Here is a 63,944-nt window from a genome sequence, read left to right on the forward strand (position 1 = left end):
GAAATTCACAGGAGATTGATAATAGCAGGACAAAAAAAGGGAATAATAACGTTCCAAGCAGGCTCAGAAAGAAGTGCGAGGGTCCCATCTTTCGTTAATGGTCATAACTGTGCATCATTTCCTTTGAAGTGTAGGGTTGATTCTCTGACCATCTGTCTCCCTGACTTTGAGCAGAGACCGATAGTTGAGCAGTCTCTTCCCACAAACAGCTGGCACAAGCCTGCTGTTTTCCGCTCTGGCAGCGTGGAAACAAGAGAGTGGTCCTCACAAGAAAAAAAATCAATCCATGCTAGCAGAGGATGGTTTCGATCCATTGACCTCTGGTTTATGGGCCCAGCACGCTTCCGCTGCGCCACTCTGCTTCCTGCTCAAAATGCTGTGGTTATGCAGATCAGGAGCCTTCAGAGGAGTGGCATGGGATCGCTGGAGCTATTCTGGCAGGGCTCTCACCTCATTTGCCTAAGAATGTCACAAGGCATGCTGGGTGCAGAAAATCTTCGCCTTCCCCTCTCACAGTCATTCATAGGGGAAAGTCAAGGCCCTCTCAGTCACTAGCCATGTCTCGCCTTTGTCAAGACAGAAGCACCCCCACCCGCTCCTTCTCTGTGATCCTGCGCTACCATGCTCAGGTTTTGGCCTTACCTGGGAGCCAGAGGTGCACCCGGTGAGGGCTTGCCCGGTATGAGCGTTCGGGACGTGAGTGGACTTAGGACTGGAAGTTCTGTCCATTCGAAGCAGCCAACCTTCCTGCTGCAGACAGGGGCTGTTCCCTTGGGTTTCTTTCACCTTGCTCTCGGATAAATTTGGTTGTATGCTGCAGTTGCCTGCGATGACTAAAAGGTGGCGCTGCTTTCAGGTAAGAGCACAAATATTCAGAAAATGTTGGGGACTTTTGCCACATTTATCGGTGGTGGGTCTCGCACATTTTTTCCAGGGGAGAGATATTGACCTGAAACACTTTTTACTGCAGAGATGCTGCAGTTCTAAAGGCTGGTCGGGCAGAAGGGCTTAGCCGTTTCATTGCCTGCCCCATTGCAGCCCATTTATTACCAGCAGTTGTGAGTGGTGACTGCTGTATTTAAAATATAAAAATTTCAGGACATTGAAAGTCGCAGACGGAGCTTTTGGGATGCCTGCCTATGTCTTTGTTTATTATTTATCTAATAGCTGAGTAATCTGGTCAAGATATTTCTCTTTTTTTTAACATATTGCGTTAGAATAGCTACAGCTTGCTTAATGTATAAATATTAGCACTGCGTTGGCCGGGAATCAAACCCAGGTCAACTGCTTAGAAGGCAGCTATGCTCACCACTATACCACCAACGCTCCGTGGCATATGTTTTTTTTAAACTCTAGACATCACAACCCTGAGTTCAATGACTATATTGCACCAGTATCAGAGGTATTTTTGGTTTACAGACCAACATGAAAATCAGTAAAAAAGTTATTGCAACTGCTAAGGAACTGGAGATTGAAACCAATGCAAAAGCTGCGCAGAAAAGGAGAAACGGAAAGCAGCAGTTCAAATCATTGAAATAAGCATATATTGGCAGCAAGGGAAAAACAGCAGGGTAGAGAAAGAAAACAGCTCCATGAAATTCACAGGAGATTGATAATAGCAGGACAAAAAAAGGGAATAATAACGTGCCAAGCAGGCTCAGAAAGAAGTGCGAGGGTCCCATCTTTCGTTAATGGTCATAACTGTGCATCATTTCCTTTGAAGTGTAGGGTTGATTCTCTGACCATCTGTCTCCCTGACTTTGAGCAGAGACCGATAGTTGAGCAGTCTCTTCCCACAAAAAGCTGGCACAAGCCTGCTGTTTTCCGCTCTGGCAGCGTGGAAACGAGAGAGTGGTCCTCACAAGAAAAAAAATCAATACATGCTAGCAGAGGATGGTGTCGATCCATCGACCTCTGGGTTATGGGCCCAGCATGCTTCCGCTGCGCCACTCTGCTTCCTGCTCAAAATGCTGTGGTTATGCAGATCAGGAGCCTTCAGAGGAGTGGCATGGGATCGCTGGAGCTATTCTGGCAGGGCTCTCACCTCATTTGCCTAAGAATGTCACAAGGCATGCTGGGTGCAGAAAATCTTCGCCTTCCCCTCTCACAGTCAGTCATAGGGGAAAGTCAAGGCCCTCTCAGTCACTAGCCATGTCACGCCTTTGTCAAGACAGAAGCACCCCCACCCGCTCCTTCTCTGTGATCCTGCGCTACCATGCTCAGGTTTTGGCCTTACCTGGGAGCCAGAGGTGCACCCGGTGAGGGCGAGTGTTTGGGAGCGTTCGGGACGTGAGTGGACTTAGGACTGGAAGTTCTGTCCATTCGAAGCAGCCAACCTTCCTGCTGCAGACAGGGGCTGTTCCCTTGGGTTTCTTTCACCTTGCTCTCGGATAAATTTGGTTGTATGCTGCAGTTGCCTGCGATGATTACAAGGTGGCGCTGCTTTCAGGTAAGAGCACAAATATGCAGAAAATGTTGGGGACTTTTGCCACATTTATCGGTGGTGGGTCTCGCACATTTTTTCCAGGGGAGAGATATTGACCTGAAACACTTTTTACTGCAGAGATGCTGCAGTTCTAAAGGCTGGTCGGGCAGAAGGGCTTAGCCGTTTCATTGCCTGCCCCCCTGCAGCATATTTATTACCAGCAGTTGTGAGTGGTGACTGCTGTATGTAAAATATAAAAATTTCAGGACATAGAAAGTCGCAGACGGAGCTTTTGGGATGCCTGCCTATGTCTTTGTTTATTATTTATCTAATAGCTGAGTAATCTGGTCAAGATATTTCTCTTTTTTTTAACATATTGCGTTAGAATAGCTACAGCTTGCTTAATGTATAAATATTAACACTGCGTTGGCCGGGAATCAAACCCGGGTCAACTGCTTGGAAGGCAGCTATGCTCACCACTATACCACCAACCCTCCATGGCATATGTTTTTTTTAAACTGTAGACATCACAACCCTGAGTTCAATGACTATATTGCACCAGTATCAGAGGTATTTTTGGTTTACAGACCAACATGAAAATCAGGAAAAAAGTTCTTGCAACTGCTAAGGAACTGGAGATTGAAACCAATGCAAAAGCTGCGCAGAAAAGGAGAAAGGGAAAGCAGCAGTTCAAATCATTGAAATAAGCATATATTGGCAGAAAGGGAAAAACAGCAGGGTAGAGAAAGAAAACAGCTCCATGAAATTCACAGGAGATTGATAATAGCAGGACAAAAAAAGGGAATAATAACGTTCCAAGCAGGCTCAGAAAGAAGTGCGATGGTCCCATCTTTCTTTAATGGTCATAACTGTGCATTATTTCCTTTGAAGTGTAGGGTTGATTCTCTGACCATCTGTCTCCCTGACTTTGAGCAGAGACCGATAGTTGAGCAGTCTCTTCCCACAAAAAGCTGGCACAAGCCTGCTGTTTTCCGCTCTGGCAGCGTGGAAACGAGAGAGTGGTCCTCACAAGAAAAAAAATCAATCCATGCTAGCAGAGGATGGTTTCGATCCATCGACCTCTGGGTTATGGGCCGAGCACGCTTCCGCTGCGGAACTCCGCTTCCTGTTCAAAATGCTGTGGTTATGCAGATCAGGAGCCTTCAGAGGAGTGGCATGGGATCGCTGGAGCTATTCTGGCAGGGCTCTCACCTCATTTGCCTAAGAATGTCACAAGGCATGCTGGGTGCAGAAAATCTTCGCCTTCCCCTCTCACAGTCAGTCATAGGGGAAAGTCAAGGCCCTCTCAGTCACTAGCCATGTCACGCCTTTGTCAAGACAGAAGCACCCCCACCCGCTCCTTCTCTGTGATCCTGCGCTACCATGCTCAGGTTTTGGCCTTACCTGGGAGCCAGAGGTGCACCCAGTGAGGGCTTGCCCGGTATGAGCGTTTGGGAGCGTTCGGGACGTGAGTGGACTTAGGACTGGAAGTTCTGTCCATTCGAAGCAGCCAACCTTCCTGGTGCAGACAGGGGCTGTTCCCTTGGGTTTCTTTCACCTTCCTCTCGGATAAATTTGGTTGTATGCTGCAGTTGTCTGCGATGACTAAAAGGTGGCGCTGCTTTCAGGTAAGAGCACAAATATGCAGAAAATGTTGGGGACTTTTGCCACATTTATCGGTGGTGGGTCTCGCACATTTTTTCCAGGGGAGAGATATTGACCTGAAACACTTTTTACTGCAGAGATGCTGCAGTTCTAAAGGCTGGTCGGGCAGAAGGGCTTAGACGTTTCATTGCTTGCCCCCCTGCAGCCCATTTATTACCAGCAGTTGTGAGTGGTGACTGCTGTTTGTAAAATATAAAAATTTCAGGATATAGAAAGTCGCAGACGGGGCTTTTGGGATGCCTGCCTATGTCTTTGTTTATTATTTATCTAATAGCTGAGTAATCTGGTCAAGATATTTCTCTTTTTTTTAACATATTGCGTTAGAATAGCTACAGCTTGCTTAAGTATAAATATTAGCACTGCGTTGGCCAGGAATCGAACCCGGTTCAACTGCTTGGAAGGCAGCTATGCTCACCACTATACCACCAACGCTCCGTGGCATATGTTTTTTTTAAACTCTAGACATCACAACCCTGAGTTCAATGACTATATTGCACCAGTATCAGAGGTATTTTTGGTTTACAGACCAACATGAAAATCAGGAAAAAAGTTCTTGCAACTGCTAAGGAACTGGAGATTGAAACCAATGCAAAAGCAGCGCAGAAAAGGAGAAAGGGAAAGCAGCAGTGCAAATCATTGAAATAAGCATATATTGGCAGCCAGGGAAAAACAGCAGGGTAGAGAAAGAAAACAGCTCCACGAAATTCACAGGAGATTGATAATAGCAGGACAAAAAAAGGGAATAATAACGTTCCAAGCAGGCTCAGAAAGAAGTGCGAGGGTCCCATCTTTCGTTAATGGTCATAACTGTGCATCATTTCCTTTGAAGTGTAGGGTTGATTCTCTGACCATCTGTCTCCCTGACTTTGAGCAGAGACCGATAGTTGAGCAGTCTCTTCCCACAAAAAGCTGGCACAAGCCTGCTGTTTTCCGCTCGCAGCGTGGAAACGAGAGAGTGGTCCTCATAAGAAAAAAAATCAATCCATGCTAGCAGAGGATGGTTTCGATCCATCGACCTCTGGTTTATGGGCCCAGCACGCTTCTGCTGCGCCACTCTGCTTCCTGCTCAAAAAGCTGTGGTTATGCAGATCAGGAGCCTTCAGAGGAGTGGCATGGGATCGCTGGAGCTATTCTGGCAGGGCTCTCACCTCATTTGCCTAAGAATGTCACAAGGCATGCTGGGTGCAGAAAATCTTCGCCTTCCCCTCTCACAGTCAGTCATAGGGGAAAGTCAAGGCCCTCTCAGTCACTAGCCATGTCACGCCTTTGTCAAGACAGAAGCACCCCCACCCGCTCCTTCTCTGTGATCCTGCGCTACCATGCTCAGGTTTTGGCCTTACCTGGGAGCCAGAGGTGCACCCGGTGAGGGCTTGCCCGGTATGAGCGTTTGGGAGCGTTCGGGATGTGAGTGGACTTAGGACTGGAAGTTCTGTCCATTCGAAGCAGGCAACCTTCCTGCTGCAGACAGGGGCTGTTCCCTTGGGTTTCTTTCACCTTGCTCTCAGATAAATTTGGTTGTATGCTGCAGTTGCCTGCGATGACTACAAGGTGGCGCTGCTTTCAGGTAAGAGCACAAATATGCAGAAAATGTTGGGGACTTTTGCCACATTTATCGGTGGTGGGTCTCGCACATTTTTTCCAGGGGAGAGATATTGACCTGAAACACTTTTTACTGCAGAGATGCTGCAGTTCTAAAGGCTGGTCGGGCAGAAGGGCTTAGCCGTTTCATTGCCTGCCCCCCTGCAGCCCATTTATTACCAGCAGTTGTGAGTGGTGACTGCTGTTTGTAAAATATAAAAATTTCAGGACATAGAAAGTCACAGACGGGGCTTTTGGGATGCCTGCCTATGTCTTTGTTTATTATTTATCTAATAGCTGAGTAATCTGGTCAAGATATTTCTCTTTTTTTTAACATATTGCGTTAGAATAGCTACAGCTTGCTTAATGTATAAATATTAGCACTGCGTTGGCCAGGAATCGAACCCGGGTCAACTGCTTGGAAGGCAGCTATGCTCACCACTATACCACCAACGCTCCGTGGCATATGTTTTTTTTAAACTCTAGACATCACAACCCTGAGTTCAATGACTATATTGCACCAGTATCAGAGGTATTTTTGGTTTACAGACCAACATGAAAATCAGGAAAAAAGTTCTTGCAACTGCTAAGGAACTGGAGATTGAAACCAATGCAAAAGCTGCGCAGAAAAGGAGAAAGGGAAAGCAGCAGTTCAAATCATTGAAATAAGCATATATTGGCAGCAAGGGAAAAACAGCAGGGTAGAGAAAGAAAACAGCTCCACGAAATTCACAGGAGATTGATAATAGCAGGACAAAAAAAGGGAATAATAACGTTCCAAGCTGGCTCAGAAAGAAGTGCGAGGGTCCCATCTTTCGTTAATGGTCATAACTGTGCATCATTTCCTTTGAAGTGTAGGGTTGATTCTCTGACCATCTGTCTCCCTGACTTTGAGCAGAGACCGATAGTTGAGCAGTCTCTTCCCACAAAAAGCTGGCTCAAGCCTGCTGTTTTCCGCTCTGGCAGCGTGGAAACGAGAGAGTGGTCCTCACAAGAAAAAAAATCAATCCATGCTAGCAGAGGATGGTTTTGATCCATCGACCTCTGGGTTATGGGCCCAGCACGCTTCCGCTGCGCCACTCTGCTTCCTGCTCAAAATGCTGTGGTTATGCAGATCAGGAGCCTTCAGAGGAGTGGCATGGGATCGCTGGAGCTATTCTGGCAGGGCTCTCACCTCATTTGCCTAAGAATGTCACAAGGCATGCTGGGTGCAGACAATCTTCGCCTTCCCCTCTCACAGTCAGTCATAGGGGAAAGTCAAGGCCCTCTCAGTCACTAGCCATGTCACGCCTTTGTCAAGACAGAAGCACCCCCACCCGCTCCTTCTCTGTGATCCTGCGCTACCATGCTCAGGTTTTGGCCTTACCTGGGAGCCAGAGGTGCACCCGGTGAGGGCGAGCGTTTAGGAGCGTTCGGGACTTAGGACTGGAAGTTCTGTCCATTCGAAGCAGCCAACATTCCTGCTGCAGACAGGGGCTGTTCCCTTGGGTTTCTTTCACCTTGCTCTCGGATAAATTTGGTTGTATGCTGCAGTTACCTGCGATGACTACAAGGTGGCGCTGCTTTCAGGTAAGAGCACAAATATGCAGAAAATGTTGGGGACTTTTGCCACATTTATCGGTGGTGGGTCTCGCACATTTTTTCCAGGGGAGAGATATTGACCTGAAACACTTTTTACTGCAGAGATGCTGCAGTTCTAAAGGCTGGTCGGGCAGAAGGGCTTAGCCGTTTCATTGCCTGCCCCCCTGCAGCCCATTTATTACCAGCAGTTGTGAGTGGTGACTGCTGTTTGTAAAATATAAAAATTTCAGGACATAGAAAGTCGCAGACGGGGCTTTTAGGATGCCTGCCTATGTCTTTGTTTATTATTTATCTAATAGCTGAGTAATCTGGTCAAGATATTTCTCTTTTTTTTAACATATTGCGTTAGAATAGCTACAGCTTGCTTAATGTATAAATATTAGCACTGCGTTGGCCGGGAATCGAACGCGGGTCAACTGCTTGGAAGGCAGCTATGCTCACCACTATACCACCAACGCTCCATGGCATATGTTTTTTTTAAACTCTAGACATCACAACCCTGAGTTCAATGACTATATTGCACCAGTATCAGAGGTATTTTTGGTTTACAGACCAACATGAAAATCAGGAAAAAAGTTCTTGCAACTGCTAAGTAACTGGAGATTGAAACCAATGCAAAAGCTGCGCAGAAAAGGAGAAAGGGAAAGCAGCAGTTCAAATCATTGAAATAAGCATATATTGGCAGCAAGGGAAAAACAGCAGGGTAGAGAAAGAAAACAGCTCCACGAAATTCACAGGAGATTGATAATAGCAGGACAAAAAAAGGGAATAATAACGTTCCAAGCAGGCTCAGAAAGAAGTGCGAGGGTCCCATCTTTCTTTAATGGTCATAACTGTGCATCATTTCCTTTGAAGTGTAGGGTTGATTCTCTGACCATCTGTCTCCCTGACTTTGAGCAGAGACCGATAGTTGAGCAGTCTCTTCCCACAAAAAGCTTGCACAAGCCTGCTGTTTTCCGCTCTGGCAGCGTGGAAACGAGAAAGTGGTCCTCACAAGAAAAAAAATCAATCCATGCTAGCAGAGGATGGTTTCGATCCATCGACCTCTGGGTTATGGGCCCAGCACGCTTCCGCTGCGCCACTCTGTTTCCTGCTCAAAATGCTGTGGTTATGCAGATCAGGAGCCTTCAGAGGAGTGGCATGGGATCGCTGGAGCTATTCTGGCAGGGCTCTCACCTCATTTGCCTAAGAATGTCACAAGGCATGCTGGGTGCAGAAAATCTTCGCCTTCCCCTCTCACAGTCAGTCATAGGGGAAAGTCAAGGCCCTCTCAGTCACTAGCCATGTCACGCCTTTGTCAAGACAGAAGCACCCCCACCCGCTCCTTCTCTGTGATCCTGCGCTACCATGCTCAGGTTTTGGCCTTACCTGGGAGCCAGAGGTGCACCCGGTGAGGGCTTGCCCGGTATGAGCGTTCGGGACGTGAGTGGACTTAGGACTGGAAGTTCTGTCCATTCGAAGCAGCCAACCTTCCTGCTGCAGACAGGGGCTGTTCCCTTGGGTTTCTTTCACCTTGCTTTCGGATAAATTTGGTTGTATGCTGCAGTTGCCTGCGATGACTACAAGGTGGTGCTGCTTTCAGGTAAGAGCACAAATATGCAGAAAATGTTGGGGACTTTTGCCACATTTATCGGTGGTGGGTCTCGCACATTTTTTCCAGGGGAGAGATATTGACTTGAAACACTTTTTACTGCAGAGATGCTGCAGTTCTAAAGGCTGGTCGGGCAGAAGGGCTTAGCCGTTTCATTGCCTGCCCCCCTGCAGCCCATTTATTACCAGCAGTTGTGAGTGGTGACTGCTGTTTGTAAAATATAAAAATTTCAGGACATAGAAAGTCGCAGACGGGGCTTTTGGGATGCCTGCCTATGTCTTTGTTTATTATTTATCTAATAGCTGAGTAATCTGGTCAAGATATTTCTCTTTTTTTTAACATATTGCGTTAGAATAGCTACAGCTTGCTTAATGTATAAATATTAGCACTGCGTTGGCCAGGAATCAAACCCGGGTCAACTGCTTGGAAGGCAACTATGCTCACCACTATACCACCAACGCTCCGTGGCATATGTTTTTTTTAAACTCTAGACATCACAACCCTGAGTTCAATGACTATATTGCACCAGTATCAGAGGTATTTTTGGTTTACAGACCAACATGAAAATCAGGAAAAAAGTTCTTGCAACTGCCAAGGAACTGGAGATTGAAACCAATGCAAAAGCTGCGCAGAAAAGGAGAAAGGGAAAGCAGCAGTTCAAATCATTGAAATAAGCATATATTGGCAGCAAGGGAAAAACAGCAGGGTAGAGAAAGAGAACAGCTCCACGAAATTCACAGGAGATTGATAATAGCAGGACAAAAAAAGGGAATAATAACGTTCCAAGCAGGCTCAGAAAGAAGTGCGAGGGTCCCATCTTTCGTTAATGGTCATAACTGTGCATCATTTCCTTTGAAGTGTAGGGTTGATTCTCTGACCATCTGTCTCCCTGACTTTGAGCAGAGACCGATAGTTGAGCAGTCTCTTCCCACAAAAAGCTGGCACAAGCCTGCTGTTTTCCTCTCTGGCAGCGTGGAAACGAGAGAGTGGTCCTCACAAGAAAAAAAATCAATCGATGCTAGCAGAGGATGGTTTTGATCCATCGACCTCTGGGTTATGGGCCCAGCACGCTTCCGCTGCGCCACTCTGCTTCCTGCTCAAAATGCTGTGGTTATGCAGATCAGGAGCCTTCAGAGGAGTGGCATGGGATCGCTGGAGCTATTCTGGCAGGGCTCTCACCTCATTTGCCTAAGAATGTCACAAGGCATGCTGGGTGCAGAAAATCTTCGCCTTCCCCTCTCACAGTCAGTCATAGGGGAAAGTCAAGGCCCTCTCAGTCACTAGCCATGTCACGCCTTTGTCAAGACAGAAGCACCCCCACCCGCTCCTTCTCTGAGATCCTGCGCTACCATGCTCAGGTTTTGGCCTTACCTGGGAGCCAGAGGTGCACCCGGTGAGGGCGAGCGTTTGGGAGCGTTCGGGACGTGAGTGGACTTAGGACTGGAAGTTCTGTCCATTCAAAGCAGCCAACCTTCCTGCTGCAGACAGGGGCTGTTCCCTTGGGTTTCTTTCACCTTGCTCTCGGATAAATTTGGTTGTATGCTGCAGTTGTCTGCGATGACTACAAGGTGGCGCTGCTTTCAGGTAAGAGCACAAATATGCAGAAAATGTTGGGGACTTTTGCCACATTTATCGGTGGTGGGTCTCGCACATTTTTTCCAGGGGAGAGATATTGACCTGAAACACTTTTTACTGCAGAGATGCTGCAGTTCTAAAGGCTGGTCGGGCAGAAGGGCTTAGCCGTTTCATTGCCTGCCCCCCTGCAGCCCATTTATTACCAGCAGTTGTGAGTGGTGACTGCTGTTTGTAAAATATAAAAATTTCAGGACATAGAAAGTCGCAGACGGGGCTTTTGGGATGCCTGCCTATGTCTTTGTTTATTATTTATCTAATAGCTGAGTAATCTGGCCAAGATATTTCTCTTTTTTTTAACATATTGTGTTAGAATAGCTACAGCTTGCTTAATGTATAAATATTAGCACTGCGTTGGCCGGGAATCGAAGCCGGGTCAACTGCTTGGAAGGCAGCTATGCTCACCACTATACCACCAACGCTCCGTGGCATATGTTTTTTTTAAACTCTAGACATCACAACCCTGAGTTCAATGACTATATTGCACCAGTATCAGAGGTATTTTTGGTTTACAGACCAACATGAAAATCAGGAAAAAAGTTCTTGCAACTGCTAAGGAACTGGAGATTGAAACCAATGCAAAAGCTGCGCAGAAAAGGAGAAAGGGAAAGCAGCAGTTCAAATCATTGAAATAAGCATATATTGGCAGCAAGGGAAAAACAGCAGGGTAGAGAAAGAAAACAGCTCCACGAAATTCACAGGAGATTGATAATAGCAGGACAAAAAAAGGGAATAATAACGTTCCAAGCAGCCTCAGAAAGAAGTGCGAGGGTCCCATCTTTCGTTAATGGTCATAACTGTGCATCATTTCCTTTGAAGTGTAGGGTTGATTCTCTGACCATCTGTCTCCCTGACTTTGAGCAGAGACCGATAGTTGAGCAGTCTCTTCCCACAAAAAGCTGGCACAAGCCTGCTGTTTTCCGCTCTGGCAGCGTGGAAACAAGAGAGTGGTCCTCACAAGAAAAAAAATCAATCCATGCTAGCAGAGGATGGTTTCAAAACATCGACCTCTGGGTTATGGGCCCAGCACGCTTCCGCTGCGCCACTCTGCTTCCTGCTCAAAATACTGTGGTTATGCAGATCAGGAGCCTTCAGAGGAGTGGCATGGGATCGCTGGAGCTATTCTGGCAGGGCTCTCACCTCATTTGCCTAAGAATGTCACAAGGCATGCTGGGTGCAGAAAATCTTCGCCTTCCCCTCTCACAGTCAGTCATAGGGGAAAGTCAAGGCCCTCTCAGTCACTAGCCATGTCACGCCTTTGTCAAGACAGAAGCACCCCCACCCGCTCCTTCTCTGTGATCCTGCGCTACCATGCTCAGGTTTTGGCCTTACCTGGGAGCCAGAGGTGCACCCGGTGAGGGCGAGCGTTTGGGAGCGTTCGGGACGTGAGTGGACTTAGGACTGGAAGTTCTGTCCATTCGAAGCAGCCAACCTTCCTGCTGCAGACAGAGGCTGTTCCCTTGGGTTTCTTTCACCTTGCTCTTGGATAAATTTGGTTGTATGCTGCAGTTGCCTGCGATGACTACAAGGTGGCGCTGCTTTCAGGTAAGAGCACAAATATGCAGAAAATGTTGGGGACTTTTGCCACATTTATCGGTGGTGGGTCTCGCACATTTTTTCAAGGGGAGAGATATTGACCTGAAACACTTTTTACTGCAGAGATGCTGCAGTTCTAAAGGCTGGTCGGGCAGAAGGGCTTAGCCGTTTCATTGCCTGCCCCCCTGCAGCCCATTTATTACCAGCAGTTGTGAGTGGTGACTGCTGTTTGTAAAATATAAAAATTTCAGGATATAGAAAGTCGCAGACGGGGCTTTTGGGATGCCTGCCTATGTCTTTGTTTAATTTTTATCTAATAGCTGAGTAATCTGGTCAAGATATTTCTCTTTTTTTTAACATATTGCGTTAGAATAGCTACAGCTTGCTTAATGTATAAAAATTAGCACTGCGTTGGCCAGGAATCGAACCTGGGTCAACTGCTTGGAAGGCAGCTATGCTCACCACTATACCACCAACGCTCTGTGGCATATGTTTTTTTTAAACTCTAGACATCACAACCCTGAGTTCAATGACTATATTGCACCAGTATCAGAGGTATTTTTGGTTTACAGACCAACATGAAAATCAGGAAAAAAGTTCTTGCAACTGCTAAGGAACTGGAGATTGAAACCAATGCAAAAGCTGCGCAGAAAAGGAGAAAGGGAAAGCAGCAGTTCAAATCATTGAAATAAGCATATATTGGCAGCAAGGGAAAAACAGCAGGGTAGAGAAAGAAAACAGCTCCACGAAATTCACAGGAGATTGATAATAGCAGGACAAAAAAAGGGAATAATAACGTTCCAAGCAGGCTCAGAAAGAAGTGCGAGGGTCCCATCTTTCTTTAATGGTCATAACAGTGCATCATTTCCTTTGAAGTGTAGGGTTGATTCTCTGACCATCTGTCTCCCTGACTTTGAGCAGAGTCCGATAGTTGAGCAGTCTCTTCCCACAAAAAGCTGGCACAAGCCTGCTGTTTTCCGCTCTGGCAGCGTGGAAACGAGAGAGTGGTCCTCACAAGAAAAAAAATCAATCCATGCTAGCAGAGGATGGTTTCGATCCATCGACCTCTGGGTTATGGGCCCAGCACGCTTCCGCTGCGCCACTCTGCTTCCTGCTCAAAATGCTGTGGTTATGCAGATTAGGAGCCTTCAGAGGAGTGGCATGGGATCGCTGGAGCTATTCTGGCAGGGCTCTCACCTCATTTGCCTAAGAATGTCACAAGGCATGCTGGGTGCAGAAAATCTTCGCCTTCCCCTCTCACAGTCAGTCATAGGGGAAAGTCAAGGCCCTCTCAGTCACTAGCCATGTCACGCCTTTGTCAAGACAGAAGCACCCCCACCCGCTCCTTCTCTGTGATTCTGCGCTACCATGCTCAGGTTTTGGCCTTATCTGGGAGCCAGAGGTGCACCCGGTGAGGGCGAGCGTTTGGGAGTGTTCGGGAAGTGAGTGGACTTTGGACTGGAAGTTCTGTCCATTCAAAGCAGCCAACCTTCTTGCTGCAGACAGGGGCTGTTCCCTTGGGTTTCTTTCACCTTGCTCTTGGATAAATTTGGTTGTATGCTGCAGTTGCCTGCGATGACTACAAGGTGGCGCTGCTTTCAGGTAAGAGCACAAATATGCAGAAAATGTTGGGGACTTTTGCCACATTTATCGGTGGTGGGTCTCGCACATTTTTTCCAGGGGAGAGATATTGACCTGAAACACTTTTTACTGCAGAGATGCTGCAGTTCTAAAGGCTGGTCGGGCAAAAGGGCTTAGCCGTTTCATTGCCTGCCCCCCTGCAGCCCATTTATTACCAGCAGTTGTGAGTGGTGACTGCTGTTTGTAAAATATAAAAATTTCAGGACATAGAAAGTCGCAGAAGGGGCTTTTAGGATGCCTGCCTATGTCTTTGTTTATTATTTATCTAATAGCTGAGTAATCTGGTCAAGATATTTCTCTTTTTTTTTAACATATTGCGTTAGAATAGCTACAGCTTGCTTAATGTATAAATATTAGCACTGCGTTGGCCGGGAATCGAACCCGGGTCAACTGCTTGGAAGGCAGCTATGCTTACCACTATACCACCAACGCTCCGTGGCACATGTTTTTTTTAAACTCTAGACATCACAACCCTGAGTTCAATGACTATATTGCACCAGTATCAGAGGTATTTTTGGTTTACAGACCAACATGAAAATCAGGAAAAAAGTTCTTGCAACTGCTAAGGAACTGGAGATTGAAACCAATGCAAAAGCTGCGCAGAAAAGGAGAAAGGGAAAGCAGCAGTTCAAATCATTGAAATAAGCATATATTGGCAGCAAGGGAAAAACAGCAGGGTAGAGAAAGAAAACAGCTCCACGAAATTCACAGGAGATTGATAATAGCAGGACAAAAAAAGGGAATAATAACGTTCCAAGCAGGCTCAGAAAGAAGTGCGAGGGTCCCATCTTTCTTTAATGGTCATAACAGTGCATCATTTCCTTTGAAGTGTAGGGTTGATTCTCTGACCATCTGTCTCCCTGACTTTGAGCAGAGACCGATAGTTGAGCAGCCTCTTCCCACAAAAAGCTGGCACAAGCCTGCTGTTTTCCGCTCTGGCAGCGTGGAAACGAGAGAGTGGTCCTCACAAGAAAAAAATTCAATCCATGCTAGCATAGGATGGTTTCGATCCATCGACCTCTGGGTTATGGGCCCAGCACGCTTCCGCTGCACCACTCTGCTTCCTGCTCAAAATGCTGTGGTTATGCAGATCAGGAGCCTTCAGAGGAGTGGCATGGGATCGCTGGAGCTATTCTGGCAGGGCTCTCAACTCATTTGCCTAAGAATGTCACAAGGCATGCTGGGTGCAGAAAATCTTCGCCTTCCCCTCTCACAGTCAGTCATAGGGGAAAGTCAAGGCCCTCTCAGTCACTAGCCATGTCACGCCTTTGTCAAGACAGAAGCACCCCCACCCGCTCCTTCTCTGTGATCCTGCGCTACCATGCTCAGGTTTTGGCCTTACCTGGGAGCCAGAGGTGCAACTGGTGAGGGCTTGCCCGGTATGAGCGTTTGGGAGCGTTCGGGACGTGAGTGGACTTAGGACTGGAAGTTCTGTCCATTCGAAGCAGCCAACCTTCCTGCTGCAGACAGGGGCTGTTCCCTTGGGTTTCTTTCACCTTGCTCTCGGATAAATTTGGTTGTATGCTGCAGTTGCCTGCGATGACTACAAGGTGGCGCTGCTTTCAGGTAAGAGCACAAATATGCAGAAAATGTTGGGGACTTTTGCCACATTTATCGGTGGTGGGTCTCGCACATTTTTTCCAGGGGATAGATATTGACCTGAAACACTTTTTACTGCAGAGATGCTGCAGTTCTAAAGGCTGGTCGGGCAGAAGGGCTTAGCCGTTTCATTGCCTGCCCCCCTGCAGCCCATTTATTACCAGCAGTTGTGAGTGGTGACTGCTGTTTGTAAAATATAAAAATTTCAGGACATAGAAAGTCGCAGACGGGGCTTTTGGGATGCCTGCCTATGTCTTTGTTTATTATTTATCTAATAGCTGAGTAATCTGGTCAAGATATTTCTCATTTTTTTAACATATTGCGTTAGAATAGCTACAGCTTGCTTAATGTATAAATATTAGCACTGCGTTGGCCGGGAATCGAACCCGGGTCAACTGCTTGGAAGGCAGCTATGCTCACCACTATACCACCAACGCTCCATGGCATATGTTTTTTTTAAACTCTAGACATCACAACCCTGAGTTCAATGACTATATTGCACCAGTATCAGAGGTATTTTTGGTTTACAGACCAACATGAAAATCAGGAAAAAAGTTCTTGCAACTGCTAAGGAACTGGAGATTGAAACCAATGCAAAAGCTGCGCAGAAAAGGAGAAAGGGAAAGCAGCAGTTCAAATCATTGAAATAGGCATATATTGGCAGCAAGGGAAAAACAGCAGGGTAGAGAAAGAAAACAGCTCCACGAAATTCACAGGAGATTGATAATAGCAGGACAAAAAAAGGGAATAATAACGTTCCAAGCAGCCTCAGAAAGAAGTGCGAGGGTCCCATCTTTCGTTAATGGTCATAACTGTGCATCATTTCCTTTGAAGTGTAGGGTTGATTCTCTGACCATCTGTCTCCCTGACTTTGAGCAGAGACCGCTAGTTGAGCAGTCTCTTCCCACAAAAAGCTGGCACAAGCCTGCTGTTTTCCGCTCTGGCAGCGTGGAAACGAGAGAGTGGTCCTCACAAGAAAAAAAATCAATCCATGCTAGCAGAGGATGGTTTCGAAACATCGACCTCTGGGTTATGTGCCCAGCACGCTTCCGCTGCGCCACTCTGCTTCCTGCTCAAAATACTGTGGTTATGCAGATCAGGAGCCTTCAGAGGAGTGGCATGGGATCGCTGGAGCTATTCTGGCAGGGCTCTCACCTCATTTGCCTAAGAATGTCACAAGGCATGCTGGGTGCAGAAAATCTTCGCCTTCCCCTCTCACAGTCAGTCATAGGGGAAAGTCAAGGCCCTCTCAGTCACTAGCCATGTCACGCCTTTGTCAAGACAGAAGCACCCCCACCCGCTCCTTCTCTGTGATCCTGCGCTACCATGCTCAGGTTTTGGCCTTACCTGGGAGCCAGAGGTGCACCCGGTGAGGGCGAGCGTTTGGGAGCGTTCGGGACGTGAGTGGACTTAGGACTGGAAGTTCTGTCCATTCGAAGCAGCCAACCTTCCTGCTGCAGACAGAGGCTGTTCCCTTGGGTTTCTTTCAGCTTGCTCTTGGATAAATTTGGTTGTATGCTGCAGTTGCCTGCGATGACTACAAGGTGGCGCTGCTTTCAGGTAAGAGCACAAATATGCAGAAAATGTTGGGGACTTTTGCCACATTTATCGGTGGTGGGTCTCGCACATTTTTTCCAGGGGAGAGATATTGACCTGAAACACTTTTTACTGCAGAGATGCTGCAGTTCTAAAGGCTGGTCGGGCAGAAGGGCTTAGCCGTTTCATTGCCTGCCCCCCTGCAGCCCATTTATTACCAGCAGTTGTGAGTGGTGACTGCTGTTTGTAAAATATAAAAATTTCAGGATATAGAAAGTCGCAGACGGGGCTTTTGGGATGCCTGCCTATGTCTTTGTTTAATTTTTATCTAATAGCTGAGTAATCTGGTCAAGATATTTCTCTTTTTTTTAACATATTGCGTTAGAATAGCTACAGCTTGCTTAATGTATAAATATTAGCACTGCGTTGGCCAGGAATCGAACCCGGGTCAACTGCTTGGAAGGCAGCTATGCTCACCACTATACCACCAACGCTCTGTGCCATATGTTTTTTTTAAACTCTAGACATCACAACCCTGAGTTCAATGACTATATTGCACCAGTATCAGAGGTATTTTTGGTTTACAGACCAACATGAAAATCAGGAAAAAAGTTCTTGCAACTGCTAAGGAACTGGAGATTGAAACCAATGCAAAAGCTGCGCAGAAAAGGAGAAAGGGAAAGCAGCAGTTCAAATCATTGAAATAAGCATATATTGGCAGCAAGGGAAAAACAGCAGGGTAGAGAAAGAAAACAGCTCCACGAAATTCACAGGAGATTGATAATAGCAGGACAAAAAAAGGGAATAATAACGTTCCAAGCAGGCTCAGAAAGAAGTGCGAGGGTCCCATCTTTCTTTAATGGTCATAACAGTGCATCATTTCCTTTGAAGTGTAGGGTTGATTCTCTGACCATCTGTCTCCCTGACTTTGAGCAGAGACCGATAGTTGAGCAGTCTCTTCCCACAAAAAGCTGGCACAAGCCTGCTGTTTTCCGCTCTGGCAGCGTGGAAACGAGAGAGTGGTCCTCACAAGAAAAAAAATCAATCCATGCTAGCAGAGGATGGTTTCGATCCATCGACCTCTGGGTTATGGGCCCAGCACGCTTCCGCTGCGCCACTCTGCTTCCTGCTCAAAATGCTGTGGTTATGCAGATTAGGAGCCTTCAGAGGAGTGGCATGGGATCGCTGGAGCTATTCTGGCAGGGCTCTCACCTCATTTGCCTAAGAATGTCACAAGGCATGCTGGCTGCAGAAAATCTTCGCCTTCCCCTCTCACAGTCAGTCATAGGGGAAAGTCAAGGCCCTCTCAGTCACTAGCCATGTCACGCCTTTGTCAAGACAGAAGCACCCCCACCCGCTCCTTCTCTGTGATTCTGCGCTACCATGCTCAGGTTTTGGCCTTACCTGGGAGCCAGAGGTGCACCCGGTGAGGGCTTGCCCGGTATGAGCGTTTGGGAGTGTTCGGGAAGTGAGTGGACTTAGGACTGGAAGTTCTGTCCATTCAAAGCAGCCAACCTTCTTGCTGCAGACAGGGGCTGTTCCCTTGGGTTTCTTTCACCTTGCTCTTGGATAAATTTGGTTGTATGCTGCAGTTGCCTGCGATGACTACAAGGTGGCGCTGCTTTCGGGTAAGAGCACAAATATGCAGAAAATGTTGGGGACTTTTGCCACATTTATCGGTGGTGGGTCTCGCACATTTTTTCCAGGGGAGAGATATTGACCTGAAACACTTTTTACTGCAGAGATGCTGCAGTTCTAAAGGCTGGTCGGGCAGAAGGGCTTAGCCGTTTCATTGCCTGCCCCCCTGCAGCCCATTTATTACCAGCAGTTGTGAGTGGTGACTGCTGTTTGTAAAATATAAAAATTTCAGGATATAGAAAGTCGCAGACGGGGCTTTTGGGATGCCTGCCTATGTCTTTGTTTATTATTTATCTAATAGCTGAGTAATCTGGTCAAGATATTTCTCTTTTTTTTAACATATTGCGTTAGAATAGCTACAGCTTGCTTAATGTATAAATATTAGCACTGCGTTGACCAGGAATCGAACCCGGGTCAACTGCTTGGAAGGCAGCTATGCTCACCACTATACCACCACTGCTCCGTGGCATATGTTTTTTTTAAACTCTAGACATCACAACCCTGAGTTCAATGACTATATTGCACCAGTATCAGAGGTATTTTTGGTTTACAGACCAACATGAAAATCAGGAAAAAAGTTCTTGCAACTGCTAAGGAACTGGAGATTGAAACCAATGCAAAAGCTGCGCAGAAAAGGAGAAAGGGAAAGCAGCAGTTCAAATCATTGAAATAAGCATATATTGGCAGCAAGGGAAAAACAGCAGGGTAGAGAAAGAAAACAGCTCCACGAAATTCACAGGAGATTGATAATAGCAGGACAAAAAAAGGGAATAATAACGTTCCAAGCAGCCTCAGAAAGAAGTGCGAGGGTCCCATCTTTCGTTAATGGTCATAACTGTGCATCATTTCCTTTGAAGTGTAGGGTTGATTCTCTGACCATCTGTCTCCCTGACTTTGAGCAGAGACCGATAGTTGAGCAGTCTCTTCCCACAAAAAGCTGGCACAAGCCTGCTGTTTTCCGCTCTGGCAGCGTGGAAACAAGAGAGTGGTCCTCACAAGAAAAAAAATCAATCCATGCTAGCAGAGGATGGTTTCAAAACATCGACCTCTGGGTTATGGGCCCAGCACGCTTCCGCTGCGCCACTCTGCTTCCTGCTCAAAATACTGTGGTTATGCAGATCAGGAGCCTTCAGAGGAGTGGCATGGGATCGCTGGAGCTATTCTGGCAGGGCTCTCACCTCATTTGCCTAAGAATGTCACAAGGCATGCTGGGTGCAGAAAATCTTCGCCTTCCCCTCTCACAGTCAGTCATAGGGGAAAGTCAAGGCCCTCTCAGTCACTAGCCATGTCACGCCTTTGTCAAGACAGAAGCACCCCCACCCGCTCCTTCTCTGTGATCCTGCGCTACCATGCTCAGGTTTTGGCCTTACCTGGGAGCCAGAGGTGCACCCGGTGAGGGCGAGCGTTTGGGAGCGTTCGGGACGTGAGTGGACTTAGGACTGGAAGTTCTGTCCATTCGAAGCAGCCAACCTTCCTGCTGCAGACAGAGGCTGTTCCCTTGGGTTTCTTTCAGCTTGCTCTTGGATAAATTTGGTTGTATGCTGCAGTTGCCTGCGATGACTACAAGGTGGCGCTGCTTTCAGGTAAGAGCACAAATATGCAGAAAATGTTGGGGACTTTTGCCACATTTATCGGTGGTGGGTCTCGCACATTTTTTCAAGGGGAGAGATATTGACCTGAAACACTTTTTACTGCAGAGATGCTGCAGTTCTAAAGGCTGGTCGGGCAGAAGGGCTTAGCCGTTTCATTGCCTGCCCCCCTGCAGCCCATTTATTACCAGCAGTTGTGAGTGGTGACTGCTGTTTGTAAAATATAAAAATTTCAGGATATAGAAAGTCGCAGACGGGGCTTTTGGGATGCCTGCCTATGTCTTTGTTTAATTTTTATCTAATAGCTGAGTAATCTGGTCAAGATATTTCTCTTTTTTTTAACATATTGCGTTAGAATAGCTACAGCTTGCTTAATGTATAAAAATTAGCACTGCGTTGGCCAGGAATCGAACCTGGGTCAACTGCTTGGAAGGCAGCTATGCTCACCACTATACCACCAACGCTCTGTGGCATATGTTTTTTTTAAACTCTAGACATCACAACCCTGAGTTCAATGACTATATTGCACCAGTATCAGAGGTATTTTTGGTTTACAGACCAACATGAAAATCAGGAAAAAAGTTCTTGCAACTGCTAAGGAACTGGAGATTGAAACCAATGCAAAAGCTGCGCAGAAAAGGAGAAAGGGAAAGCAGCAGTTCAAATCATTGAAATAAGCATACAGTATATTGGCAGCAAGGGAAAAACAGCAGGGTAGAGAAAGAAAACAGCTCCACGAAATTCACAGGAGATTGATAATAGCAGGACAAAAAAAGGGAATAATAACGTTCCAAGCAGGCTCAGAAAGAAGTGCGAGGGTCCCATCTTTCTTTAATGGTCATAACAGTGCATCATTTCCTTTGAAGTGTAGGGTTGATTCTCTGACCATCTGTCTCCCTGACTTTGAGCAGAGACCGATAGTTGAGCAGTCTCTTCCCACAAAAAGCTGGCACAAGCCTGCTGTTTTCCGCTCTGGCAGCGTGGAAACGAGAGAGTGGTCCTCACAAGAAAAAAAATCAATCCATGCTAGCAGAGGATGGTTTCGATCCATCGACCTCTGGGTTATGGGCCCAGCACGCTTCCGCTGCGCCACTCTGCTTCCTGCTCAAAATGCTGTGGTTATGCAGATTAGGAGCCTTCAGAGGAGTGGCATGGGATCGCTGGAGCTATTCTGGCAGGGCTCTCACCTCATTTGCCTAAGAATGTCACAAGGCATGCTGGGTGCAGAAAATCTTCGCCTTCCCCTCTCACAGTCAGTCATAGGGGAAAGTCAAGGCCCTCTCAGTCACTAGCCATGTCACGCCTTTGTCAAGACAGAAGCACCCCCACCCGCTCCTTCTCTGTGATTCTGCGCTACCATGCTCAGGTTTTGGCCTTACCTGGGAGCCAGAGGTGCACCCGGTGAGGGCGAGCGTTTGGGAGTGTTCGGGAAGTGAGTGGACTTTGGACTGGAAGTTCTGTCCATTCAAAGCAGCCAACCTTCTTGCTGCAGACAGGGGCTGTTCCCTTGGGTTTCTTTCACCTTGCTCTTGGATAAATTTGGTTGTATGCTGCAGTTGCCTGCGATGACTACAAGGTGGCGCTGCTTTCAGGTAAGAGCACAAATATGCAGAAAATGTTGGGGACTTTTGCCACATTTATCGGTGGTGGGTCTCGCACATTTTTTCCAGGGGAGAGATATTGACCTGAAACACTTTTTACTGCAGAGATGCTGCAGTTCTAAAGGCTGGTCGGGCAAAAGGGCTTAGCCGTTTCATTGCCTGCCCCCCTGCAGCCCATTTATTACCAGCAGTTGTGAGTGGTGACTGCTGTTTATAAAATATAAAAATTTCAGGACATAGAAAGTCGCAGAAGGGGCTTTTAGGATGCCTGCCTATGTCTTTGTTTATTATTTATCTAATAGCTGAGTAATCTGGTCAAGATATTTCTCTTTTTTTTTAACATATTGCGTTAGAATAGCTACAGCTTGCTTAATGTATAAATATTAGCACTGCGTTGGCCGGGAATCGAACCCGGGTCAACTGCTTGGAAGGCAGCTATGCTTACCACTATACCACCAACGCTCCGTGGCACATGTTTTTTTTAAACTCTAGACATCACAACCCTGAGTTCAATGACTATATTGCACCAGTATCAGAGGTATTTTTGGTTTACAGACCAACATGAAAATCAGGAAAAAAGTTCTTGCAACTGCTAAGGAACTGGAGATTGAAACCAATGCAAAAGCTGCGCAGAAAAGGAGAAAGGGAAAGCAGCAGTTCAAATCATTGAAATAAGCATATATTGGCAGCAAGGGAAAAACAGCAGGGTAGAGAAAGAAAACAGCTCCACGAAATTCACAGGAGATTGATAATAGCAGGACAAAAAAAGGGAATAATAACGTTCCAAGCAGGCTCAGAAAGAAGTGCGAGGGTCCCATCTTTCTTTAATGGTCATAACAGTGCATCATTTCCTTTGAAGTGTAGGGTTGATTCTCTGACCATCTGTCTCCCTGACTTTGAGCAGAGACCGATAGTTGAGCAGCCTCTTCCCACAAAAAGCTGGCACAAGCCTGCTGTTTTCCGCTCTGGCAGCGTGGAAACGAGAGAGTGGTCCTCACAAGAAAAAAATTCAATCCATGCTAGCATAGGATGGTTTCGATCCATCGACCTCTGGGTTATGGGCCCAGCACGCTTCCGCTGCACCACTCTGCTTCCTGCTCAAAATGCTGTGGTTATGCAGATCAGGAGCCTTCAGAGGAGTGGCATGGGATCGCTGGAGCTATTCTGGCAGGGCTCTCAACTCATTTGCCTAAGAATGTCACAAGGCATGCTGGGTGCAGAAAATCTTCGCCTTCCCCTCTCACAGTCAGTCATAGGGGAAAGTCAAGGCCCTCTCAGTCACTAGCCATGTCACGCCTTTGTCAAGACAGAAGCACCCCCACCCGCTCCTTCTCTGTGATCCTGCGCTACCATGCTCAGGTTTTGGCCTTACCTGGGAGCCAGAGGTGCAACCGGTGAGGGCTTGCCCGGTATGAGCGTTTGGGAGCGTTCGGGACGTGAGTGGACTTAGGACTGGAAGTTCTGTCCATTCGAAGCAGCCAACCTTCCTGCTGCAGACAGGGGCTGTTCCCTTGGGTTTCTTTCACCTTGCTCTCGGATAAATTTGGTTGTATGCTGCAGTTGCCTGCGATGACTACAAGGTGGCGCTGCTTTCAGGTAAGAGCACAAATATGCAGAAAATGTTGGGGACTTTTGCCACATTTATCGGTGGTGGGTCTCGCACATTTTTTCCAGGGGATAGATATTGACCTGAAACACTTTTTACTGCAGAGATGCTGCAGTTCTAAAGGCTGGTCGGGCAGAAGGGCTTAGCCGTTTCATTGCCTGCCCCCCTGCAGCCCATTTATTACCAGCAGTTGTGAGTGGTGACTGCTGTTTGTAAAATATAAAAATTTCAGGACATAGAAAGTCGCAGACGGGGCTTTTGGGATGCCTGCCTATGTCTTTGTTTATTATTTATCTAATAGCTGAGTAATCTGGTCAAGATATTTCTCATTTTTTTAACATATTGCGTTAGAATAGCTACAGCTTGCTTAATGTATAAATATTAGCACTGCGTTGGCCGGGAATCGAACCCGGGTCAACTGCTTGGAAGGCAGCTATGCTCACCACTATACCACCAACGCTCCATGGCATATGTTTTTTTTAAACTCTAGACATCACAACCCTGAGTTCAATGACTATATTGCACCAGTATCAGAGGTATTTTTGGTTTACAGACCAACATGAAAATCAGGAAAAAAGTTCTTGCAACTGCTAAGGAACTGGAGATTGAAACCAATGCAAAAGCTGCGCAGAAAAGGAGAAAGGGAAAGCAGCAGTTCAAATCATTGAAATAGGCATATATTGGCAGCAAGGGAAAAACAGCAGGGTAGAGAAAGAAAACAGCTCCACGAAATTCACAGGAGATTGATAATAGCAGGACAAAAAAAGGGAATAATAACGTTCCAAGCAGCCTCAGAAAGAAGTGCGAGGGTCCCATCTTTCGTTAATGGTCATAACTGTGCATCATTTCCTTTGAAGTGTAGGGTTGATTCTCTGACCATCTGTCTCCCTGACTTTGAGCAGAGACCGCTAGTTGAGCAGTCTCTTCCCACAAAAAGCTGGCACAAGCCTGCTGTTTTCCGCTCTGGCAGCGTGGAAACGAGAGAGTGGTCCTCACAAGAAAAAAAATCAATCCATGCTAGCAGAGGATGGTTTCGAAACATCGACCTCTGGGTTATGTGCCCAGCACGCTTCCGCTGCGCCACTCTGCTTCCTGCTCAAAATACTGTGGTTATGCAGATCAGGAGCCTTCAGAGGAGTGGCATGGGATCGCTGGAGCTATTCTGGCAGGGCTCTCACCTCATTTGCCTAAGAATGTCACAAGGCATGCTGGGTGCAGAAAATCTTCGCCTTCCCCTCTCACAGTCAGTCATAGGGGAAAGTCAAGGCCCTCTCAGTCACTAGCCATGTCACGCCTTTGTCAAGACAGAAGCACCCCCACCCGCTCCTTCTCTGTGATCCTGCGCTACCATGCTCAGGTTTTGGCCTTACCTGGGAGCCAGAGGTGCACCCGGTGAGGGCGAGCGTTTGGGAGCGTTCGGGACGTGAGTGGACTTAGGACTGGAAGTTCTGTCCATTCGAAGCAGCCAACCTTCCTGCTGCAGACAGAGGCTGTTCCCTTGGGTTTCTTTCAGCTTGCTCTTGGATAAATTTGGTTGTATGCTGCAGTTGCCTGCGATGACTACAAGGTGGCGCTGCTTTCAGGTAAGAGCACAAATATGCAGAAAATGTTGGGGACTTTTGCCACATTTATCGGTGGTGGGTCTCGCACATTTTTTCCAGGGGAGAGATATTGACCTGAAACACTTTTTACTGCAGAGATGCTGCAGTTCTAAAGGCTGGTCGGGCAGAAGGGCTTAGCCGTTTCATTGCCTGCCCCCCTGCAGCCCATTTATTACCAGCAGTTGTGAGTGGTGACTGCTGTTTGTAAAATATAAAAATTTCAGGATATAGAAAGTCGCAGACGGGGCTTTTGGGATGCCTGCCTATGTCTTTGTTTAATTTTTATCTAATAGCTGAGTAATCTGGTCAAGATATTTCTCTTTTTTTTAACATATTGCGTTAGAATAGCTACAGCTTGCTTAATGTATAAATATTAGCACTGCGTTGGCCAGGAATCGAACCCGGGTCAACTGCTTGGAAGGCAGCTATGCTCACCACTATACCACCAACGCTCTGTGCCATATGTTTTTTTTAAACTCTAGACATCACAACCCTGAGTTCAATGACTATATTGCACCAGTATCAGAGGTATTTTTGGTTTACAGACCAACATGAAAATCAGGAAAAAAGTTCTTGCAACTGCTAAGGAACTGGAGATTGAAACCAATGCAAAAGCTGCGCAGAAAAGGAGAAAGGGAAAGCAGCAGTTCAAATCATTGAAATAAGCATATATTGGCAGCAAGGGAAAAACAGCAGGGTAGAGAAAGAAAACAGCTCCACGAAATTCACAGGAGATTGATAATAGCAGGACAAAAAAAGGGAATAATAACGTTCCAAGCAGGCTCAGAAAGAAGTGCGAGGGTCCCATCTTTCTTTAATGGTCATAACAGTGCATCATTTCCTATGAAGTGTAGGGTTGATTCTCTGACCATCTGTCTCCCTGACTTTGAGCAGAGACCGATAGTTGAGCAGTCTCTTCCCACAAAAAGCTGGCACAAGCCTGCTGTTTTCCGCTCTGGCAGCGTGGAAACGAGAGAGTGGTCCTCACAAGAAAAAAAATCAATCCATGCTAGCAGAGGATGGTTTCGATCCATCGACCTCTGGGTTATGGGCCCAGCACGCTTCCGCTGCTGCTCTCTGCTTCCTGCTCAAAATGCTGTGGTTATGCAGATTAGGAGCCTTCAGAGGAGTGGCATGGGATCGCTGGAGCTATTCTGGCAGGGCTCTCACCTCATTTGCCTAAGAATGTCACAAGGCATGCTGGCTGCAGAAAATCTTCGCCTTCCCCTCTCACAGTCAGTCATAGGGGAAAGTCAAGGCCCTCTCAGTCACTAGCCATGTCACGCCTTTGTCAAGACAGAAGCACCCCCACCCGCTCCTTCTCTGTGATTCTGCGCTACCATGCTCAGGTTTTGGCCTTACCTGGGAGCCAGAGGTGCACCCGGTGAGGGCTTGCCCGGTATGAGCGTTTGGGAGTGTTCGGGAAGTGAGTGGACTTAGGACTGGAAGTTCTGTCCATTCAAAGCAGCCAACCTTCTTGCTGCAGACAGGGGCTGTTCCCTTGGGTTTCTTTCACCTTGCTCTTGGATAAATTTGGTTGTATGCTGCAGTTGCCTGCGATGACTACAAGGTGGCGCTGCTTTCAGGTAAGAGCACAAATATGCAGAAAATGTTGGGGACTTTTGCCACATTTATCGGTGGTGGGTCTCGCACATTTTTTCCAGGGGAGAGATATTGACCTGAAACACTTTTTACTGCAGAGATGCTGCAGTTCTAAAGGCTGGTCGGGCAGAAGGGCTTAGCCGTTTCATTGCCTGCCCCCCTGCAGCCCATTTATTACCAGCAGTTGTGAGTGGTGACTGCTGTTTGTAAAATATAAAAATTTCAGGATATAGAAAGTCGCAGACGGGGCTTTTGGGATGCCTGCCTATGTCTTTGTTTATTATTTATCTAATAGCTGAGTAATCTGGTCAAGATATTTCTCTTTTTTTTAACATATTGCGTTAGAATAGCTACAGCTTGCTTAATGTATAAATATTAGCACTGCGTTGACCAGGAATCGAACCCGGGTCAACTGCTTGGAAGGCAGCTATGCTCACCACTATACCACCACTGCTCCGTGGCATATGTTTTTTTTAAACTCTAGACATCACAACCCTGAGTTCAATGACTATATTGCACCAGTATCAGAGGTATTTTTGGTTTACAGACCAACATGAAAATCAGGAAAAAAGTTCTTGCAACTGCTAAGGAACTGGAGATTGAAACCAATGCAAAAGCTGCGCAGAAAAGGAGAAAGGGAAAGCAGCAGTTCAAATCATTGAAATAAGCATATATTGGCAGCAAGGGAAAAACAGCAGGGTAGAGAAAGAAAACAGCTCCACGAAATTCACAGGAGATTGATAATAGCAGGACAAAAAAAGGGAATAATAACGTTCCAAGCAGGCTCAGAAAGAAGTGCGAGGGTCCCATCTTTCGTTAATGGTCATAACTGTGCATCATTTCCTTTGAAGTGTAGGGTTGATTCTCTGACCATCTGTCTCCCTGACTTTGAGCAGAGACCGATAGTTGAGCAGTCTCTTCCCACAAAAAGCTGGCACAAGCCTGCTGTTTTCCGCTCTGGCAGCGTGGAAACGAGAGAGTGGTCCTCACAAGAAAAAAAATCAATCCATGCTAGCAGAGGATGGTTTCGATCCATCGACATCTGGGTTATGGGCCCAGCACGCTTCCGCTGCGCCACTCTGCTTCCTGCTCAAAATGCTGTGGTTATGCAGATCAGGAGCCTTCAGAGGAGTGGCATGGGATCGCTGGAGCTATTCTGGCAGGGCTCTCACCTCATTTGCCTAAGAATGTCACAAGGCATGCTGGGTGCAGAAAATCTTCGCCTTCCCCTCTCACAGTCAGTCATAGGGGAAAGTCAAGGCCCTCTCAGTCACTAGCCATGTCACGCCTTTGTCAAGACAGAAGCACCCCCACCCGCTCCTTCTCTGTGATCCTGCGCTACCATGCTCAGGTTTTGGCCTTACCTGGGAGCCAGAGGTGCACCCGGTGAGGGCGAGCGTTTGGGAGCGTTCGGGACGTGAGTGGACTTAGGACTGGAAGTTCTGTCCATTCGAAGCAGCCAACCTTCCTGCTGCAGACAGAGTCTGTTCCCTTGGGTTTCTTTCACCTTGCTCTCGGATAAATTTGGTTGTATGCTGCAGTTGCCTGCGATGACTACAAGGTGGCGCTGCTTTCAGGTAAGAGCACAAATATGCAGAAAATGTTGGGGACTTTTGCCACATTTATCGGTGGTGGGTCTCGCACATTTTTTCCAGGGGAGAGATATTGACCTGAAACACTTTTTACTGCAGAGATGCTGCAGTTCTAAAGGCTGGTCGGGCAGAAGGGCTTAACCGTTTCATTGCCTGCCCCCCTGCAGCCCATTTATTACCAGCAGTTGTGAGTGGTGACTGCTGTTTGTAAAATATAAAAATTTCAGGATATAGAAAGTCGCAGACGGGGCTTTTGGGATGCCTGCCTATGTCTTTGTTTATTATTTATCTAATAGCTGAGTAATCTGGTCAAGATATTTCTCTTTTTTTTAACATATTGCGTTAGAATAGCTACAGCTTGCTTAATGTATAAATATTAGCACTGCGTTGGCCAGGAATCGAACCCGGGTCAACTGCTTGGAAGGCAGCTATGCTCACCACTATACCACCAATGCTCCATGGCATATGTTTTTTTTAAACTCTAGACATCACAACCCTGAGTTCAATGACTATATTGCACCAGTATCAGAGGTATTTTTGGTTTACAGACCAACATGAAAATCAGGAAAAAAGTTCTTGCAACTGCTAAGGAACTGGAGATTGAAACCAATGCAAAAGCTGCGCAGAAAAGGAGAAAGGGAAAGCAGCAGTTCAAATCATTGAAATAAGCATATATTGGCAGCAAGGGAAAAACAGCAGGGTAGAGAAAGAAAACAGCTCCACGAAATTCACAGGAGATTGATAATAGCAGGACAAAAAAAGGGAATAATAACGTTCCAAGCAGGCTCAGAAAGAAGTGCGAGGGTCCCATCTTTCGTTAATGGTCATAACTGTGCATCATTTCCTTTGAAGTGTAGGGTTGATTCTCTGACCATCTGTCTCCCTGACTTTGAGCAGAGACCGATAGTTGAGCAGTCTCTTCCCACAAAAAGCTGGCACAAGCCTGCTGTTTTCCGCTCTGGCAGCGTGGAAACGAGAGAGTGGTCCTCACAAGAAAAAAAATCAATCCATGCTAGCAGAGGATGGTTTCGATCCATCGACCTCTGGGTTATGGGCCCAGCACGCTTCCGCTGCGCCACTCTGCTTCCTGCTCAAAATGCTGTGGTTATGCAGATCAGGAGCCTTCAGAGGAGTGGCATGGGATCGCTGGAGCTATTCTGGCAGGGCTCTCACCTCATTTGCCTAAGAATGTCACAAGGCATGCTGGGTGCAGAAAATCTTCGCCTTCCCCTCTCACAGTCAGTCATAGGGGAAAGTCAAGGCCCTCTCAGTCACTAGCCATGTCACGCCTTTGTCAAGACAGAAGCACCCCCACCCGCTCCTTCTCTGTGATCCTGCGCTACCATGCTCAGGTTTTGGCCTTACCTGGGAGCCAGAGGTGCACCCGGTGAGGGCGAGCGTTTGGGAGCGTTCGGGACGTGAGTGGACTTAGGACTGGAAGTTCTGTCCATTCGAAGCAGCCAACCTTCCTGCTGCAGACAGGGGCTGTTCCCTTGGGTTTCTTTCACCTTGCTCTCGGATAAATTTGGTTGTATGCTGCAGTTGCCTGCGATGACTACAAGGTGGCGCTGCTTTCAGGTAAGAGCACAAATATGCAGAAAATGTTGGGGACTTTTGCCACATTTATCGGTGGTGGGTCTCGCACATTTTTTCCAGGGGAGAGATATTGACCTGAAACACTTTTTACTGCAGAGATGCTGCAGTTCTAAAGGCTTGTCGGGCAGAAGGGCTTAGCCGTTTCATTGCCTGCCCCCCTGCAGCCCATTTATTACCAGCAGTTGTGAGTGGTGACTGCTGTTTGTAAAATATAAAAATTTCAGGACATAGAAAGTCGCAGACGGGGCTTTTAGGATGCCTGCCTATGTCTTTGTTTATTATTTATCTAATAGCTGAGTAATCTGGTCAAGATATTTCTCTTTTTTTTAACATATTGCGTTAGAATAGCTACAGCTTGCTTAATGTATAAATATTAGCACTGCGTTGGCCGGGAATCGAACCCGGGTCAACTGCTTGGAAGGCAGCTATGCTTACCACTATACCACCAACACTCCGTGGCATATGTTTTTTTTAAACTCTAGACATCACAACCCTGAGTTCAATGACTATATTGCACCAGTATCAGAGGTATTTTTGGTTTACAGACCAACATGAAAATCAGGAAAAAAGTTCTTGCAACTGCTAAGGAACTGGAGATTGAAACCAATGCAAAAGCTGCGCAGAAAAGGAGAAAGGGAAAGCAGCAGTTCAAATCATTGAAATAAGCATATATTGGCAGCAAGGGAAAAACAGCAGGGTAGAGAAAGAAAACAGCTCCACGAAATTCACAGGAGATTGATAATAGCAGGACAAAAAAAGGGAATAATAACGTTCCAAGCAGGCTCAGAAAGAAGTGCGAGGGTCCCATCTTTCTTTAATGGTCATAACTGTGCATCATTTCCTTTGAAGTGTAGAGTTGATTCTCTGACCATCTGTCTCCCTGACTTTGAGCAGAGACCGATAGTTGAGCAGTCTCTTCCCACAAAAAGCTGGCACAAGCCTGCTGTTTTCCGCTCTGGCAGCGTGGAAACGAGAGAGTGGTCCTCACAAGAAAAAAATTCAATCCATGCTAGCAGAGGATGGTTTCAATCCATCGACCTCTGGGTTATGGGCCCAGCACGCTTCCGCTGCGCCACTCTGCTTCCTGCTCAAAATGCTGTGGTTATGCAGATCAGGAGCCTTCAGAGGAGTGGCATGGGATCGCTGGAGCTATTCTGGCAGGGCTCTCACCTCATTTGCCTAAGAATGTCACAAGGCATGCTGGGTGCAGAAAATCTTCGCCTTCCCCTCTCACAGTCAGTCATAGGGGAAAGTCAAGGCCCTCTCAGTCACTAGCCATGTCACGCCTTTGTCAAGACAGAAGCACCCCCACCCGCTCCTTCTCTGTGATCCTGCGCTACCATGCTCAGGTTTTGGCCTTACCTGGGAGCCAGAGGTGCACCCGGTGAGGACTTGCCCGGTATGAGCGTTTGAGAGCGTTCGGGACGTGAGTGGACTTAGGACTGGAAGTTCTGTCCATTCGAAGCAGCCAACCTTCCTGCTGCAGACAGGGGCTGTTCCCTTGGGTTTCTTTCACCTTGCTCTCGGATAAATTTGGTTGTATGCTGCAGTTGCCTGCGATGACTACAAGGTGGCGCTGCTTTCAGGTAAGAGCACAAATATGCAGAAAATGTTGGGGACTTTTGCCACATTTATCGGTGGTGGGTCTCGCACATTTTTTCCAGGGGAGAGATATTGACCTGAAACACTTTTTACTGCAGAGATGCTGCAGTTCTAAAGGCTGGTCGGGCAGAAGGGCTTAGCCGTTTCATTGCCTGCCCCCCTGCAGCCCATTTATTACCAGCAGTTGTGAGTGGTGACTGCTGTTTGTAAAATATAAAAATTTCAGGACATAGAAAGTCGCAGACGGGGCTTTTGGGATGCCTGCCTATGTCTTTGTTTATTATTTATCTAATAGCTGAGTAATCTGGTCAAGATATTTCTCTTTTTTTTTACATATTGCGTTAAAATAGCTACAGCTTGCTTAATGTATAAATATTAGCACTGCGTTGGCCGGGAATCAAACCCGGGTCAACTGCTTGGAAGGCAGCTATGCTCACCACTATACCACCAACGCTCCATGGCATATGTTTTTTTTAAACTCTAGACATCACAACCCTGAGTTCAATGACTATATTGCACCAGTATCAGAGGTATTTTTGGTTTACAGACCAACATGAAAATCAGGAAAAAAGTTCTTGTAACTGCTAAGGAACTGGAGATTGAAACCAATGCAAAAGCTGCGCAGAAAAGGAGAAAGGGAAAGCAGCAGTTCAAATCATTGAAATAAGCATATATTGGCAGCAAGGGAAAAACAGCAGGGTAGAGAAAGAAAACAGCTCCACGAAATTCACAGGAGATTGATAATAGCAGGACAAAAAAAGGGAATAATAACGTTCCAAGCAGGCTCAGAAAGAAGTGCGAGGGTCCCATCTTTCTTTAATGGTCATAACAGTGCATCATTTCCTTTGAAGTGTAGGGTTGATTCTCTGACCATCTGTCTCCCTGACTTTGAGCAGAGACCGATAGTTGAGCAGCCTCTTCCCACAAAAAGCTGGCACAAGCCTGCTGTTTTCCGCTCTGGCAGCGTGGAAACGAGAGAGTGGTCCTCACAAGAAAAAAATTCAATCCATGCTAGCAGAGGATGGTTTCGATCCATCGACCTCTGGGTTATGGGCCCAGCACGCGTCCGCTGCACCACTCTGCTTCCTGCTCAAAATGCTGTGGTTATGCAGATCAGGAGCCTTCAGAGGAGTGGCATGGGATCGCTGGAGCTATTCTGGCAGGGCTCTCACCTCATTTGCCTAAGAATGTCACAAGGCATGCTGGGTGCAGAAAATCTTCGCCTTCCCCTCTCACAGTCAGTCATAGGGGAAAGTCAAGGCCCTCTCAGTCACTAGCCATGTCACGCCTTTGTCAAGACAGAAGCACCCCCACCCGCTCCTTCTCTGTGATCCTGCGCTACCATGCTCAGGTTTTGGCCTTACCTGGGAGCCAGAGGTGCACCCGGTGAGGGCGAGCGTTTGGGAGCGTTCGGGATGTGAGTGGACTTAGGACTGGAAGTTCTGTCCATTCGAAGCAGCCAACCTTCCTGCTGCAGACAGAGTCTGTTCCCTTGGGTTTCTTTCACCTTGCTCTCGGATAAATTTGGTTGTATGCTGCAGTTGCCTGCGATGACTACAAGGTGGCGCTGCTTTCAGGTAAGAGCACAAATATGCAGAAAATGTTGGGGACTTTTGCCACATTTATCAGTGGTGGGTCTCGCACATTTTTTCCAGGGGAGAGATATTGACCTGAAACACTTTTTACTGCAGAGATGCTGCAGTTCTAAAGGCTGGTCGGGCAGAAGGGCTTAGCCGTTTCATTGCCTGCCCCCCTGCAGCCCATTTATTACCAGCAGTTGTGAGTGGTGACTGCTGTTTGTAAAATATAAAAATTTCAGGATATAGAAAGTCGCAGACGGGGCTTTTGGGATGCCTGCCTATGTCTTTGTTTATTATTTATCTAATAGCTGAGTAATCTGGTCAAGATATTTCTCTTTTTTTTAACATATTGCGTTAGAATAGCTACAGCTTGCTTAATGTATAAATATTAGCACTGCGTTGACCAGGAATCGAACCCGGGTCAACTGCTTGGAAGGCAGCTATGCTCACCACTATACCACCAATGCTCCGTGGCATATGTTTTTTTTTAAACTCTAGACATCACAACCCTGAGTTCAATGACTATATTGCACCAGTATCAGAGGTATTTTTGGTTTACAGACCAACATGAAAATCAGGAAAAAAGTTCTTGCAACTGCTAAGGAACTGGAGATTGAAACCAATGCAAAAGCTGCGCAGAAAAGGAGAAAGGGAAAGCAGCAGTTCAAATCATTGAAATAAGCATATATTGGCAGCAAGGGAAAAACAGCAGGGTAGAGAAAGAAAACAGCTCTACGAAATTCACAGGAGATTGATAATAGCAGGACAAAAAAAGGGAATAATAACGTTCCAAGCAGGCTCAGAAAGAAGTGCGAGGGTCCCATCTTTCGTTAATGGTCATAACTGTGCATCATTTCCTTTGAAGTGTAGGGTTGATTCTCTGACCATCTGTCTCCCTGACTTTGAGCAGAGACCGATAGTTGAGCAGTCTCTTCCCACAAAAAGCTGGCACAAGCCTGCTGTTTTCCGCTCTGGCAGCGTGGAAACGAGAGAGTGGTCCTCACAAGAAAAAAAATCAATCCATGCTAGCAGAGGATGGTTTCGATCCATCGACATCTGGGTTATGGGCCCAGCACGCTTCCGCTGCGCCACTCTGCTTCCTGCTCAAAATGCTGTGGTTATGCAGATCAGGAGCCTTCAGAGGAGTGGCATGGGATCGCTGGAGCTATTCTGGCAGGGCTCTCACCTCATTTGCCTAAGAATGTCACAAGGCATGCTGGGTGCAGAAAATCTTCGCCTTCCCCTCTCACAGTCAGTCATAGGGGAAAGTCAAGGCCCTCTCAGTCACTAGCCATGTCACGCCTTTGTCAAGACAGAAGCACCCCCACCCGCTCCTTCTCTGTGATCCTGCGCTACCATGCTCAGGTTTTGGCCTTACCTGGGAGCCAGAGGTGCACCCGGTGAGGGCGAGCGTTTGGGAGCGTTCGGGACGTGAGTGGACTTAGGACTGGAAGTTCTGTCCATTCGAAGCAGCCAACCTTCCTGCTGCAGACAGAGTCTGTTCCCTTGGGTTTCTTTCACCTTGCTCTCGGATAAATTTGGTTGTATGCTGCAGTTGCCTGCGATGACTACAAGGTGGCGCTGCTTTCAGGTAAGAGCACAAATATGCAGAAAATGTTGGGGACTTTTGCCACATTTATCGGTGGTGGGTCTCGCACATTTTTTCCAGGGGAGAGATATTGACCTGAAACACTTTTTACTGCAGAGATGCTGCAGTTCTAAAGGCTGGTCGGGCAGAAGGGCTTAGCCGTTTCATTGCCTGCCCCCCTGCAGCCCATTTATTACCAGCAGTTGTGAGTGGTGACTGCTGTTTGTAAAATATAAAAATTTCAGGATATAGAAAGTCGCAGACGGGGCTTTTGGGATGCCTGCCTATGTCTTTGTTTATTATTTATCTAATAGCTGAGTAATCTGGTCAAGATATTTCTCTTTTTTTTAACATATTGCGTTAGAATAGCTACAGCTTGCTTAATGTATAAATATTAGCACTGCGTTGGCCAGGAATCGAACCCGGGTCAACTGCTTGGAAGGCAGCTATGCTCACCACTATACCACCAATGCTCCGTGGCATATGTTTTTTTTAAACTCTAGACATCACAACCCTGAGTTCAATGACTATATTGCACCAGTATCAGAGGAATTTTTGGTTTACAGACCAACATGAAAATCAGGAAAAAAGTTCTTGCAACTGCTAAGGAACTGGAGATTGAAACCAATGCAAAAGCTGCGCAGAAAAGGAGAAAGGGAAAGCAGCAGTTCAAATCATTGAAATAGGCATATATTGGCAGCAAGGGAAAAACAGCAGGGTAGAGAAAGAAAACAGCTCCACGAAATTCACAGGAGATTGATAATAGCAGGACAAAAAAAGGGAATAATAACGTTCCAAGCAGGCTCAGAAAGAAGTGCGAGTGTCCCATCTTTCGTTAATGGTCATAACTGTGCATCATTTCCTTTGAAGTGTAGGGTTGATTCTCTGACCATCTGTCTCCCTGACTTTGAGCAGAGACCGATAGTTGAGCAGTCTCTTCCCACAAAAAGCTGGCACAAGCCTGCTGTTTTCCGCTCTGGCAGCGTGGAAACGAGAGAGTGGTCCTCACAAGAAAAAAAATCAATCCATGCTAGCAGAGGATGGTTTCGATCCATCGACCTCTGGGTTATGGGCCCAGCACGCTTCCGCTGCGCCACTCTGCTTCCTGCTCAAAATGCTGTGGTTATGCAGATCAGGAGCCTTCAGAGGAGTGGCATGGGATCGCTGGAGCTATTCTGGCAGGGCTCTCACCTCATTTGCCTAAGAATGTCACAAGGCATGCTGGGTGCAGAAAATCTTCGCCTTCCCCTCTCACAGTCAGTCATAGGGGAAAGTCAAGGCCCTCTCAGTCACTAGCCATGTCACGCCTTTGTCAAGACAGAAGCACCCCCACCCGCTCCTTCTCTGTGATCCTGCGCTACCATGCTCAGGTTTTGGCCTTACCTGGGAGCCAGAGGTGCACCCGGTGAGGGCGAGCGTTTGGGAGCGTTCGGGATGTGAGTGGACTTAGGACTGGAAGTTCTGTCCATTCGAAGCAGCCAACCTTCCTGCTGCAGACAGGGGCTGTTCCCTTGGGTTTCTTTCACCTTGCTCTCGGATAAATTTGGTTATATGCTGCAGTTGCCTGCGATGACTACAAGGTGGCGCTGCTTTCAGGTAAGAGCACAAATATGCAGAAAATGTTGGGGACTTTTGCCACATTTATCGGTGGTGGGTCTCGCACATTTTTTCCAGGGGAGAGATATTGACCTGAAACACTTTTTACTGCAGAGATGCTGCAGTTCTAAAGGCTGGTCGGGCAGAAGGGCTTAGCCGTTTCATTGCCTGCCCCCCTGCAGCCCATTTATTACCAGCAGTTGTGAGTGGTGACTGCTGTTTGTAAAATATAAAAATTTCAGGACATAGAAAGTCGCAGACGGGGCTTTTAGGATGCCTGCCTATGTCTTTGTTTATTATTTATCTAATAGCTGAGTAATCTGGTCAAGATATTTCTCTTTTTTTTAACATATTGCGTTAGAATAGCTACAGCTTGCTTAATGTATAAATATTAGCACTGCGTTGGCCGGGAATCAAACCCGGGTCAACTGCTTGGAAGGCAGCTATGCTTACCACTATACCACCAACACTCCGTGCCATATGTTTTTTTTAAACTCTAGACATCACAACCCTGAGTTCAATGACTATATTGCACCAGTATCAGAGGTATTTTTGGTTTACAGACCAACATGAAAATCAGGAAAAAAGTTCTTGCAACTGCTAAGGAACTGGAGATTGAAACCAATGCAAAAGCTGCGCAGAAAAGGAGAAAGGGAAAGCAGCAGTTCAAATCATTGAAATAAGCATATATTGGCAGCAAGGGAAAAACAGCAGGGTAGAGAAAGAAAACAGCTCCACGAACTTCACAGGAGATTGATAATAGCAGGACAAAAAAAGGGAATAATAACGTTCCAAGCAGGCTCAGAAAGAAGTGCGAGGGTCCCATCTTTCTTTAATGGTCATAACTGTGCATCATTTCCTTTGAAGTGTAGAGTTGATTCTCTGACCATCTGTCTCCCTGACTTTGAGCAGAGACCGATAGTTGAGCAGTCTCTTCCCACAAAAAGCTGGCACAAGCCTGCTGTTTTCCGCTCTGGCAGCGTGGAAACGAGAGAGTGGTCCTCACAAGAAAAAAATTCAATCCATGCTAGCAGAGGATGGTTTCAATCCATCGACCTCTGGGTTATGGGCCCAGCACGCTTCCGCTGCGCCACTCTGCTTCCTGCTCAAAATGCTGTGGTTATGCAGATCAGGAGCCTTCAGAGGAGTGGCATGGGATCGCTGGAGCTATTCTGGCAGGGCTCTCACCTCATTTGCCTAAGAATGTCACAAGGCATGCTGGGTGCAGAAAATCTTCGCCTTCCCCTCTCACAGTCAGTCATAGGGGAAAGTCAAGGCCCTCTCAGTCACTAGCCATGTCACGCCTTTGTCAAGACAGAAGCACCCCCACCCGCTCCTTCTCTGTGATCCTGCGCTACCATGCTCAGGTTTTGGCCTTACCTGGGAGCCAGAGGTGCACCCGGTGAGGACTTGCCCGGTATGAGCGTTTGAGAGCGTTCGGGACGTGAGTGGACTTAGGACTGGAAGTTCTGTCCATTCGAAGCAGCCAACCTTCCTGCTGCAGACAGGGGCTGTTCCCTTGGGTTTCTTTCACCTTGCTCTCGGATAAATTTGGTTGTATGCTGCAGTTGCCTGCGATGACTACAAGGTGGCGCTGCTTTCAGGTAAGAGCACAAATATGCAGAAAATGTTGGGGACTTTTGCCACATTTATCGGTGGTGGGTCTCGCACATTTTTTCCAGGGGAGAGATATTGACCTGAAACACTTTTTACTGCAGAGATGCTGCAGTTCTAAAGGCTGGTCGGGCAGAAGGGCTTAGCCGTTTCATTGCCTGCCCCCCTGCAGCCCATTTATTACCAGCAGTTGTGAGTGGTGACTGCTGTTTGTAAAATATAAAAATTTCAGGGCATAGAAAGTCGCAGACGGGGCTTTTGGGATGCCTGCCTATGTCTTTGTTTATTATTTATCTAATAGCTGAGTAATCTGGTCAAGATATTTCTCTTTTTTTTAACATATTGCGTTAGAATAGCTACAGCTTGCTTAATGTATAAATATTAGCACTGCGTTGGCCGGGAATCAAACCCGGGTAAACTGCTTGGAAGGCAGCTATGCTCACCACTATACCACCAACGCTCCGTGGCATATGTTTTTTTTAAACTCTAGACATCACAACCCTGAGTTCAATGACTATATTGCACCAGTATCAGAGGTATTTTTGGTTTACAGACCAACATGAAAATCAGGAAAAAAGTTCTTGCAACTGCTAAGGAACTGGAGATTGAGATCAATGCAAAAGCTGCGCAGAAAAGGAGAAAGGGAAAACAGCAGTTCAAATCATCGAAATAAGCATATATTGGCAGCAAGGGAAAAACAGCAGGGTAGAGAAAGAAAACAGCTCCACGAAATTCACAGGAGATTGATAATAGCAGGACAAAAAAAGGGAATAATAACGTTCCAAGCAGGCTCAGAAAGAAGTGCGAGGGTCCCATCTTTCTTTAATGGTCATAACTGTGCATCATTTCCTTTGAAGTGTAGGGTTGATTCTCTGACCATCTGTTTCCCTGACTTTGAGCAGAGACCGATAGTTGAGCAGTCTCTTCCCACAAAAAGCTGGCACAAGCCTGCTGTTTTCCGCTCTGGCAGCGTGGAAACGAGAGAGTGGTCCTCACAAGAAAAAAAATCAATCCATGCTAGCAGAGGATGGTTTCGAACCATCGACCTCTGGGTTATGGGCCCAGCACGCTTCCGCTGCGCCACTCTGCTTCCTGCTCAAAATGCTGTGGTTATGCAGATCAGGAGCCTTCAGAGGAGTGGCATGGGATCGCTGGAGCTATTCTGGCAGGGCTCTCACCTCATTTGCCTAAGAATGTCACAAGGCATGCTGGGTGCAGAAAATCTTCGCCTTCCCCTCTCACAGTCAGTCATAGGGGAAAGTCAAGGCCCTCTCAGTCACTAGCCATGTCACGCCTTTGTCAAGACAGAAGCACCCCCACCCGCTCCTTCTCTGTGATTCTGCGCTACCATGCTCAGGTTTTGGCCTTACCTGTGAGCCAGAGGTGCACCCGGTGAGGGCTGAGCGTTTGGGAGTGTTCGGGAAGTGAGTGGACTTAGGACTGGAAGTTCTGTCCATTCGAAGCAGCCAACCTTCCTGCTGCAGACAGGGGCTGTTCCCTTGGGTTTCTTTCACCTTGCTCTTGGATAAATTTGGTTGTATGCTGCAGTTGCCTGCGATGACTACAAGGTGGCGCTGCTTTCAGGTAAGAGCACAAATATGCAGAAAATGTTGGGGACTTTTGCCACATTTATCGGTGGTGGGTCTCGCACATTTTTTCCAGGGGAGAGATATTGACCTGAAACACTTTTTACTGCAGAGATGCTGCAGTTCTAAAGGCTGGTCGGGCAGAAGGGCTTAGCCGTTTCATTGCCTGCCCCCCTGCAGCCCATTTATTACCAGCAGTTGTGAGTGGTGACTGCTGTTTGTAAAATATAAAAATTTCAGGACATAGAAAGTCGCAGACGGGGCTTTTAGGATGCCTGCCTATGTCTTTGTTTATTATTTATCTAATAGCTGAGTAATCTGGTCAAGATATTTCTCTTTTTTTTTAACATATTGCGTTAGAATAGCTACAGCTTGCTTAATGTATAAATATTAGCACTGCGTTGGCCGGGAATCGAACCCGGGTCAACTGCTTGGAAGGCAGCTATGCTTACCACTATACCACCAACGCTCCGTGGCATATGTTTTTTTTAAACTCTAGACATCACAACCCTGAGTTCAATGACTATATTGCACCAGTATCAGAGGTATTTTTGGTTTACAGACCAACATGAAAATCAGGAAAAAAGTTCTTGCAACTGCTAAGGAACTGGAGATTGAAACCAATGCAAAAGCTGCGCAGAAAAGGAGAAAGGGAAAGCAGCAGTTCAAATCATTGAAATAAGCATATATTGGCAGCAAGGGAAAAACAGCAGGGTAGAGAAAGAAAACAGCTCCACGAAATTCACAGGAGATTGATAATAGCAGGACAAAAAAAGGGAATAATAACGTTCCAAGCAGGCTCAGAAAGAAGTGCGAGGGTCCCATCTTTCTTTAATGGTCATAACTGTGCATCATTTCCTTTGAAGTGTAGGGTTGATTCTCTGACCATCTGTCTCCCTGACTTTGAGCAGAGACCGATAGTTGAGCAGCCTCTTCCCACAAAAAGCTGGCACAAGCCTGCTGTTTTCCGCTCTGGCAGCGTGGAAACGAGAGAGTGGTCCTCACAAGAAAAAAATTCAATCCATGCTAGCAGAGGATGGTTTCGATCCATCGACCTCTGGGTTATGGGCCCAGCACGCTTCCGCTGCACCACTCTGCTTCCTGCTCAAAATGCTGTGGTTCTGCAGATCAGGAGCCTTCAGAGGAGTGGCATGGGATCGCTGGAGCTATTCTGGCAGGGCTCTCACCTCATTTGCCTAAGAATGTCACAAGGCATGCTGGGTGCAGAAAATCTTCGCCTTCCCCTCTCACAGTCAGTCATAGGGGAAAGTCAAGGCCCTCTCAGTCACTAGCCATGTCACGCCTTTGTCAAGACAGAAGCACCCCCACCCGCTCCTTCTCTGTGATCCTGCGCTACCATGCTCAGGTTTTGGCCTTACCTGGGAGCCAGAGGTGCAACCGGTGAGGGATTGCCCGGTATGAGCGTTTGGGAGCGTTCGGGACGTGAGTGGACTTAGGACTGGAAGTTCTGTCCATTCGAAGCAGCCAACCTTCCTGCTGCAGACAGGGGCTGTTCCCTTGGGATTCTTTCACCTTGCTCTCGGATAAATTTGGTTGTATGCTGCAGTTGCCTGCGATGACTACAAGGTGGCGCTGCTTTCAGGTAAGAGCACAAATATGCAGAAAATGTTGGGGACTTTTGCCACATTTATCGGTGGTGGGTCTCGCACATTTTTTCCAGGGGAGAGATATTGACCTGAAACACATTTTACTGCAGAGATGCTGCAGTTCTAAAGGCTGGTCGGGCAGAAGGGCTTAGCCGTTTCATTGCCTGCCCCCCTGCAGCCCATTTATTACCAGCAGTTGTGAGTGGTGACTGCTGTTTGTAAAATATAAAAATTTCAGGACATAGAAAGTCGCAGACGGGGCTTTTGGGATGCCTGCCTATGTCTTTGTTTATTATTTATCTAATAGCTGAGTAATCTGGTCAAGATATTTCTCATATTTTTAACATATTGCGTTAGAATAGCTACAGCTTGCTTAATGTATAAATATTAGCACTGCGTTGGCCGGGAATCGAACCCGGGTCAACTGCTTGGAAGGCAGCTATGCTCACCACTATACCACCAACGCTCCATGGCATATGTTTTTTTTAAACTCTAGACATCACAACCCTGAGTTCAATGACTATATTGCACCAGTATCAGAGGTATTTTTGTTTTACAGACCAACATGAAAATCAGGAAAAAAGTTCTTGCAACTGCTAAGGAACTGGAGATTGAAACCAATGCAAAAGCTGCGCAGAAAAGGAGAAAGGGAAAGCAGCAGTTCAAATCATTGAAATAAGCATATATTGGCAGCAAGGGAAAAACAGCAGGGTAGAGAAAGAAAACAGCTCCACGAAATTCACAGGAGATTGATAATAGCAGGACAAAAAAAGGGAATAATAACGTTCCAAGCAGCCTCAGAAAGAAGTGCGAGGGTCCCATCTTTCGTTAATGGTCATAACTGTGCATCATTTCCTTTGAAGTGTAGGGTTGATTCTCTGACCATCTGTCTCCCTGACTTTGAGCAGAGACCGATAGTTGAGCAGTCTCTTCCCACAAAAAGCTGGCACAAGCCTGCTGTTTTCCGCTCTGGCAGCGTGGAAACGAGAGAGTGGTCCTCACAAGAAAAAAAATCAATCCATGCTAGCAGAGGATGGTTTCGAAACATCGACCTCTGGGTTATGGGCCCAGCACGCTTCCGCTGCGCCACTCTGCTTCCTGCTCAAAATACTGTGGATATGCAGATCAGGAGCCTTCAGAGGAGTGGCATGGGATCGCTGGAGCTATTCTGGCAGGGCTCTCACCTCATTTGCCTAAGAATGTCACAAGGCATGCTGGGTGCAGAAAATCTTCGCCTTCCCCTCTCACAGTCAGTCATAGGGGAAAGTCAAAGCCCTCTCAGTCACTAGCCATGTCACGCCTTTGTCAAGACAGAAGCACCCCCACCCGCTCCTTCTCTGTGATCCTGCGCTACCATGCTCAGGTTTTGGCCTTACCTGGGAGCCAGAGGTGCACCCGGTGAGGACTTGCCCGGTATGAGCGTTTGAGAGCGTTCGGGACGTGAGTGGACTTAGGACTGGAAGTTCTGTCCATTCGAAGCAGCCAACCTTCCTGCTGCAGACAGGGGCTGTTCCCTTGGGTTTCTTTCACCTTGCTCTCGGATAAATTTGGTTGTATGCTGCAGTTGCCTGCGATGACTACAAGGTGGCGCTGCTTTCAGGTAAGAGCACAAATATGCAGAAAATGTTGGGGACTTTTGCCACATTTATCGGTGGTGGGTCTCGCACATTTTTTCCAGGGGAGAGATATTGACCTGAAACACTTTTTACTGCAGAGATGCTGCAGTTCTAAAGGCTGGTCGGGCAGAAGGGCTTAGCCGTTTCATTGCCTGCCCCCCTGCAGCCCATTTATTACCAGCAGTTGTGAGTGGTGACTGCTGCTTGTAAAATATAAAAATTTCAGGATATAGAAAGTCGCAGACGGGGCTTTTGGGATGCCTGCCTATGTCTTTGTTTATTATTTATCTAATAGCTGAGTAATCTGGTCAAGATATTTCTCTTTTTTTTAACATATTGCGTTAGAATAGCTACAGCTTGCTTAATGTATAAATATTAGCACTGCGTTGGCCAGGAATCGAACCCGGGTCAACTGCTTGGAAGGCAGCTATGCTCACCACTATACCACCAATGCTCCGTGGCATATGTTTTTTTTAAACTCTAGACATCACAACCCTGAGTTCAATGACTATATTGCACCAGTATCAGAGGTATTTTTGGTTTACAGACCAACATGAAAATCAGGAAAAAAGTTCTTGCAACTGCTAAGGAACTGGAGATTGAAACCAATGCAAAAGCTGCGCAGAAAAGGAGAAAGGGAAAGCAGCAGTTCAAATCATTGAAATAAGCATATATTGGCAGCAAGGGAAAAACAGCAGGGTAGAGAAAGAAAACAGCTCCACGAAATTCACAGGAGATTGATAATAGCAGGACAAAAAAAGGGAATAATAACGTTCCAAGCAGGCTCAGAAAGAAGTGCGAGGGTCCCATCTTTCGTTAATGGTCATAACTGTGCATCATTTCCTTTGAAGTGTAGGGTTGATTCTCTGACCATCTGTCTCCCTGACTTTGAGCAGAGACCGATAGTTGAGCAGTCTCTTCCCACAAAAAGCTGGCACAAGCCTGCTGTTTTCCGCTCTGGCAGCGTGGAAACGAGAGAGTGGTCCTCACAAGAAAAAAAATCAATCCATGTTAGCAGAGGATGGTTTCGATCCATCGACCTCTGGGTTATGGGCCCAGCACGCTTCCGCTGCGCCACTCTGCTTCCTGCTCAAAATGCTGTGGTTATGCAGATCAGGAGCCTTCAGAGGAGTGGCATGGGATCGCTGGAGCTATTCTGGCAGGGCTCTCACCTCATTTGCCTAAGAATGTCACAAGGCATGCTGGATGCAGAAAATCTTCGCCTTCCCCTCTCACAGTCAGTCATAGGGGAAAGTCAAGGCCCTCTCAGTCACTAGCCATGTCACGCCTTTGTCAAGACAGAAGCACCCCCACCCGCTCCTTCTCTGTGATCCTGCGCTACCATGCTCAGGTTTTGGCCTTACCTGGGAGCCAGAGGTGCACCCGGTGAGGGCGAGCGTTTGGGAGCGTTCGGGACGTGAGTGGACTTAGGACTGGAAGTTCTGTCCATTCAAAGCAGCCAACCTTCCTGCTGCAGACAGGGGCTGTTCCCTTGGGTTTCTTTCACCTTGCTCTCGGATAAATTTGGTTGTATGCTGCAGTTGCCTGCGATGACTACAAGGTGGCGCTGCTTTCAGGTAAGAGCACAAATATGCAGAAAATGTTGGGGACTTTTGCCACATTTATCGGTGGTGGGTCTCGCACATTTTTTCCAGGGGAGAGATATTGACCTGAAACACTTTTTACTGCAGAGATGCTGCAGTTCTAAAGGCTGGTCGGGCAGAAGGGCTTAGCCGTTTCATTGCCTGCCCCCCTGCAGCCCATTTATTACCAGCAGTTGTGAGTGGTGACTGCTGTTTGTAAAATATAAAAATTTCAGGACATAGAAAGTCGCAGACGGGGCTTTTAGGATGCCTGCCTATGTCTTTGTTTATTATTTATCTAATAGCTGAGTAATCTGGTCAAGATATTTCTCTTTTTTTTAACATATTGCGTTAGAATAGCTACAGCTTGCTTAATGTATAAATATTAGCACTGCGTTGGCCGGGAATCGAACCCGGATCAACTGCTTGGAAGGCAGCTATGCTTACCACTATACCACCAACACTCCGTGGCATATGTTTTTTTTAAACTCTAGACATCACAACCCTGAGTTCAATGACTATATTGCACCAGTATCAGAGGTATTTTTGGTTTACAGACCAACATGAAAATCAGGAAAAAAGTTCTTGAAACTGCTAAGGAACTGGAGATTGAAACCAAGGCAAAAGCTGCGCAGAAAAGGAGAAAGGGAAAGCAGCAGTTCAAATCATTGAAATAAGCATATATTGGCAGCAAGGGAAAAACAGCAGGGTAGAGAAAGAAAACAGCTCCACGAAATTCACAGGAGATTGATAATAGCAGGACAAAAAAAGGGAATAATAACGTTCCAAGCAGGCTCAGAAAGAAGTGCGAGGGTCCCATCTTTCTTTAATGGTCATAACTGTGCATCATTTCCTTTGAAGTGTAGAGTTGATTCTCTGACCATCTGTCTCCCTGACTTTGAGCAGAGACCGATAGTTGAGCAGTCTCTTCCCACAAAAAGCTGGCACAAGCCTGCTGTTTTCCGCTCTGGCAGCGTGGAAACGAGAGAGTGGTCCTCACAAGAAAAAAATTCAATCCATGCTAGCAGAGGATGGTTTCAATCCATCGACCTCTGGGTTATGGGCCCAGCACGCTTCTGCTGCGCCACTCTGCTTCCTGCTCAAAATGCTGTGGTTATGCAGATCAGGAGCCTTCAGAGGAGTGGCATGGGATCGCTGGAGCTATTCTGGCAGGGCTCTCACCTCATTTGCCTAAGAATGTCACAAGGCATGCTGGGTGCAGAAAATCTTCGCCTTCCCCTCTCACAGTCAGTCATAGGGGAAAGTCAAGGCCCTCTCAGTCACTAGCCATGTCACGCCTTTGTCAAGACAGAAGCACCCCCACCCGCTCCTTCTCTGTGATCCTGCGCTACCATGCTCAGGTTTTGGCCTTACCTGGGAGCCAGAGGTGCACCCGGTGAGGACTTGCCCGGTATGAGCGTTTGAGAGCGTTCGGGACGTGAGTGGACTTAGGACTGGAAGTTCTGTCCATTCGAAGCAGCCAACCTTCCTGCTGCAGACAGGGGCTGTTCCCTTGGGTTTCTTTCACCTTGCTCTCGGATAAATTTGGTTGTATGCTGCAGTTGCCTGCGATGACTACAAGGTGGCGCTGCTTTCAGGTAAGAGCACAAATATGCAGAAAATGTTGGGGACTTTTGCCACATTTATCGGTGGTGGGTCTCGCACATTTTTTCCAGGGGAGAGATATTGACCTGAAACACTTTTTACTGCAGAGATGCTGCAGTTCTAAAGGCTGGTCGGGCAGAAGGGCTTAGCCGTTTCATTGCCTGCCCCCCTGCAGCCCATTTATTACCAGCAGTTGTGAGTGGTGACTGCTGTTTGTAAAATATAAAAATTTCAGGATATAGAAAGTCGCAGACGGGGCTTTTGGGATGCCTGCCTATGTCTTTGTTTATTATTTATCTAATAGCTGAGTAATCTGGTCAAGATATTTCTCTTTTTTTTAACATATTGCGTTAGAATAGCTACAGCTTGCTTAATGTATAAATATTTGCACTGCGTTGGCCAGGAATCGAACCCGGGTCAACTGCTTGGAAGGTAGCTATGCTCACCACTATACCACCAATGCTCCGTGGCATATGTTTTTTTTAAACTCTAGACATCACAACCCTGAGTTCAATGACTATATTGCACCAGTATCAGAGGTATTTTTGGTTTACAGACCAACATGAAAATCAGGAAAAAAGTTCTTGCAACTGCTAAGGAACTGGAGATTGAAACCAATGCAAAAGCTGCGCAGAAAAGGAGAAAGGGAAAGCAGCAGTTCAAATCATTGAAATAAGCATATATTGGCAGCAAGGGAAAAACAGCAGGGTAGAGAAAGAAAACAGCTCCACGAAATTCACAGGAGATTGATAATAGCAGGACAAAAAAAGGGAATAATAACGTTCCAAGCAGGCTCAGAAAGAAGTGCGAGGGTCCCATCTTTCGTTAATGGTCATAACTGTGCATCATTTCCTTTGAAGTGTAGGGTTGATTCTCTGACCATCTGTCTCCCTGACTTTGAGCAGAGACCGATAGTTGAGCAGTCTCTTCCCACAAAAAGCTGGCACAAGCCTGCTGTTTTCCGCTCTGGCAGCGTGGAAACGAGAGAGTGGTCCTCACAAGAAAAAAAATCAATCCATGCTAGCAGAGGATGGTTTCGATCCATCGACCTCTGGGTTATGGGCCCAGCACGCTTCCGCTGCGCCACTCTGCTTCCTGCTCAAAATGCTGTGGTTATGCAGATCAGGAGCCTTCAGAGGAGTGGCATGGGATCGCTGGAGCTATTCTGGCAGGGCTCTCACCTCATTTGCCTAAGAATGTCACAAGGCATGCTGGATGCAGAAAATCTTCGCCTTCCCCTCTCACAGTCAGTCATAGGGGAAAGTCAAGGCCCTCTCAGTCACTAGCCATGTCACGCCTTTGTCAAGACAGAAGCACCCCCACCCGCTCCTTCTCTGTGATCCTGCGCTACCATGCTCAGGTTTTGGCCTTACCTGGGAGCCAGAGGTGCACCCGGTGAGGGCGAGCGTTTGGGAGCGTTCGGGACGTGAGTGGACTTAGGACTGGAAGTTCTGTCCATTCGAAGCAGCCAACCTTCCTGCTGCAGACAGGGGCTGTTCCCTTGGGTTTCTTTCACCTTGCTCTCGGATAAATTTGGTTGTATGCTGCAGTTGCCTGCGATGACTACAAGGTGGCGCTGCTTTCAGGTAAGAGCACAAATATGCAGAAAATGTTGGGGACTTTTGCCACATTTATCGGTGGTGGGTCTCGCACATTTTTTCCAGGGGAGAGATATTGACCTGAAACACTTTTTACTGCAGAGATGCTGCAGTTCTAAAGGCTGGTCGGGCAGAAGGGCTTAGCCGTTTCATTGCCTGCCCCCCTGCAGCCCATTTATTACCAGCAGTTGTGAGTGGTGACTGCTGTTTGTAAAATATAAAAATTTCAGGACATAGAAAGTCGCAGACGGGGCTTTTAGGATGCCTGCCTATGTCTTTGTTTATTATTTATCTAATAGCTGAGTAATCTGGTCAAGATATTTCTCTTTTTTTTAACATATTGCGTTAGAATAGCTACAGCTTGCTTAATGTATAAATATTAGCACTGCGTTGGCCGGGAATCGAACCCGGATCAACTGCTTGGAAGGCAGCTATGCTTACCACTATACCACCAACACTCCGTGGCATATGTTTTTTTTAAACTCTAGACATCACAACCCTGAGTTCAATGACTATATTGCACCAGTATCAGAGGTATTTTTGGTTTACAGACCAACATGAAAATCAGGAAAAAAGTTCTTGCAACTGCTAAGGAACTGGAGATTGAAACCAATGCAAAAGCTGCGCAGAAAAGGAGAAAGGGAAAGCAGCAGTTCAAATCATTGAAATAAGCATATATTGGCAGCAAGGGAAAAACAGCAGGGTAGAGAAAGAAAACAGCTCCACGAAATTCACAGGAGATTGATAATAGCAGGACAAAAAAAGGGAATAATAACGTTCCAAGCAGGCTCAGAAAGAAGTGCGAGGGTCCCATCTTTCTTTAATGGTCATAACTGTGCATCATTTCCTTTGAAGTGTAGAGTTGATTCTCTGACCATCTGTCTCCCTGACTTTGAGCAGAGACCGATAGTTGAGCAGTCTCTTCCCACAAAAAGCTGGCACAAGCCTGCTGTTTTCCGCTCTGGCAGCGTGGAAACGAGAGAGTGGTCCTCACAAGAAAATAATTCAATCCATGCTAGCAGAGGATGGTTTCAATCCATCGACCTCTGGGTTATGGGCCCAGCACGCTTCTGCTGCGCCACTCTGCTTCCTGCTCAAAATGCTGTGGTTATGCAGATCAGGAGCCTTCAGAGGAGTGGCATGGGATCGCTGGAGCTATTCTGGCAGGGCTCTCACCTCATTTGCCTAAGAATGTCACAAGGCATGCTGGGTGCAGAAAATCTTCGCCTTCCCCTCTCACAGTCAGTCATAGGGGAAAGTCAAGGCCCTCTCAGTCACTAGCCATGTCACGCCTTTGTCAAGACAGAAGCACCCCCACCCGCTCCTTCTCTGTGATCCTGCGCTACCATGCTCAGGTTTTGGCCTTACCTGGGAGCCAGAGGTGCACCCGGTGAGGACTTGCCCGGTATGAGCGTTTGAGAGCGTTCGGGACGTGAGTGGACTTAGGACTGGAAGTTCTGTCCATTCGAAGCAGCCAACCTTCCTGCTGCAGACAGGGGCTGTTCCCTTGGGTTTCTTTCACCTTGCTCTCGGATAAATTTGGTTGTATGCTGCAGTTGCCTGCGATGACTACAAGGTGGCGCTGCTTTCAGGTAAGAGCACAAATATGCAGAAAATGTTGGGGACTTTTGCCACATTTATCGGTGGTGGGTCTCGCACATTTTTTCCAGGGGAGAGATATTGACCTGAAACACTTTTTACTGCAGAGATGCTGCAGTTCTAAAGGCTGGTCGGGCAGAAGGGCTTAGCCGTTTCATTGCCTGCCCCCCTGCAGCCCATTTATTACCAGCAGTTGTGAGTGGTGACTGCTGTTTGTAAAATATAAAAATTTCAGGACATAGAAAGTCGCAGACGGGGCTTTTGGGATGCCTGCCTATGTCTTTGTTTATTATTTATCTAATAGCTGAGTAATCTGGTCAAGATATTTCTCATTTTTTTAACATATTGCGTTAGAATAGCTACAGCTTGCTTAATGTATAAATATTAGCACTGCGTTGGCCGGGAATCAAACCCGGGTAAACTGCTTGGAAGGCAGCTATGCTCACCACTATACCACCAACGCTCCGTGGCATATGTTTTTTTTAAACTCTAGACATCACAACCCTGAGTTCAATGACTATATTGCACCAGTATCAGAGGTATTTTTGGTTTACAGACCAACATGAAAATCAGGAAAAAAGTTCTTGCAACTGCTAAGGAACTGGAGATTGAGATCAATGCAAAAGCTGCGCAGAAAAGGAGAAAGGGAAAGCAGCAGTTCAAATCATCGAAATAAGCATATATTGGCAGCAAGGGAAAAACAGCAGGGTAGAGAAAGAAAACAGCTCCACGAAATTCACAGGAGATTGATAATAGCAGGACAAAAAAAGGGAATAATAACGTTCCAAGCAGGCTCAGAAAGAAGTGCGAGGGTCCCATCTTTCTTTAATGGTCATAACTGTGCATCATTTCCTTTGAAGTGTAGGGTTGATTCTCTGACCATCTGTTTCCCTGACTTTGAGCAGAGACCGATAGTTGAGCAGTCTCTTCCCACAAAAAGCTGGCACAAGCCTGCTGTTTTCCGCTCTGGCAGCGTGGAAACGAGAGAGTGGTCCTCACAAGAAAAAAAATCAATCCATGCTAGCAGAGGATGGTTTCGAACCATCGACCTCTGGGTTATGGGCCCAGCACGCTTCCGCTGCGCCACTCTGCTTCCTGCTCAAAATGCTGTGGTTATGCAGATCCGGAGCCTTCAGATGAGTGGCATGGGATCGCTGGAGCTATTCTGGCAGGGCTCTCACCTCATTTGCCTAAGAATGTCACAAGGCATGCTGGGTGCAGAAAATCTTCGCCTTCCCCTCTCACAGTCAGTCATAGGGGAAAGTCAAGGCCCTCTCAGTCACTAGCCATGTCACGCCTTTGTCAAGACAGAAGCACCCCCACCCGCTCCTTCTCTGTGATTCTGCGCTACCATGCTCAGGTTTTGGCCTTACCTGGGAGCCAGAGGTGCACCCGGTGAGGGCTTGCCCGGTATGAGCGTTTGGGAGTGTTCGGGAAGTGAGTGGACTTAGGACTGGAAGTTCTGTCCATTCGAAGCAGCCAACCTTCCTGCTGCAGACAGGGGCTGTTCCCTTGGGTTTCTTTCACCTTGCTCTTGGATAAATTTGGTTGTATGCTGCAGTTGCCTGCGATGACTACAAGGTGGCGCTGCTTTCAGGTAAGAGCACAAATATGCAGAAAATGTTGGGGACTTTTGCCACATTTATCGGTGGTGGGTCTCGCACATTTTTTCCAGGGGAGAGATATTGACCTGAAACACTTTTTACTGCAGAGATGCTGCAGTTCTAAAGGCTGGTCGGGCAGAAGGGCTTAGCCGTTTCATTGCCTGCCCCCCTGCAGCCCATTTATTACCAGCAGTTGTGAGTGGTGACTGCTGTTTGTAAAATATAAAAATTTCAGGACATAGAAAGTCGCAGACGGGGCTTTTAGGATGCCTGCCTATGTCTTTGTTTATTATTTATCTAATAGCTGAGTAATCTGGTCAAGATATTTCTCTTTTTTTTTACATATTGCGTTAGAATAGCTACAGCTTGCTTAATGTATAAATATTAGCACTGCGTTGGCCGGGAATCGAACCCGTGTCAACTGCTTGGAAGGCAGCTATGCTTACCACTATACCACCAACGCTCCGTGGCATATGTTTTTTTTAAACTCTAGACATCACAACCCTGAGTTCAATGACTATATTGCACCAGTATCAGAGGTATTTTTGGTTTACAGACCAACATGAAAATCAGGAAAAAAGTTCTTGCAACTGCTAAGGAACTGGAGATTGAAACCAATGCAAAAGCTGCGCAGAAAAGGAGAAAGGGAAAGCAGCAGTTCAAATCATTGAAATAAGCATATATTGGCAGCAAGGGAAAAACAGCAGGGTAGAGAAAGAAAACAGCTCCACGAAATTCACAGGAGATTGATAATAGCAGGACAAAAAAAGGGAATAATAACGTTCCAAGCAGCCTCAGAAAGAAGTGCGAGGGTCCCATCTTTCGTTAATGGTCATAACTGTGCATCATTTCCTTTGAAGTGTAGGGTTGATTCTCTGACCATCTGTCTCCCTGACTTTGAGCAGAGACCGATAGTTGAGCTGTCTCTTCCCACAAAAAGCTGGCACAAGCCTGCTGTTTTCCGCTCTGGCAGCGTGGAAACGAGAGAGTGGTCCTCACAAGAAAAAAAATCAATCCATGCTAGCAGAGGATGGTTTCGAAACATCGACCTCTGGGTTATGGGCCCAGCACGCTTCCGCTGCACCACTCTGCTTCCTGCTCAAAATACTGTGGTTATGCAGATCAGGAGCCTTCAGAGGAGTGGCATGGGATCGCTGGAGCTATTCTGGCAGGGCTCTCACCTCATTTGCCTAAGAATGTCACAAGGCATGCTGGGTGCAGAAAATCTTCGCCTTCCCCTCTCACAGTCAGTCATAGGGGAAAGTCAAGGCCCTCTCAGTCACTAGCCATGTCACGCCTTTGTCAAGACAGAAGCACCCCCACCCGCTCCTTCTCTGTGATCCTGCGCTACCATGCTCAGGTTTTGGCCTTACCTGGGAGCCAGAGGTGCACGCGGTGAGGGCTTGCCCGGTATGAGCGTTTGGGAGTGTTCGGGAAGTGTGTGGACTTAGGACTGGAAGTTCTGTCCATTCGAAGCAGCCAACCTTCCTGCTGCAGACAGGGGCTGTTCCCTTGGGTTTCTTTCACCTTGCTCTTGGATAAATTTGGTTGTATGCTGCAGTTGCCTGCGATGACTACAAGGTGGCGCTGCTTTCAGGTAAGAGCACAAATATGCAGAAAATGTTGGGGACTTTTGCCACATTTATCGGTGGTGGGTCTCGCACATTTTTTCCAGGGGAGAGATATTGACCTGAAACACTTTTTACTGCAGAGATGCTGCAGTTCTAAAGGCTGGTCGGGCAGAAGGGCTTAGCCGTTTCATTGCCTGCCCCCCTGCAGCCCATTTATTACCAGCAGTTGTGAGTGGTGACTGCTGTTTGTAAAATATAAAAATTTCAGGACATAGAAAGTCGCAGACGGGGCTTTTAGGATGCCTGCCTATGTCTTTGTTTATTATTTATCTAATAGCTGAGTAATCTGGTCAAGATATTTCTCTTTTTTTTAACATATTGCGTTAGAATAGCTACAGCTTGCTTAATGTATAAATATTAGCACTGCGCTGGCCGGGAATCGAACCCGGGTCAACTGCTTGGAAGGCAGATATGATTACCACTATACCACCAACGCTCCGTGGCATTTGTTTTTTTTAAACTCTAGACATCACAACCCTGAGTTCAATGACTATATTGCACCAGTATCAGAGGTATTTTTGGTTTACAGACCAACATGAAAATCAGGAAAAAAGTTCTTGCAACTGCTAAGGAACTGGAGATTGAAACCAATGCAAAAGCTGCGCAGAAAAGGAGAAAGGGAAAGCAGCAGTTCAAATCATTGAAATAAGCATATATTGGCAGCAAGGGAAAAACAGCAGGGTAGAGAAAGAAAACAGCTCCACGAAATTCACAGGAGATTGATAATAGCAGGACAAAAAAAGGGAATAATAACATTCCAAGCAGGCTCAGAAAGAAATGCGAGGGTCCCATCTTTCTTTAATGGTCATAACTGTGCATCATTTCCTTTGAAGTGTAGGGTTGATTCTCTGACCATCTGTCTCCCTGACTTTGAGCAGAGACCGATAGTTGAGCAGTCTCTTCCCACAAAAAGCTGGCACAAGCCTGCTGTTTTCCGCTCTGGCAGCGTGGAAACGAGAGAGTGGTCCTCACAAGAAAAAAATTCAATCCATGCTAGCAGAGGATGGTTTCGATCCATCGACCTCTGGGTTATGGGCCCAGTACGCTTCCGCTGCACCACTCTGCTTCCTGCTCAAAATGCTGTGGTTATGCAGATCAGGAGCCTTCAGAGGAGTGGCATGGGATCGCTGGAGCTATTCTGGCAGGGCTCTCACCTCATTTGCCTAAAAATGTCACAAGGCATGCTGGGTGCAGAAAATCTTCGCCTTCCCCTCTCACAGTCAGTCATAGGGGAAAGTCAAGGCCCTCTCAGTCACTAGCCATGTCACGCCTTTGTCAAGACAGAAGCACCCCCACCCGCTCCTTCTCTGTGATCCTGCGCTACCATGCTCAGGTTTTGGCCTTACCTGGGAGCCAGAGGTGCAACCGGTGAGGGCTTGCCCGGTATGAGCGTTTGGGAGCGTTCGGGACGTGAGTGGACTTAGGACTGGAAGTTCTGTCCATTCGAAGCAGCCAACCTTCCTGCTGCAGACAGGGGCTGTTCCCTTGGGTTTCTTTCACCTTGCTCTCGGATAAATTTGGTTGTATACTGCAGTTGCCTGCGATGACTACAAGGTGGCGCTGCTTTCAGGTAAGAGCACAAATATGCAGAAAATGTTGGGGACTTTTGCCACATTTATCGGTGGTGGGTCTCGCACATTTTTTCCAGGGGAGAGATATTGACCTGAAACACTTTTTACTGCAGAGATGCTGCAGTTCTAAAGGCTGGTCGGGCAGAAGGGCTTAGCCGTTTCATTGCCTGCCCCCCTGCAGCCCATTTATTACCAGCAGTTGTGAGTGGTGACTGCTGTTTGTAAAATATAAAAATTTCAGGACATAGAAAGTCGCAGACGGGGCTTTTGGGATGCCTGCCTATGTCTTTGTTTATTATTTATCTAATAGCTGAGTAATCTGGTCAAGATATTTCTCATTTTTTTAACATATTGTGTTAGAATAGCTACAGCTTGCTTAATGTATAAATATTAGCACTGCGTTGGCCGGGAATCGAACCCGGGTCAACTGCTTGGAAGGCAGCTATGCTCACCACTATACCACCAACGCTCCATGGCATATGTTTTTTTTAAACTCTAGACATGACAACCCTGAGTTCAATGACTATATTGCACCAGTATCAGAGGTATTTTTGGTTTACAGACCAACATGAAAATCAGGAAAAAAGTTCTTGCAACTGCTAAGGAACTGGAGATTGAAACCAATGCAAAAGCTGCGCAGAAAAGGAGAAAGGGAAAGCAGCAGTTCAAATCATTGAAATAAGCTTATATTGGCAGCAAGGGAAAAACAGCAGGGTAGAGAAAGAAAACAGCTCCACGAAATTCACAGGAGATTGATAATAGCAGGACAAAAAAAGGGAATAATAACGTTCCAAGGAGCCTCAGAAAGAAGTGCGAGGGTCCCATCTTTCGTTAATGGTCATAACTGTGCATCATTTCCTTTGAAGTGTAGGGTTGATTCTCTGACCATCTGTCTCCCTGACTTTGAGCAGAGACCGATAGTTGAGCAGTCTCTTCCCACAAAAAGCTGGCACAAGCCTGCTGTTTTCCGCTCTGGCAGCGTGGAAACGAGAGAGTGGTCCTCACAAGAAAAAAAATCAATCAATGCTAGCAGAGGATGGTTTCGAAACATCGACCTCTGGGTTATGGGCCCAGCACGCTTCCGCTGCGCCACTCTGCTTCCTGCTCAAAATACTGTGGTTATGCAGATCAGGAGCCTTCAGAGGAGTGGCATGGGATCGCTGGAGCTATTCTGGCAGGGCTCTCACCTCATTTGCCTAAGAATGTCACAAGGCATGCTGGGTGCAGAAAATCTTCGCCTTCCCCTCTCACAGTCAGTCATAGGGGAAAGTCAAGGCCCTCTCAGTCACTAGCCATGTCACGCCTTTGTCAAGACAGAAGCACCCCCACCCGCTCCTTCTCTGTGATCCTGCGCTACCATGCTCAGGTTTTGGCCTTACCTGGGAGCCAGAGGTGCACCCGGTGAGGCCGAGCGTTTGGGAGCGTTCGGGACGTGAGTGGACTTAGGACTGGAAGTTCTGTCCATTCGAAGCAGCCAACCTTCCTGCTGCAGACGGAGGCTGTTCCCTTGGGTTTCTTTCACCTTGCTCTCGGATAAATTTGGTTGTATGCTGCAGTTGCCTGCGATGACTACAAGGTGGCGCTGCTTTCAGGTAAGAGCACAAATATGCAGAAAATGTTGGGGACTTTTGCCACATTTATCGGTGGTGGGTCTCGCACATTTTTTCCAGGGGAGAGATATTGACCTGAAACACTTTTTACTGCAGAGATGCTGCAGTTCTAAAGGCTGGTCGGGCAGAAGGGCTTAGCCGTTTCATTGCCTGCCCCTCTGCAGCCCATTTATTACCAGCAGTTGTGAGTGGTGACTGCTGTTTGTAAAATATAAAAATTTCAGGATATAGAAAGTCGCAGACGGGGCTTTTGGGATGCCTGCCTATGTATTTGTTTATTATTTATCTAATAGCTGAGTAATCTGGTCAAGATATTTCTCTTTTTTTTAACATATTGCGTTAGAATAGCTACAGCTTGCTTAATGTATAAATATTAGCACTGCGTTGGCCAGGAATCGAACCCGGGTCAACTGCTTGGAAGGCAGCTATGCTCACCACTATACCACCAACGCTCCGTGGCATATGTTTTTTTTAAACTCTAGACATCACAACCCTGAGTTCAATGACTATATTGCACCAGTATCAGAGGTATTTTTGGTTTACAGACCAACATGAAAATCAGGAAAAAAGTTCTTGCAACTGCTAAGGAACTGGAGATTGAAACCAATGCAAAAGCTGCGCAGAAAAGGAGAAAGGGAAAGCAGCAGTTCAAATCATTGAAATAAGCATATATTGGCAGCAAGGGAAAAACAGCAGGGTAGAGAAAGAAAACAGCTCCACGAAATTCACAGGAGATTGATAATAGCAGGACAAAAAAAGGGAATAATAACGTTCCAAGCAGGCTCAGAAAGAAGTGCGAGGGTCCCATCTTTCGTTAATGGTCATAACTGTGCATCATTTCCTTTGAAGTGTAGGGTTGATTCTCTGACCATCTGTCTCCCTGACTTTGAGCAGAGACCGATAGTTGAGCAGTCTCTTCCCACAAAAAGCTGGCACAAGCCTGCTGTTTTCCGCTCTGGCAGCGTGGAAACGAGAGAGTGGTCCTCACGAGAAAAAAAATCAATCCATGCTAGCAGAGGATGGTTTCGATCCATCGACCTCTGGGTTATGGGCCCAGCACGCTTCCGCTGCGCCACTCTGCTTCCTGCTCAAAATGCTGTGGTTATGCAGATCAGGAGCCTTCAGAGGAGTGGCATGGGATCGCTGGAGCTATTCTGGCAGGGCTCTCACCTCATTTGCCTAAGAATGTCACAAGGCATGCTGGGTGCAGAAAATCTTCGCCTTCCCCTCTCACAGTCAGTCATAGGGGAAAGTCAAGGCCCTCTCAGTCACTAGCCATGTCACGCCTTTGTTAAGACAGAAGCACCCCCACCCGCTCCTTCTCTGTGATCCTGCGCTACCATGCTCAGGTTTTGGCCTTACCTGGGAGCCAGAGGTGCACCTGGTGAGGGCTTGCCCGGTATGAGCGTTTGGGAGCGTTCGGGACGTGAGTGGACTTAGGACTGGAAGTTCTGTCCATTCGAAGCAGCCAACCTTCCTGCTGCAGACAGGGGCTGTTCCCTTGGGTTTCTTTCACCTTGCTCTCAGATAAATTTGGTTGTATGCTGCAGTTGCCTGCGATGACTACAAGGTGGCGCTGCTTTCAGGTAAGAGCACAAATATGCAGAAAATGTTGGGGACTTTTGCCACATTTATCGGTGGTGGGTCTCGCACATTTTTTCCAGGGGAGAGATATTGATCTGAAACACTTTTTACTGCAGAGATGCTGCAGTTCTAAAGGCTGGTCGGGCAGAAGGGCTTAGCCGTTTCATTGCCTGCCCCCCTGCAGCCCATTCATTACCAGCAGTTGTGAGTGGTGACTGCTGTTTGTAAAATATAAAAATTTCAGGATATAGAAAGTCGCAGACGGGGCTTTTGGGATGCCTGCCTATGTCTTTGTTTATTATTTATCTAATAGCTGAGTAATCTGGTCAAGATATTTCTCTTTTTTTTAACATATTGCGTTAGAATAGCTACAGCTTGCTTAATGTATAAATATTAGCACTGCGTTGGCCAGGAATCGAACCCGGGTCAACTGCTTGGAAGGCAGCTATGCTCACCACTATACCACCAACGCTCCGTGGCATATGTTTTTTTTAAACTCTAGACATCACAACCCTGAGTTCAATGACTATATTGCACCAGTATCAGAGGTATTTTTGGTTTACAGACCGACATGAAAATCAGGAAAAAAGTTCTTGCAACTGCTAAGGAACTGGAGATTGAAACCAATGCAAAAGCTGCGCAGAAAAGGAGAAAGGGAAAGCAGCAGTTCAAATCATTGAAATAAGCATATATTGGCAGCAAGGGAAAAACAGCAGGGTAGAGAAAGAAAACAGCTCCACGAAATTCACAGGAGATTGATAATAGCAGGACAAAAAAAGGGAATAATAACGTTCCAAGCAGGCTCAGAAAGAAGTGCGAGGGTCCCATCTTTCGTTAATGGTCATAACTGTGCATCATTTCCTTTGAAGTGTAGGGTTGATTCTCTGACCATCTGTCTCCCTGACTTTGAGCAGAGACCGATAGTTGAGCAGTCTCTTCCCACAAAAAGCTGGCACAAGCCTGCTGTTTTCCGCTCTGGCAGCGTGGAAACGAGAGAGTGGTCCTCACAAGAAAAAAAATCAATCCATGCTAGCAGAGGATGGTTTCGATCCATCGACCTCTGGGTTATGGGCCCAGCACGCTTCCACTGCGCCACTCTGCTTCCTGCTCCAAATGCTGTGGTTATGCAGATCAGGAGCCTTCAGAGGAGTGGCATGGGATCGCTGGAGCTATTCTGGCAGGGCTCTCACCTCATTTGCCTAAGAATGTCACAAGGCATGCTGGGTGCAGAAAATCTTCGCCTTCCCCTCTCACAGTCAGTCATAGGGGAAAGTCAAGGCCCTCTCAGTCACTAGCCATGTCACGCCTTTGTCAAGACAGAAGCACCCCCACCCGCTCCTTCTCTGTGATCCTGCGCTACCATGCTCAGGTTTTGGCCTTACCTGGGAGCCAGAGGTGCAACCGGTGAGGGCTTGCCCGGTATGAGCGTTTGGGAGCGTTCGGGACGTGAGTGGACTTAGGACTGGAAGTTCTGTCCATTCGAAGCAGCCAACCTTCCTGCTGCAGACAGGGGCTGTTCCCTTGGGTTTCTTTCACCTTGCTCTCGGATAAATTTGGTTGTATACTGCAGTTGCCTGCGATGACTACAAGGTGGCGCTGCTTTCAGGTAAGAGCACAAATATGCAGAAAATGTTGGGGACTTTTGCCACATTTATCGGTGGTGGGTCTCGCACATTTTTTCCAGGGGAGAGATATTGACCTGAAACACTTTTTACTGCAGAGATGCTGCAGTTCTAAAGGCTGGTCGGGCAGAAGGGCTTAGCCGTTTCATTGCCTGCCCCCCTGCAGCCCATTTATTACCAGCAGTTGTGATTGGTGACTGCTGTTTGTAAAATATAAAAATTTCAGGACATAGAAAGTCGCAGACGGGGCTTTTGGGATGCCTGCCTATGTCTTTGTTTATTATTTATCTAATAGCTGAGTAATCTGGTCAAGATATTTCTCATTTTTTTAACATATTGCGTTAGAATAGCTACAGCTTGCTTAATGTATAAATATTAGCACTGCGTTGGCCGGGAATCGAACCCGGGTCAACTGCTTGGAAGGCAGCTATGCTCACCACTATACCACCAACGCTCCATGGCATATGTTTTTTTTAAACTCTAGACATGACAACCCTGAGTTCAATGACTATATTGCACCAGTATCAGAGGTATTTTTGGTTTACAGACCAACATGAAAATCTGGAAAAAAGTTCTTGCAACTGCTAAGGAACTGGAGATTGAAACCAATGCAAAAGCTGCGCAGAAAAGGAGAAAGGGAAAGCAGCAGTTCAAATCATTGAAATAAGCTTATATTGGCAGCAAGGGAAAAACAGCAGGGTAGAGAAAGAAAACAGCTCCACGAAATTCACAGGAGATTGATAATAGCAGGACAAAAAAGGGAATAATAACGTTCCAAGCAGCCTCAGAAAGAAGTGCGAGGGTCCCATCTTTCGTTAATTGTCATAACTGTGCATCATTTCCTTTGAAGTGTAGGGTTGATTCTCTGACCATCTGTCTCCCTGACTTTGAGCAGAGACCGATAGTTGAGCAGTCTCTTCCCACAAAAAGCTGGCACAAGCCTGCTGTTTTCCGCTCTGGCAGCGTGGAAACGAGAGAGTGGTCCTCACAAGAAAAAAAATCAATCCATGCTAGCAGAGGATGGTTTCGAAACATCGACCTCTGGGTTATGGGCCCAGCACGCTTCCGCTGCGCCACTCTGCTTCCTGCTCAAAATACTGTGGTTATGCAGATCAGGAGCCTTCAGAGGAGTGGCATGGGATCGCTGGAGCTATTCTGGCAGGGCTCTCACCTCATTTGCCTAAGAATGTCACAAGGCATGCTGGGTGCAGAAAATCTTCGCCTTCCCCTCTCACAGTCAGTCATAGGGGAAAGTCAAGGCCCTCTCAGTCACTAGCCATGTCACGCCTTTGTCAAGACAGAAGCACCCCCACCCGCTCCTTCTCTGTGATCCTGCGCTACCATGCTCAGGTTTTGGCCTTACCTGGGAGCCAGAGGTGCACCCGGTGAGGGCGAGCGATTGGGAGCGTTCGGGACGTGAGTGGACTTAGGACTGGAAGTTCTGTCCATTCGAAGCAGCCAACCTTCCTGCTGCAGACGGAGGCTGTTCCCTTGGGTTTCTTTCACCTTGCTCTCGGATAAATTTGGTTGTATGCTGCAGTTGCCTGCGATGACTACAAGGTGGCGCTGCTTTCAGGTAAGAGCACAAATATGCAGAAAATGTTGGGGACTTTTGCCACATTTATCGGTGGTGGGTCTCGCACATTTTTTCCAGGGGAGAGATATTGACCTGAAACACTTTTTACTGCAGAGATGCTGCAGTTCTAAAGGCTGGTCGGGCAGAAGGGCTTAGCCGTTTCATTGCCTGCCCCTCTGCAGCCCATTTATTACCAGCAGTTGTGAGTGGTGACTGCTGTTTGTAAAATATAAAAATTTCAGGATATAGAAAGTCGCAGACGGGGCTTTTGGGATGCCTGCCTATGTCTTTGTTTATTATTTATCTAATAGCTGAGTAATCTGGTCAAGATATTTCTCTTTTTTTTAACATATTGCGTTAGAATAGCTACAGCTTGCTTAATGTATAAATATTAGCACTGCGTTGGCCAGGAATCGAACCCGGGTCAACTGCTTGGAAGGCAGCTATGCTCACCACTATACCACCAACGCTCCGTGGCATATGTTTTTTTTAAACTCTAGACATCACAACCCTGAGTTCAATGACTATATTGCACCAGTATCAGAGGTATTTTTGGTTTACAGACCAACATGAAAATCAGGAAAAAAGTTCTTGCAACTGCTAAGGAACTGGAGATTGAAACCAATGCAAAAGCTGCGCAGAAAAGGAGAAAGGGAAAGCAGCAGTTCAAATCATTGAAATAAGCATATATTGGCAGCAAGGGAAAAACAGCAGGGTAGAGAAAGAAAACAGCTCCACGAAATTCACAGGAGATTGATAATAGCAGGACAAAAAAAGGGAATAATAACGTTCCAAGCAGGCTCAGAAAGAAGTGCGAGGGTCCCATCTTTCGTTAATGGTCATAACTGTGCATCATTTCCTTTGAAGTGTAGGGTTGATTCTCTGACCATCTGTCTCCCTGACTTTGAGCAGAGACCGATAGTTGAGCAGTCTCTTCCCACAAAAAGCTGGCACAAGCCTGCTGTTTTCCGCTCTGGCAGCGTGGAAACGAGAGAGTGGTCCTCACAAGAAAAAAAATCAATCCATGCTAGCAGAGGATGGTTTCGATCCATCGACCTCTGGGTTATGGGCCCAGCACGCTTCCGCTGCTCCACTCTGCTTCCTGCTCAAAATGCTGTGGTTATGCAGATCAGGAGCCTTCAGAGGAGTGGCATGGGATCGCTGGAGCTATTCTGGCAGGGCTCTCACCTCATTTGCCTAAGAATGTCACAAGGCATGCTGGGTGCAGAAAATCTTCGCCTTCCCCTCTCACAGTCAGTCATAGGGGAAAGTCAAGGCCCTCTCAGTCACTAGCCATGTCACGCCTTTGTTAAGACAGAAGCACCCCCACCCGCTCCTTCTCTGTGATCCTGCGCTACCATGCTCAGGTTTTGGCCTTACCTGGGAGCCAGAGGTGCACCCGGTGAGGGCTTGCCCGGTATGAGCGTTTGGGAGCGTTCGGGACGTGAGTGGACTTAGGACTGGAAGTTCTGTCCATTCGAAGCAGCCAACCTTCCTGCTGCAGACAGGGGCTGTTCCCTTGGGTTTCTTTCACCTTGCTCTCAGATAAATTTGGTTGTGTGCTGCAGTTGCCTGCGATGACTACAAGGTGGCGCTGCTTTCAGGTAAGAGCACAAATATGCAGAAAATGTTGGGGACTTTTGCCACATTTATCGGTGGTGGGTCTCGCACATTTTTTCCAGGGGAGAGATATTGACCTGAAACACTTTTTACTGCAGAGATGCTGCAGTTCTAAAGGCTGGTCGGGCAGAAGGGCTTAGCCGTTTCATTGCCTGCCCCCCTGCAGCCCATTCATTACCAGCAGTTGTGAGTGGTGACTGCTGTTTGTAAAATATAAAAATTTCAGGATATAGAAAGTCGCAGACGGGGCTTTTGGGATGCCTGCCTATGTCTTTGTTTATTATTTATCTAATAGCTGAGTAATCTGGTCAAGATATTTCTCTTTTTTTTAACATATTGCGTTAGAATAGCTACAGCTTGCTTAATGTATAAATATTAGCACTGCGTTGGGCAGGAATCGAACCCGGGTCAACTGCTTGGAAGGCAGCTATGCTCACCACTATACCACCAACGCTCCGTGGCATATGTTTTTTTTAAACTCTAGACATCACAACCCTGAGTTCAATGACTATATTGCACCAGTATCAGAGGTATTTTTGGTTTACAGACCGACATGAAAATCAGGAAAAAAGTTCTTGCAACTGCTAAGGAACTGGAGATTGAAACCAATGCAAAAGCTGCGCAGAAAAGGAGAAAGGGAAAGCAGCAGTTCAAATCATTGAAATAAGCATATATTGGCAGCAAGGGAAAAACAGCAGGGTAGAGAAAGAAAACAGCTCCACAAAATTCACAGGAGATTGATAATAGCAGGACAAAAAAAGGGAATAATAACGTTCCAAGCAGGCTCAGAAAGAAGTGCGAGGGTCCCATCTTTCGTTAATGGTCATAACTGTGCATCATTTCCTTTGAAGTGTAGGGTTGATTCTCTGACCATCTGTCTCCCTGACTTTGAGCAGAGACCGATAGTTGAGCAGTCTCTTCCCACAAAAAGCTGGCACAAGCCTGCTGTTTTCCGCTCTGGCAGCGTGGAAACGAGAGAGTGGTCCTCACAAGAAAAAAATTCAATCCATGCTAGCAGAGGATGGTTTCGATCCATCGACCTCTGGGTTATGGGCCCAGCACGCTTCCGCTGCACCACTCTGCTTCCTGCTCAAAATGCTGTGGTTATGCAGATCAGGAGCCTTCAGAGGAGTGGCATGGGATCGCTGGAGCTATTCTGGCAGGGCTCTCACCTCATTTGCCTAAAAATGTCACAAGGCATGCTGGGTGCAGAAAATCTTCGCCTTCCCCTCTCACAGTCAGTCATAGGGGAAAGTCAAGGCCCTCTCAGTCACTAGCCATGTCACGCCTTTGTCAAGACAGAAGCACCCCCACCCGCTCCTTCTCTGTGATCCTGCGCTACCATGCTCAGGTTTTGGCCTTACCTGGGAGCCAGAGGTGCAACCGGTGAGGGCTTGCCCGGTATGAGCGTTTGGGAGCGTTCGGGACGTGAGTGGACTTAGGACTGGAAGTTCTGTCCATTCGAAGCAGCCAACCTTCCTGCTGCAGACAGGGGCTGTTCCCTTGGGTTTCTTTCACCTTGCTCTCGGATAAATTTGGTTGTATACTGCAGTTGCCTGCGATGACTACAAGGTGGCGCTGCTTTCAGGTAAGAGCACAAATATGCAGAAAATGTTGGGGACTTTTGCCACATTTATCGGTGGTGGGTCTCGCACATTTTTTCCAGGGGAGAGATATTGACCTGAAACACTTTTTACTGCAGAGATGCTGCAGTTCTAAAGGCTGGTCGGGCAGAAGGGCTTAGCCGTTTCATTGCCTGCCCCCCTGCAGCCCATTTATTACCAGCAGTTGTGAGTGGTGACTGCTGTTTGTAAAATATAAAAATTTCAGGACATAGAAAGTCGCAGACGGGGCTTTTGGGATGCCTGCCTATGTCTTTGTTTATTATTTATCTAATAGCTGAGTAATCTGGTCAAGATATTTCTCATTTTTTTAACATATTGTGTTAGAATAGCTACAGCTTGCTTAATGTATAAATATTAGCACTGCGTTGGCCGGGAATCGAACCCGGGTCAACTGCTTGGAAGTCAGCTATGCTTACCACTATACCACCAACACTCCGTGGCATATGTTTTTTTTAAACTCTAGACATGACAACCCTGAGTTCAATGACTATATTGCACCAGTATCAGAGGTATTTTTGGTTTACAGACCAACATGAAAATCAGGAAAAAAGTTCTTGCAACTGCTAAGGAACTGGAGATTGAAACCAATGCAAAAGCTGCGCAGAAAAGGAGAAAGGGAAAGCAGCAGTTCAAATCATTGAAATAAGCTTATATTGGCAGCAAGGGAAAAACAGCAGGGTAGAGAAAGAAAACAGCTCCACGAAATTCACAGGAGATT

At 46.9% G+C, this 63,944-nt stretch overlaps 13 non-coding genes across 13 annotated transcripts; all 13 read right to left on the reverse strand.

Annotated features, from left to right (window-relative positions):
- Positions 1 to 1,254: 1,254 nt before the first annotated feature.
- On the reverse strand, positions 1,255 to 1,326 carry TRNAR-UCU (transfer RNA arginine (anticodon UCU)). The gene has a single exon. It is a non-coding gene; the product is annotated as a tRNA-Arg (tRNA).
- Positions 1,327 to 12,415: 11,089 nt separating this feature from the next.
- TRNAG-UCC (transfer RNA glycine (anticodon UCC)) lies at positions 12,416 to 12,487 on the reverse strand. The gene has a single exon. It is a non-coding gene; the product is annotated as a tRNA-Gly (tRNA).
- A 1,522-nt stretch (positions 12,488 to 14,009) lies between these two features.
- On the reverse strand, positions 14,010 to 14,081 carry TRNAG-UCC (transfer RNA glycine (anticodon UCC)). Its single transcript has one exon. It is a non-coding gene; the product is annotated as a tRNA-Gly (tRNA).
- A 1,532-nt stretch (positions 14,082 to 15,613) lies between these two features.
- On the reverse strand, positions 15,614 to 15,685 carry TRNAG-UCC (transfer RNA glycine (anticodon UCC)). Its single transcript has one exon. It is a non-coding gene; the product is annotated as a tRNA-Gly (tRNA).
- A 4,718-nt stretch (positions 15,686 to 20,403) lies between these two features.
- TRNAG-UCC (transfer RNA glycine (anticodon UCC)) lies at positions 20,404 to 20,475 on the reverse strand. The gene has a single exon. It is a non-coding gene; the product is annotated as a tRNA-Gly (tRNA).
- A 1,527-nt stretch (positions 20,476 to 22,002) lies between these two features.
- On the reverse strand, positions 22,003 to 22,074 carry TRNAG-UCC (transfer RNA glycine (anticodon UCC)). The gene has a single exon. It is a non-coding gene; the product is annotated as a tRNA-Gly (tRNA).
- Positions 22,075 to 23,606: 1,532 nt separating this feature from the next.
- On the reverse strand, positions 23,607 to 23,678 carry TRNAG-UCC (transfer RNA glycine (anticodon UCC)). Its single transcript has one exon. It is a non-coding gene; the product is annotated as a tRNA-Gly (tRNA).
- Positions 23,679 to 29,989: 6,311 nt separating this feature from the next.
- Positions 29,990 to 30,061, reverse strand: TRNAG-UCC (transfer RNA glycine (anticodon UCC)). The gene has a single exon. It is a non-coding gene; the product is annotated as a tRNA-Gly (tRNA).
- A 1,532-nt stretch (positions 30,062 to 31,593) lies between these two features.
- Positions 31,594 to 31,665, reverse strand: TRNAG-UCC (transfer RNA glycine (anticodon UCC)). Its single transcript has one exon. It is a non-coding gene; the product is annotated as a tRNA-Gly (tRNA).
- Positions 31,666 to 39,572: 7,907 nt separating this feature from the next.
- On the reverse strand, positions 39,573 to 39,644 carry TRNAG-UCC (transfer RNA glycine (anticodon UCC)). Its single transcript has one exon. It is a non-coding gene; the product is annotated as a tRNA-Gly (tRNA).
- Positions 39,645 to 41,176: 1,532 nt separating this feature from the next.
- TRNAG-UCC (transfer RNA glycine (anticodon UCC)) lies at positions 41,177 to 41,248 on the reverse strand. Its single transcript has one exon. It is a non-coding gene; the product is annotated as a tRNA-Gly (tRNA).
- A 12,738-nt stretch (positions 41,249 to 53,986) lies between these two features.
- Positions 53,987 to 54,058, reverse strand: TRNAG-UCC (transfer RNA glycine (anticodon UCC)). Its single transcript has one exon. It is a non-coding gene; the product is annotated as a tRNA-Gly (tRNA).
- A 4,729-nt stretch (positions 54,059 to 58,787) lies between these two features.
- TRNAG-UCC (transfer RNA glycine (anticodon UCC)) lies at positions 58,788 to 58,859 on the reverse strand. Its single transcript has one exon. It is a non-coding gene; the product is annotated as a tRNA-Gly (tRNA).
- Positions 58,860 to 63,944: the final 5,085 nt, after the last annotated feature.

This window comes from Pleurodeles waltl, unplaced genomic scaffold (assembly GCF_031143425.1).
Source record: "Pleurodeles waltl isolate 20211129_DDA unplaced genomic scaffold, aPleWal1.hap1.20221129 scaffold_69, whole genome shotgun sequence".
NCBI lineage: Eukaryota > Metazoa > Chordata > Amphibia > Caudata > Salamandridae > Pleurodeles > Pleurodeles waltl.